Below are 66,952 nucleotides of genomic sequence, written 5' to 3' on the forward strand. Positions count from 1 at the left end.
CGCCAACTAGATAATGGGGGGTTAGGAGGGAGTGAAAGGGGCTCTCTTCTAAATAGCCCTTGCAGCCTCCCCAGCTCCGCTGTCAACAACAGTAGCCTGCTCAGCTTTCATCTTTCCCTTGTTGATACCGCCGACACCAACGCCCATTCTCCTAGCCACGTAGCGCTGTGCAACAACACCCACGGCCAAAGTAATTGCGTCTTCAACCCATTCGGCCACCCATTCACGTGGATCGACTCCTCCGCTCTCAATTATTTCAGCAATGGCTTCTGGAACGGTTGATTGCATTTCTTGAGAGGCAGAGCTTTGGTCTGCGGAAGAGGGGTCAGGGGCAGGAGCATCAAGCCAGTCGATCCATTTCTGTGGAATAGACTGGGATATTGTATGGAAAGCAATGCCATGGATGGGATCATGCAGGTACACGGCGAAGGACACTTCTTCCTCAGTTTCTTGTTCAGCCTCCACGACGCCGCTGGTTGGCTTGTCAGTTTCTCCGCTGGGTCCAGCGCCGGCCTGGAAAAGGTCTTCTGATACGGGCTGGCTGATAGCTTGGATTGCCAGGAAGATATCACTATTCCTGACGGGATTGGTGTCGGATAGAATTTCGGAAGCTTGACGGGTAGCTTCTTCTATACCGCCGCGAGCTGCGAAAAAGTCATTTGCGTAAGACTCAGCACTCGCTCGCGCAAGCTTGCTGGCTACCATGGTACCCTTGATGGCAGAGATCGAGCGACCACCTCCTGGAGAGGCATAACGCCACCATGGCCCATCATTCCAACCTGCTGAGCTATATTGACTGGTACCCGCGCCCTCTCCACGCTTTGGTGCAGCTTCCTGGCCACGTTGGATGACGAGTAAGTCACCTCCCTCGACCTGGGCCATGACTCGGGAAAACACATTGTATATGAGAGGATCTAGGGCAGGATATCCTTGGAGATCATGCGTGATATGGATTTGGAGACGTTCATGAGTTGATATTGGAGGAGCCAGAGTGTGGAGAAGGGATGTAACCGTTGGAAGTGCGAGTGTGCGTAGCTCTCCCCCTATATTATATCTGATTAGTAGGTAAATCATCCAGGCCATTCTTGGGATACAAATATAGTAGCTCACCGAGTCCCCTAAGAGCACCGACATTACCACGGACCTGGTCTGCCCATTTCTGGGCGTCTTCGTTTTTCCGGATCTCCTGCACTGCTGCCTCAGCTTGCTTGACGGCCGCGGTAGCCGTAGCAAAGAGACCACCCCACCATCCACCTCCGCCGCCGCCGCCGCTACTGCTACTGGTCTGCGGCTGTGGTGGGCTCGGCGGTGTATTCTGTGTCTCTGATAAGGGCGTGATGCTCCGATGGTATGCTCTTGTGCTATCTCCTGACTTCCTGGTCTGTAACTTCTCCTCGCTGGACCGGTCGGTAGTGGGTGTAGCGGTAGCCGCCGCCGGCTTCGGTGACTTGGTCGAGGGCGATGAGATCTGGGGCGTTGCAGGGCGACTTGCGGGCCTCTGGGAGACTAGATTCTGGAATTCATCAAGCACGTCGTCCTCGACGGCTCCTTGCTTGCCTGGCTGTGGTGGTTTGGCGTTGACGGCATCGACGCTCAGGTCGTCGAACTGAGCCAGCAGCTCGTCGGTGGTTGGTGTGTGCTTGCCGTCTTTCGTCATCTTTGTTCCTTGTTCCGTCACAGACGGTGCCTGTAGCTTCACTGCATACGTTGTCGTAGCTTAGATAGTTGCTGTCTCGCAGTATGTCGGGCCGTCGTGCGGTTGGTTCCAACCAAGCTGTCTTGAGCTTGGGAGGACCCTCGCCTCTTGGCACCTAGGACGTCACCACGACAGGCCGTTTACACAGTACAGATGCACACCGGACATTTAACACAACTACTGCATGCCGGTATCTATCATACTAGCATTTTATGTAGTGGGTAGGTGATATGATTGACGGGTTCAAAAGAAAGGGAAAGGAAAGAAGGGGGGAAAAAAAAAAAAATTAAAAAAAAAAAGCGACACCGCAGGGATTCGAACCCTGGCTCCCGAAGGAATTGCATGGCTATGTATGCAGAGAAACTGTATAACGGTAGCAGTGCAACGTATTAACCACTCTACCACAGTGCCTCGGTGTGATGCTGGTGGTCCCGCTCAGCTTTCCATAACCAGCAGCATCGCATCGCCGCGCCAGCGCCACGCCGCTGTTGCATCATATATTGCAAACATACAGGAGCGATTCTACGTATATAAAAAGGGCAAAGTCGCACTTTCTGCTCGCCTCTCTTGACTAATTCTCCTAGCTATAGCTTACGTCGTCACCCACTCACTGCCTGCTCTGGACATTACCGCTGTCTTCTTTCAAGATGGTGTCGAAATGGACATCTGAAGAGGTGATGGCCTACTTCGTCCTCGGGCCCATATTTGTCACAGCGTGTTTGATTATCTGCCGGCTATCAATTTGGCTGCTTGAGCCGATCCTCGAAATAGTGCTTGAGTATATGGGTGCACAGCGGGCTGTGGATATTATCAGGGAGGCCAACATGAAAAGGGTTCACCACAGAGCCCCCCAACCCCAGGTGCAGAACAAGGCGAAGGAGGACTGTAGTCCCAGTCTGGTCGATGTAGCCCATGACATACATGTCTTCAGGCAGAGAGACATCCTTCTGAGAAAAATGATCCTGGATACTGTCGTGATGGGGAAAGCCAAAGAGATTGAAACAATTGATGTGATCGGCCCTGAGGACTGGAAATTAAAGCTAGCCGATTCAAAACAGAGGCTCGGGAATTGGGAGCAGTACTATTCATGCTTAATTAGGCGCCAGGCGCCCACGTCGAGGGTGAGACGGTTGGTCGAATCTTGGTTTTTTCTAGATGGATATGGACAGGGAAAACATCAATGTAAAGCCGCACAAAGATGCTGCGCAAGGGGATGCGGATGCTGCCAGAAGCCACGGGGTATGATTCCTCCGGGAGAGCTGTACTATTCTCATTGCACAGCATTCTGTCTTTGCTGTACTAGAGCTCGGGGATTTACAAAGCTCTCCATAGACTATACTTTTCGGGTCAAAACAAACAGATCACTAAAGTGACCACGCAGCAGCCAGACTAGAAATTTTCATAGATGTGGAAGGATAAAATGCGAATGACACCAGAGACAGTAATTGGACCGGTCACTCTAGCAGTCTCAGGTATGGGAGAAGCTATTCGTATATTAAAGATCAGATCATTTATTCATACACATCAGCAGCTAATGGTATGAATGAAGCTATGCGACATTGACTTTCCATCCATCCATAATGATAGGAGAGTATCAGAAATGACTGGGGTATAGTAGAATATTTACTTTTGCCTTTTCTTTCATCTCCATCTTTTCGCAGAGTTATCTTTATTACAATCGTTTGTTCTGTGTCATTATCTATATCCCAAGATACCGATGATGTTTCAGACGGGGTTATTAGCCGTCTTCAAGATGTTGGGTATAGATGGTGGTCTAAGAACCTCAGTTTTGGGTATTACTATAATCTCCTGTAAGGAACACAAGGATTACTACCGTTCGGGCTGCTGATGGTATCTCCACAAGTAAAATTTCTCCAAAAGGGGACGGTAATTTAACTTATATAAAAGAATTAAGGTTGTATCCCCAAATACACAGTATAACTATGGAGAGCTGCACTTGAAAAAGGGACAGAATACTAGGTGGATGAGTTTCTGCCTCGAAGCTGAAGTTTTGAGCTGTTTCGTGACCATCGCGGCAGGCGGCAAACGCGTCTAATGACAAACCATAAGCGCCTAGCTAGTCTTGCCCGGCGCTAAATAGATTCAATTTACCGCTTTCCAAGGACTACTCCAAGTCACAGATAATCAGCTGTGCAACGCTTGTATAAATTTTGGCATGCTCACAAGCTGAGAACATCATGAGCCGTGAAGAGAGCCCGAAGCGGCGAAAGATAGACTCCGATAGGTTCGCACCCTCGTCACCAAAGAGCTACACCGGCCCTGGCCCTAGACATATTTTCGAGCGGCGCGATAGACCCCCAGTGAACGACGACGATGACGGCCAGGAAAGGCCCAGCAGGGGACGAAATGGCTCATCAACTCCCCACCAGCACGCATTTGATGGCCCCGAAGCATTCGTGAACGATGATGATGCTATGGCCCTGGACCGAGACTGGTACATGGGTGATGAATCCGGACACACCTTTGGAGATGAGACGCATAACCCTTTTGGCGCCCCAGAAAGTGCTTGGGCGGATCAGATTCGCGAGGCCGCATTGTCAGAGAAGAAGAATAGTCGCCGCTTCAATGCCCGTGCTGTACAAAAACAAAAGGACGTGGATGCGTGGGAGACAAATCGCATGCTAACCTCGGGCGTTGCCCAGAGGAGGGACTATGACGCTGATTTTGAAGACGACGACGACTCAACGAGAGTACACTTGCTTGTCCATGATCTCCGTCCTCCCTTTTTAGATGGCCGTACAGTCTTCACGAAGCAGCTTGAACCTGTTCCCGCCGTACGAGACCCGCAGAGTGACATGGCTGTTTTTAGCCGTAAAGGAAGTAAAGTTGTACAGGAAAGGAGGCAGCGCAAGGAACGCCAGAAGCAAGCTCAAGACGCAACAAATGCTGCCGGGACGACTTTGGGAAATATCATGGGAGTTAAAGAGGATGAGGGTGATAGCGCAGCCGCAATTCCAGGGGAAGAAGATCAAAAGGCGGGCAACAACAGCAAATTTGCGTCTCATTTGAAAAAGTCGGAGGGATCCAGTGCCTTTAGCAGGAGCAAGACCTTACGGGAACAGAGGGAATATCTCCCTGCATTTGCCGTTAGAGAGGAACTCCTACGAGTGATAAGGGATAACCAAGTCGTTATTGTTGTTGGCCAGACCGGCTCTGGAAAGACTACGCAGTTGACTCAATTTCTTTATGAGGATGGTTACGGGGAGCTTGGCTTGATAGGCTGTACGCAGCCACGCCGTGTTGCTGCAATGAGTGTCGCCAAACGAGTCAGCGAAGAGATGGAAGTCAAACTAGGAGGGCTTGTGGGCTATGCTATACGTTTTGAAGACTGTACGAGCAGCGAAACGGTGATCAAATGTAAGTTGGCCCTTCCAGTGGTATAACGGAGCAAGTGGCTAACATTTCTTCTAGATATGACGGATGGAGTTCTCTTACGAGAGTCCTTGGTCCAACCCGATCTTGACAAATATTCTTGTATTATTATGGACGAGGCTCATGAAAGAGCTTTAAATACAGATGTTTTGATGGGCTTGATCAAGAAAGTTCTTGCAAGAAGAAGGGACCTTAAGCTTATCGTGACATCTGCTACCATGAACTCTGACCGATTTTCGAAATTCTATGGAGGAGCTCCAGAGTTTATAATTCCTGGACGTACTTTTCCTGTTGATATACAATACTCTCGTTCTCCGTGCGAAGACTACGTTGATAGCGCTGTCAAGCAAGTGTTGGCCATCCACGTTTCCCAGGGACCGGGTGATATCCTAGTTTTCATGACGGGGCAGGAAGATATCGAGGCTACTTGCGAATTGATACACGAGAGGTTAGCTCTTCTAAATGATCCGCCGAAGATCAGTGTTCTGCCCATATACAGCCAGATGCCAGCAGATTTACAAGCCAAAATTTTCGACAAGGCTCCTCCAGGAGTCAGGAAAGTCATCGTTGCTACCAATATTGCCGAGACCAGTTTGACGGTCGATGGCATTATGTATGTGGTAGATGCCGGGTTTTCGAAGTTAAAAGTGTACAATCCACGAATGGGCATGGACACACTCCAAATCACCCCGATTTCGCAGGCCAATGCTTCCCAGCGAGCTGGCCGAGCTGGCCGAACGGGGCCTGGGAAAGCATATCATTTGTATACTGAGCTTGCATTCAAGAATGAGTTTTATATACAAACAATCCCGGAAATTCAACGGACAAACCTTGCCAACACGGTACTCCTGCTCAAATCACTAGGAATCAAGGACCTGCTGGATTTCGATTTTATGGACCCTCCCCCTCAAGATACAATCACAACCTCGCTATTTGACCTTTGGGCTCTCGGGGCAATCGATAATTTGGGAGATTTAACTGCCATCGGCCGCCGAATGAGCGCATTCCCAATGGACCCGTCACTTGCGAAACTCCTAATTACTTCATCAGAGCTGTATGATTGCAGCGAAGAAATGCTCACGATCGTATCCATGCTCTCCGTACCCAGTGTGTTTTACCGTCCAAAGGAACGACAAGAAGAGTCCGATGCAGCTAGAGAAAAATTCTTCGTGCCAGAGTCAGACCATCTTACTCTTCTTCACGTCTACACACAATGGAAAGCAAACGGCTATTCAGATGGGTGGTGTGTGCGCCACTTCCTCCATCCCAAGGCTCTTCGACGAGCCAAGGAGATCCGTGAACAGCTACATGATATAATGAAAATGCAGAAAATGCAATTGACAAGCTGTGGTACGGATTGGGATATCATTCGAAAATGCATTTGTTCCGGCTACTACCATCAAGCTGGCCGGGTCAAGGGTATTGGGGAGTATATTAATTTGCGGACGAGTGTAACTGTGCAGCTACATCCCACCAGCTCCTTATACGGTCTTGGTTTCCTACCTGACTATGTGGTGTATCATGAATTGATATTAACCAGCAAAGAATACATGTCTACTGTTACTGCAGTTGATCCCCATGTGAGAATATACCTCCTCGTCCAGCATTTAGAGGCATAGCTAACATATTTTCTTTTACCAGTGGCTTGCCGATCTCGGTGGTGTTTTCTATTCAATTAAAGAAAAAGGCTACTCTGCCCGCGAACGCCGCGTTACAGAGCGTGAGTTCAATAGGAAAATGGAAATAGAAACACAAATGGCTGCAGATCGTCAGAGAGCTGCGGAACTTGCTGCCCGTGAAGCCGAGAAAGAGTCAGCTAAAAAGAGACAGGAAATACAAACTGCAGTGAGAAGACCGACTGCTACGCCAGGGATAAGGAAGGCTACTGGTGGCTTAGTCACAAGTGGTAGTGTGGTCAAGAGGCCGCCATCCAAAAGAGTGGGAAGGGGATTTTGAGTGGAAGTCAGTGTCTCTAGGTTTGAACAATAGGATAGAGGGATAGAGCGGCTGTCGAGAGCTTCATTTCACAGCATAGGTGTTAGATAAAATCATTTCGGCAGTTCGTACTGAGAACAATGCTCGTTTCACAGCGAATATCAGGTTGGTCTACTTCTTTTGGGTAGTATACACGAGCTATGAAAGCACTGACGTCAAGCTCTCCTTCGAATTTCTCGATTACCAGGAAACCTAACTTGAATATAATGAAGCCCCTATTGGGTTAATGCTTATTCGATTGCTCAATTGATGAAATTGATGCAGAAAAAGTGCAGTACAATGCTCCCAAATATGTAATCCGCGAATGCTCTGTATTAAACTTGTTAGCACATGCGATTTTTCTATTAACTGACATCCTGCCAATTGAAGTAAACACTGACCTTTCACTAGAACCCTCTCCCCGGTCTTTAATTGGCGTGTCTGCCCCGCTAGAAGTGCCAGAACTCCCGACAGTCTTAGTCTTCCCTACATCACTGGTTTGCATTCTTAAACTCGCAGTGAGGACGAACTGGCCAACAGCAGCAGAGAAGCCGCTTAGGAATGCATTAAAAGGCTGAATTGAGTAGAAACAGAATGGTTAGCCATAGTACCGTCTCATGGACTGTCTATAACAGATACCACAAGGATTTCCAGGTGTAGACTTACATAGTTGCCCGCTAAAACACAGTATACAAATTGAATTCCTCCAACCACGACTAAAAAGGCCATGAAGATATCTAAAAGTAGTGTCCGCTGGGGGGTGTTTGTGATGTAGTTATCCCATATATTCAGTATTATATCTTTCGCGGGAGCATTTGCAGACGTCGATAGCAGTGGCTTGGGCGCAGATGACGAAGCTGTCGCTTGCTTCACTTTGCTGGCCTGGGGAGTCGTTGCATCGGACTGTACTTCTCGACGTTTTGGCGCCATTGGGACAGGATTAAATGGAAGGAGGCTCGCGAAACCAAATAGCAAGTTATTTTTGGTATAGAAATCCCTCAAATATTTGCTAATTAAGCGTAAAAGCTGTGCGTTCTCTTGTCAAATTCATCTTCCTCGCTGCGATAGTCGATTTGGTGCATGATGCCATCTCGAAAGGAACAGGTCGCCAAACTATCACGTGATGATAGCCGTGTATTGTTGACTAAGCAGGAGCAACAGCCAACGTCGCGCGAAGGTAGAAGATATCCGTTCTATACACAACAGGTTGGCAACCACACATCGCTCGTGGGTATAAGAAGATACTGTTGAGGCACCGCTGAGACCAGTCAAACCAAAGCTTTCACAGTGTATTGCCGGGCAATAATGGTATGTTACTTAGCTGTTGCAGTTATGTCAATGCTTGCCATCTCTAATATCAGGCTTTCTAGAACGCAAATACAAGTTACTCGGCCGCTGCCCTCTCCCTTCTAACCTCCTGCGGCGGCATCATCGGGTATGCACGTACAGGATCGGTTCCATCCATTGTTGCGGGACTCACAATCGGTGCACTTTACGCCGTAAGCTATTTCCGCCTACAAGCTCATCAGCCTTATGGAGAGGAGATTGGCCTCCTCGCATCAGCTGTTCTAGGCGGTAGCTCCATTCCAAGAGTTATTAAAACCGGTGGAAAACCACTTCCTGTGGGACTGAGCATATTGGCAACTTATGGCTTAGTCGCATTCGGCTTGGCTTACCGAGATAAGAAGACGTCTGCTTAAATCGTAGGAAGTAGCAGGACGAGGGGTTGTTTCGAGGTGCTTGTGTTGTAGAAACAAGTATGTAATTCTAGAAAAGAAACGCTCACATCTCAACGTTACAAAGTACAGAGAGCTATCAAGCTAGATGTTCCTGTTCGCAGTTCCTAGACCTCCCTAGACCTCTCGCCCAATAACTCCACCTGCTATGAATGAATAGAAGTGTACAATAAACAGCGGATATCTCACAGTTTGTTAGGGGCAGGTTCGTTCTGTATCGACTACAGGGTACGTGGACGTTCTTCCTTGTCTGCTATTAGGTGTCCAAGTTTTCGTTCCGTAGTTCCACAGTATCGTCAAGTTGCTGGTTCAAAAGGTCACCAATCTCCATGCTATCCTGCATGATGCGTCGGGCTTCCTCATCGTCAACGTCCATGTCTTCCTTGACAAGAATTGTTGTCAGCTCTGGAACAAGCACTGCCTGAACATAGCCGGAAACTCCAACCGCCTGTACCAGCGAGTCTGATAAAGCCAATTCCCGTACTCGCGGAGCAAAGCGGGAAGTAATGACTTCCATCCTAAAATAGGCCTGTAAGCATGCAAAATGCGGGAGACTAAGCATAGGCTTAATTCTTACATATTCTTTGCGCCTCGAGCACCATAGTACCCGGTAGTCATCTTTTCTAGTTCCGAGTTAGTAATACTAAGACGGAAGTTTCCTTGCTTGTTGTGCTCCAGAGCAGATGATTTCAATAACTCTCGATAAACCGAGCAATTGTCGGGTAACAATATTCTTTCCAATTCTGCAAAATGGCCTTCAATGCGTGTCTGGAACGAGTCCCACTCTATAGTTGGATAACGTCTTTCCTTCCACTGCTGTTCCGCAGATTTCCTCCTGTGTAATAAGCAAAACCGGGATTGCTGACCCATTTTTTCCATTGATTTGAAAGATTTGAACAGTTCCATGTCCACCGGTATCTCGCACACAGGACACACTGTAACGGGGGCAGAGCGACGGTCAATCTCCTCCTGGAGCTCTGGGGGTATATGCACAGAAAATGACGAAGATACAGAGCTTAGCGGTGACACAGCTTCAAACCCATCACTAAGGTCCAGAATATCAGGGTCATTTTCACGGCAAGAGCTAGCTGGAATAGAAGCGTGAGCTTGCATGAAGGAGGCAGGATCCTTGAACTGGAGCCCTTTGTCAGCTTGGGACTTATGCGAGCTTTTAGGACTATCGTCACAACCGCTCGAAGGTTCCCTTTCAAACTCACGCGCCGCCCGATGTTTCAAGGGTGTTGGAGCATGAATGTTATGAGACGTCTTTGTTGAGTATTGCTTTTGTTTTCGGCCTTGCTTTGAGAATGCCTTGAATATACCTTCCTCTTCCTTATCTTTCTGGTAAGGATGAGTTGTAGGTCTCCTAATATTGCGTGTAGTCGCTGGCTTCTTAGATGTGTTCGACTGTTTCTTCCTAGGTGTCGTGGTTCTCTTTTGTCTCTTCGGTGAATTTTCATTCTCCGAAGCTTCACTCTGTCCCAGGCGGCTTTTTGGCAAATATTTTGCAGCGTCACTTTGCTGAATATGGTAATCTAAGTCCCTTGGTGAAAAGAGGGTTCTTTTCTGCGGATCACGAATTGTTGATATCTCCTCTACCTCCCCAAAGTCATCTTCGTCCTCATCGCTGGAAGCAAGGGGTTCATCGTCGGTCGCAGGTTCAGCCTTTTGCTTTGCTAATGTAGGGCTCAGCTGTTCTGCCGGATTGTCTGGCGATTGACTCCCTGTTTCCGCAACTCTCCTTTGCGCGCTCCGTGTTGGCCTCCCTCCGACCTGCGTAAGTGGTGGACCTCCAGCATGATTTCTCGTTGTTAATCGGGTTGATGCGTAGCTAGGGTCTGGCCTCGGGGCGGGAGCCATCCCTCATGGGCGCCAGCACGGTGGCGGTTGGGATTGGTAGGGACTATAGCCGTTCCGTGGTTCGCTCAATGCTTGTCGAAGCGGTTGTTTGCTGTCGTTTCGCGCGTTCCGTTTGCTGGTGGAGATTAAGTTAACTTAGACGCGGATAACTAACTATTTAACGAGTTAAGCGCCAAGTCAACCAGTTAACGACAAGAACATTTTAATACTACCGACACGAAGCCATCGAGCACTTATATCTATGCGAAGCGCTGAGAAAAGGCGGTCCAGAATGGCATTGAATAATGACTCCAGGCCATGAGCGTCCATTTAGTTGCTCCTTATCTCATGTAAGAGGCAGTTTATTAACTAAGTCACATAATGCTGAAATAGATACAAAATGTGTTTCATGGATTTAAAAAATAACAAGAAATGTAGAAGTAGCGTTGGACACATCGACCGCATTAGTGTCCTCGAGGTGCTCATAGTGCTCATAAATCAAACCATTTTATTGGAATGTCATCTTTATGTTAGGCTCGTTATAGTCATCGTGCTGGTCGGCCCAAGCATTGTGAGAAGGATTGATATCAGGAAGTCCGTGGTGACTGTTGGGTGAGGAGATCGAGGAGTATGCTGGGGAATCAGATGCTAATTTCTGAGGAGGTGAGGCGACTGGAGAACTGTAGGAGGTATCGAAGGTCATTTCAATCTCTTCCTCTTGAGTAGGCCATGTATGCGTTGACATTCTTGACTGGCTTTTGTTTTCCAACGACGCTGGCGAGGTGTTGGGCTTGGGAGATAAGATGGGGGCGGGATCTGGCTTTATATCTGTATCTTTATTTGTCGTGTCCTCTGCTGACACTGTTGGAGTCGAACCTGTCTGCGCGTTCGTAGTGGTAGGTGAATCATTGTTCAGGTCGAGGTTAATAGGAGGTAGTGTAGACTCTAGCTGTTTGATCTCAATATGCTCACCAGCGAGCTCAGCTCTGATGGCATCAATATCAAAGAGAACGGAGCTATCTGCATCGCCCGGCTTTCCAGACGAGCTCGACTCCTTTGCGCTCTTATTCACATCATAAGTTTCCCACCGCTTCTTTTGAGCAAGTTTCCCGCTCTTAAAGAAACCAAACCGCTTCTTGTCCGGTTTCAACTCGGCTTGTCTGCGAGCTTCGTCTATTTCACGCATTAATTCACGCTGTCGTTCTTCATGCTTGTCAGGGTCGGGGTCTTCGATTTCTGTAAACTCGTCGCTTTCTACATCCCATCCAACCTCTCGTAGAAGTCGAGGCATCGCAGTACGGTAGGCCATATGGCCACTGACAAGATGTGTAACATTAACATTCTCGATCCCTGGAATACCTTCGACAGGGGCGAGTCCAGCTACACGCATAATTCCGCCACTGGTGGCCCGGAAAAGGTAACCGAGAATCCAATCATTTGAAGAATAGCCATTCACAAACCTCCCAGATACGACGCTTCGGGCCCTGGTATACTCGTCCTTTGATACAACGACAGGAGATCCAAATAGGTATACGTTCTGCACCAGCCCAAATGCGCCTTTGTTGGCAAGTTCCTTCAGGCAGGAAAAGATTAAGCGCGAGCCCAGTGAGAACCCAAGGAGGGTGATGGGTCTATTGCCTAAATTTTTGTTTATCAGAGAATCAGCCAGTATTAACCCAGCAGCATTCGCTCGAGCGAGTGACACGTTCCAGGGATTGTCAATGAGATACGACAGCTTTGTCAGAACAATAGGCAATTGCAGTGACGCCATCAGGGCGGTAAGAATCGTGGCACCCAGAACTTGTTGAAGACCTTGTGTAAGAGCCTTAGGAAGATCATTAGCTAACTTATTTCCTTATACACTAATTTTAAGGGGAAAAGAAGAGGAGTTGGACAGCATACCTCAGTAGCAAGAATATTGATGGTTTGTCCTGTACTTTGTAACATCTCAGGCTCCCACAGAACAGAATAAATATCGCCCATAATAGGATCCACAGTACTAAATGGCAATCGAATATCATCGACCTTGCCATTCATCCATCCAGAAACTGTGACAATAAGATTAAGTCGTTTGTTGTTGTGTAGAGGGCGATACTCAAACGTTTTGACAGCGCCTGTCCTTCTGTCAGAGGCCTTGATCCCAATGGTACTCCCTGCAACGGTTGCGCCCGAGGTTATCAGAGCTGTTCCACCAACCCCGCCAAGGAAGGCACCTGTACCACTGACTCCGATAGTGGTGAAGCCGGCAGCAAGACCAGCACCAATAACGGGCGCAAGAAGCCCAGCCGAGAGGCCAATTACCAGACCACCTCCAACCGTTGCTAAGCCCATTATCAGATAACGCTGCTTCAAAGCAGCCTTCCTTCGGGATTCTAAATGTTGTGCTTCATCCCATGTCTCCTTGTTAGCTTCTTGTTGCATTTCTAATGCATCAATAATGCGTTTCTCAAACCGGCAAATTTGAGTCCAGGATATGTGCATGGATTCTCCAACCAATTCGAGCAGCTTTCTCGATCTTGCATCGTACGTTGCATCTGCAATAAGAACGAGAAATAGATCACAAAGAACAGTCCACCGAAGGTCTATATCTAGATCTTTGGACTGTTGAAGTTCGGAGGGTGATTGAATTTCTGGTATTTCGTTACTGTCATTACATTCATAAGGCGGTGGAGGCGTGGGTGATCGTGGTGGTTCATCAGAAAGTTTGGACATTTTGTTGTTAACATCTGCAGCAGACTGGTCGACTGGTCCTTTGGGGCTGGATTCAGACTCCTGGGCAAGGGGATTCTTCACACGAGAATTCCGCATTAACGGAGATACTAGGTCCTCTGGCCGAACCCCATGTTCTGCCAATTGTTCAATCATAACTTGTTCATCGGAGTTAATCTCCATATGCCCGTAGAGTCTGATCATTATTTGTTGACCCCATTTTGTCATTGAATCTACTGCAGTGCTGAGAAATTTGCGCGTCGTCTTTGATGATGACTCGTATGATTCCACTTGCTTAACCATTTGAAAAATGGTTAATCTTGTAGCCCCAACATACGCAATTCTTTGACCTTCGGTAAGAAGGTCTTTTGTTGCTTCTAATTGTGATGTTGGATCGCGTAAATCATCGTCTTCAACGCCAAGAGCATTGCTTTGGGGCTCCTTAAACAAGTAGCTCGTATTTTCGTCCATGCTGGTTGCAGATTGAGCATCCTCGTCAATTTGAATTCGGGTATATCCCTTTCCAGCCCCTCCTAGGCCTTGATAAGCCATAGCGTCATCATCTTTGGCACCGCGGGCCACTATTCTTCCATAATCATCGTAAACGTCAAACTCTCCCAATGCTGGCATGTCTTGCCATGTATCCTCTTCTTTTTCTTCTTCGGAATCATCTTTTGTCGTTATCTTTTGATGTGACCACTCCGATACATCCTTTGAATGCGCCTCATGGGGCGGCTGAGAAGCGCTGTTATTCTCGGTAGCGCTAGGTTTCGTGGAGGTGTCATTCTCTTGTGTGTCTGAGGAACTGACCGGAGTCTTATCATGGCTTATAATGGATCCTGGTTCGTCAACATGTAAACCGGCTGACTTTCTTTTCTGCACCTCGAGAGGTCCAGACACAGATCTGGCCATGGGCTTTGGGATATCTGAACCCGCAGGTGTCTTCGATCTATGTGGGAGACTTGGGGATACACTCTGTGCTGACGCAGATCTTGCTGCCGGGGTTGATCTTCCAGGCCTAGCCGGCAACCCAAAATCATCCAGCTCTTCTTTGGCCGCAGCTGCTTTGGTCGATGAGATTTCCGGCCCTTTCTGATCAGTCCCTTCGCCACATTGGCCTGCCTTCTCATGGCCGGCACTGCCCTCTACCATTTTCTTGTCTCCATTCCCCTCAATATTACCGTCCACAGATTTTACGGAGTTCATTATAGGTCAACGTCGTTCTCACCGCCACGATGAGATGATGCAAGAGTTCCAGCGCAAAGGTTTTCCCAAGTAGCAAGGGACGACATTCCCAGTTAGCCAAGTGGTTAAGTATTCTCGATACCTGTCTAATGGGCCGTTGGTTTGTGGCGTCTTTTGGCTGAGGCAATGTCGGGGGCTGTGTATCGAGAAAATGAGTAAAACGGTAAATTAGGGTGTTAAACGTGCTAGAAATGAAACAAGCAGTGAAAACGGCCTATATATAATGTCTCATTATCGTTTGGTCGTGGTAGATGGAGGAAAAGACAGGAGACCATGTAGGTCATGAGATCATAGGAATCAGCCCCTAGTTATCTAAGATCGATTAGCTTCAGCATCACTCCTTGGTTATGGTAGAGGCGTCGGGCGAAGCCCACGAATATCTCACTCTTACTTTGTGGGCTAATCTCTGCCCATAGCTAGATATAGGCCAAACCAGACGAGGGTGATTCAGGGGCCTTTTGTGAAGCTTTTCCCCCTTGCATCAATTCCGTCTGCCTCGCGTTCTCGTCTTTTCTTCCCTGAACAAAGCTTTAAATTGGAAACAGGAGAGTTTAAGCTTTTCACGTGCTTAAGGATAATTAATAATCCGAGAGTTTATTTGGACCTCACCTCAGGTGCTTACCTAAGTCAAACCAACTTCAATGTTAAATATACGTTCAATACTCTTCCGAATAGTGCTCATAAGGATAGCTGGCCTGTGGCTTCTCAGAATGAGTGACTCCGAGCACATGATGGCAGAGTTTACATAAAGGGTTTGTGGTGGTTCCTTATATTCTCTACTCCTGGCTTTGGAAGTGGACAAAGGCCAAGCATGAAACCGGGTCATAACCGCAGGCAGATCAAGTTGTTGGATCCACCAAGGCGTCTCTCAGAAAAGGAAAAGAATGGTGGTATGGAGGACTAAACCTAGATTTTGTGTGCACAGTGTAACAGAGACACAGAAAAAATTGTCCCGGCTGACAAACAAGGCTACAGACCCAAGAGCCGATATATTTCGGCTGTGCAAAACCTTTCGAGAGATAGAGGAGCCATAGAACTCACTAGTTATTAAGTACTAGTTAATTACTCGTTGTTGATGTGACATAAGTGATAACACTGCCTCGGTAGGTAATTCAATTCAACTGCCAATGACTGATGAAGCCCATATTAACACCATTGGTATTGTTATCCCTTCAGCTCCACCCCTCTAAGACGGGACTTTATATAATTAAGTTCGGCGACATGAAACCCGCATGGGCGGGGCTTTGGCGGCTAGCTCGGCGAATAACTAACCAACTAGCCAAGTATAAAAGGCTCCAAACACCCCATAACTTAACTAACCAACTAAGTAGTCAGTTCTCCGCTTTGAATCAATCTTTCTTTGCCCAACTTCTCACGATATCTGCTTTTCAGATGTACTATCTCAAAACTTTGACATATACAACCGATAGGGCACGTCCTTCGTGGGGGATTCAAGTTTTAGAGTTTGAGGGCGGCAGACTCACAAATAGTTAGTTATAACAAGTCGCCCGCCGTCTGTTGCTGAACGTGTGACATATTGATCAAGGCTTTGGACAGAAGTTATAGTACCATATGAAATCATTTAGCCCATCTATGGATATTTTAATAGCTACCTGAATATAATTCATTTTGCATGAGCAACTGGTGTTGGGTCTGATTGAGATACATGGCTCAATAGTGGCCGAAGATACCTTGTTTCGAGGTCACCTTTCTTCGGCGGCTCGCGAGAAGAGGTAACTGTCAAACTTAAGAGCCTCGTCCACAATGTTCAAAGCCGCTCAGATCATTTGTCAAATATTCAGAACTACACCAGAGTTTAGGATAACATTGAGGTTCTACTCTCAAAGGTGAGGCTGCGCTTAGGAAGGCTGCGCTACATTTGAGTACTGGGTGATCATCTGCCCGCACCATAGACTTTGTTTGAGGGGTATATCTTCTTCCTTTATTTATAAAAGATATCCTTGAGGTTTAACCACATTATGAATCGTTGTTATCCATGCGGCTTTCGATTCAACGATGAATTTTATGGATAATGAGGGTGAGTATGACATTCGCATACACCTGAAACGACTCTGCAGACTTCAGCTAGTGTCAGATAATCAAGGCATCGTGACTAAAGATGAACGATGGCTTAACTTGGGAGGCCCTGATGATATAGAGCTGGTCGGGGTTTGGGTAGGCTTGAATATAGCAAGATTGAATGACCTGTTTGCACTCCTACTAAATTCAAACCCGCGGGGTATTTTGCTCCAACCCTGTAGAGCTAGGGCAATAATTTGGTTCCTCTCACTGGTTAAGATAGGGATGCTAGTTTAACATTATGTTGAATACACTATGACAGTACCCGCTATGACAGTACCCATAATATATTCTCTATTAGCATCTTTGAAGGCGAACCTAGCCAGAGTATAGATATTAATGAAGATCAGAACCCATTGTACTGGCTTCCGCATACGCTTACTGTCAAAAGGAGGTGAAACCAGTGACATCTTTATATCTTGTGCAAGTGATGCCGCGGCATCTAAGATTACCGACTGTATAAAAAGCACTCCGATAGGGTTATCTATCAGATGATGCAGGAGGTAGCGGCAGCGGCGGATCAAATAGTCATCCGAGACGCTGGCCAAACACCGACTCCAACATGAACTCCAAGACCACCGTACTTTAGGATAGCCCATCGTAAAGTTGAGACTAGAATGTCATTCCAAACTTTCAGCAAAACAACATGGCAGCGTCGGCTTTCAAAACAGTCCAATACAGCAGCGAGCAGTTTGTCGAGAGCAGCGGTGCAATACTGTTTGATTTTTCGGCAGATATAGCTAAAGTGTGTCTGATCCACGACGTCAAGGACGACGAATGGCTGCTTGCTAAGGGACGGCGAAACTGCAATGAACGGCGGTGCGATGCTGCTCTCCGGGAAGTCCAAGAAGAGACTGGATACCACTGCCGCCTTTATCCTGTCGCAATGCCAACCCGAGCTCCAGCAGCATGTAGTACCTATAATATCCCCGATGAGGCGCGAGTTTATCACTGTCTAATGGAGCCATTCATGCTTTCCACCCGGGAGCTTGGGGACCATAATGTTAAGCTCATCTGGTGGTATATCGCGGAACTTGAGAAAGGCGTTCAAAAGACGGATGGCGAGACAGGATTTATTGCGCAGTTTTTCAGCTGTGACGAGGCTATACAGCGTTTGACGTTTCAGGATGACCGTGATGTTCTCGCCAAAGCAGTTTCTCTGGTGAATGGCTCCCGCAAGCCCGTTTTGACGACGTCGATTCCCTAAATGCTCCCTGCTGAGTATAAATTGCTGATGGACAACAAGTTTGCTGTTTGGGGAGGATTGGTTTATATCAAATATATACAGAGGAGTAGCCGGATTATATTTCTAGTATGATAGGGTGCTTCTTTGTTTTGCTGTCTGTTCCCGGCGCAAGAGCTGCATTTACTAGCCTTGTTGGGCTGCGTTGTGGGAGCCCCAGGAAGACTTTAAGCAGTGCTACCAACATCCAGAAACTCATTCGCAGGATTGCCGTTATACCACTTCTCTGTAGGACTGCATCTTCCCAGGCACTCTGTACCCCGTCATGGAGAAGGTAGTCTTCTCCGTATCCATCATGAGCATGACCGAATACCACGAGTTGCGGCCTTACTCTTCTTAACTCTTTTAACAGATACCCATCTCCTTTCTTCTTTCCAGCATCACGATGGAGTACGGGTGGCCCATGAACCACGACTATATCTGTATTGTCAGGGATTCTACCAGTCCAAACATCCCGAATTGCCGGGTACTGGAAGGCCCAAATACCGAATTCCGGTGTCTGAGGTGAACCGTAGATGTTCAATCTCCTCCCGTTTGGAAAGTGTAGGGCGACAGATCGGTCCTGAAGATACTCGACATCATACAAGTCCAAGCTGAAGACAGATGATCCAGGCTGGCTGGGAATGCGGGTAGGATGACGCTTAACGAAATCCGAATCGAGCAGGAGGTCGTGGTTTCCTGCTATAACGATTTTATGGGTATGTGGGAGTGTAGACAGCCATCGAAATTGACTGTGAAGCTCCTCAGATGTACCACGTTGAGTCAAGTCGCCAGCGTGGATGAGAAGATCGCCAGGTGAAACCTCTCTGGTCGAGTTGTGGGTATCCGAGATGCAGACAAGCTGGACAGGCTTGGTACCGGCTGGTGAAGCAGCAAGGGGCTGGAAACGGAGGTAAGCGCCATAGAGCGCATTAGCCAAGGTCTTGAGCCCAGAGAACGGAGGACTGCGATGCCCTTGGTTGTAGGGGTATGGTAAGAGATGGCTGTTCATGTTTGTCGGATGGTAACGCAGCTCAGCCGACTCTGGAAAATGGTCATGTGGCACCCCGAGGCCTCCTGAATCTCCCTGCCAGCAGTAACTCGCGCTTAGCTGACAGTCCGACTTGTCAACGGAAAATATCGCTCGATTCCGTCGTTAACTAGTTAGCTGGTGGAGATGGCCACCGGGTGAAGCTCCGGCAGGCGGCGACAGCTGGCCCGTCGTGACAACTAAGTTATCAGATTATCTCCCGAAGCCACACTGCTCTCTGCTGTCCGTCCGTCTACTTACATATCTGCCACCTGCTGACGGCTCCCATGCTTGCTTTTGCGCTCCCCTGCGCTCCCCTGCCGCCTTGCGCATGGTTCCCATGGCCTCGCTGTCCTGCCCGCCTGCTTTGCTCCCTTCGGTTGACACGATACGATCCTGCCGAGGCCTGTGATTGGTCCATGCCTTCCGACCCGGCGCCCACATGGCACGTGACTGTACTGGAGAAAAGCCTTGTAAGAAGCAGAGAAGAAGAAGAGAAAAAGAGGAAGAAGAAGAAGAAGAAGAAGTGGTGGTAAAATAAATAAGGAGAAGATCTCTGAGGTCTTAAAGCGAGACCGAGTAGAAGCAATAATAATAATGCCATAAAGCTACTGACTGGTTGTCGAATATCAAATATCAATCAATATTGATCGAATAGAAAAAAAAGAAAAAGAAAAAGAAAAAGAAAAAAAGCCAAGTCTTGCCGCGACCGAAAATCGGGTAAGCTTTCCAGTTCCTGAGCAGCGAGCGAAAAGACAGATAAATTTTTCTAGTGACCCAGAAGTCGAAGACGAAGAAACTCCTCAGGATCGGCTCTCTCTCTCTCTCTCCTTCTCCTCCCTTTCTCCCGTCATCCCTCTCCTCGCATCCCCTCCGTCACTCTGCTGGCTGGCTCCCGTGAAGTCCAGACAGCCATTCACTCGCATCCGGAGCATCCCTACTTGTCCCGTCGGCCTCAGCTTGCTGAGCTTTCTCCAGCTTTTTCCCCCGGTTCTTTGCCAGGACACATCCTCCCCAGCGCACCCCTCAACCGCAGCGGGCCCCAATTACTCGTATAGAGACAGAGATTACGGCAAAGAGAGCTTCAGGATCCGGTCCTAGCACCTTCACATCATGGCGCAGAATATAAAGGAGCAGCTGGTGGGCAGGTCTAGTGAGACACCACTGAGCGCACATGTCAAAGCCCATTTTATGCAGCACGCGAGGGTGGACAGTGAGTCTGGTGAACTATACATGACAAGAGAAGACTTTATCAATGCCATTGCCCCCAAGAATGAAGACTATGTAAGTCATTCCCTTCTACTCTGGAAGCACGGTGATGGCTGCGTTGGCTGGCTTTAGGCCGTTAACGGCGCTGTCGGCGTTCACATAAGCTTAACTCTTAAGCATAACCCAACAACACCTCCCTTCCTTCTAGTAGAGAAAAGCAGACATGAAGGCTAACGTGATCTTATCTCTGTAGCACAAAATAAAACGGGAGCAATATGGCATTCTCTTTAATGTTGCCGACCGAAGACGCACCGGCAAGATCAATCTCCAGGACTGGTCGATGTTTGAGGACCTTCTGGCCAAACCGGACGCAGAGTACGAGATCACGTTCAGGCTCTTCGACACCGAGGGAACGGGAATAGTCAAGCATGAGACGCTACAGAAGCTATTCAGCTCTGCCAAAGGTGACAACACCATCCCTTTCGACTGGAACTCGGGCTGGGCTGCTCTCTATACCGGCTCGAAAAAGACAAGGCACGACATGACATACCCGCAGTTTGCGCAGATGCTTCGCGGACTGCAAGGAGAGAGGATAAGACAGGCATTCCACCTGTTCGATAAAGACGGAGACGGCTACATCGAACCCGAAGATTTCCAGCGCATCATCCTAGAAACCTCGCAACACAAGCTGTCAGACCATCTGTTGGAGAACCTGCCCACCCTATGCAACATCTCCTCCGGCAGCAAGATATCATACGCAAACGTGCGTGCATTCCAGAACATCATCAGAGAAATGGACATCATAGACTACATCATCCGCAGTGCCGTTCGCAAGAGTGACGATGGAAAGATCACTCGGTCTGACTTCCTGAACGAGGCTGCCCGCATCACCCGCTTCTCGCTCTTTACACCAATGGAAGCCGATATCCTCTTCCACTTCGCCGGTCTCGATGCCCCCTCTGGCAGACTCGAACTCGGCGACTTTGCAAAGGTCATTGATGCTTCGTGGCACAGTGCCAGCGTTTTGGGCAGGGAGGCGTTGGCCGGTGCGTCCAAGGCAACCGAAAAGGTTACCGGAACAACCAGCCAGGTGCTTCACAACATACTAGAATCTGTTCACCATTTCGCACTCGGAAGCATTGCTGGTGCGTTTGGTGCCTTTATGGTCTATCCGATCGATCTCGTCAAAACCAGGATGCAGAACCAGAGAAGTGCACGGGTCGGTGAGAAGATGTATATGAACTCGCTCGACTGTGCTAAGAAGGTCGTCCGAAACGAAGGTGTTCTGGGACTGTATTCCGGTGTCATCCCTCAATTGATTGGAGTTGCGCCTGAAAAGGCTATTAAGCTTACCGTCAACGACCTGGTGCGAGGATTCTTTGCAGACAAGGATAAGGGCGGCAAGATATGGTGGCCTCACGAGGTTATTGCTGGTGGTTCTGCTGGTGCCTGTCAAGTCGTATGTGTCCTCACCTCATGTTAATTCTGCTCTTGTCTTGGATATATCTGCTAACCTTGTCTAGGTCTTCACCAATCCACTAGAAATCGTCAAGATTCGTCTACAGATCCAGGGAGAAATTGCAAAGAATGTCAATGAGACAGCAGCCCCTCGTAGATCCGCAATGTGGATCGTGAAGAATTTGGGTCTCATGGGACTCTACAAGGGAGCTAGCGCCTGTCTCCTTCGTGATGGTGTGTGCTACTACCCCCCCCTTTTCTTGATAATATGTAACTTCTCCCCCTGCTAACATACCGTCCAACAGTCCCATTCTCGGCAATCTACTTCCCAACGTACTCCCATTTGAAAACGGACTTCTTCGGCGAGTCTCCCACCAAGAAGCTGGGTGTTATCCAACTCTTGACTGCTGGAGCCATTGCCGGTATGCCTGCTGCCTACCTCACCACCCCATGTGATGTCATCAAAACCCGTCTCCAAGTCGAAGCTCGAAAGGGAGAGACAAAATACACCTCTCTCCGCCACTGTGCCGCCACAATCATGAAGGAAGAAGGATTCAAAGCCTTTTTCAAAGGTGGACCAGCTCGTATCCTGCGTTCGTCTCCTCAGTTCGGCTTCACCCTTGCTGCGTATGAAGTACTTCAGAAATGGCTGCCAATGCCAGGCTCAGAGCATGAAGTAGTCACTCCAACCGGCTATGTTGAGCCCCAGGCTAGCTTACAGCCAGCCTCCGGTCCGCTACCTTATCTTCGATCGCGCAATGCGCTGAAACTCATTTTGGATCTCGAGCCGAACTTCGGCCGCCTGCAGCCTCCAGCGGGTGTTAGCTTACCGGTATTGAGCAAGTAAAGCTACGCCTTCCCCGCCCACCCATCTAACGAATCATGATATTAATTGTCTAAATCTCAACCTCAACCGTCACCTTTTGATCATCAAGTGGAAAATTTTCAAGTTGTAAAGCACCCGGCAATACCCCTACCATATTCTCATAACCCCTCGATTTACTGGATTTCTCCGTTTGTTCTTCCCACTTTTTCTCCGGTACTTTGGTCAATTTTCTTGTTAAGCATATCTAGACCGTTCTGATCTATTTTTCACCTCGTGCTTTCTTTATTAAGTTTTGATAACTTTTGATTTTCTTTTTCCTTTATTGGGGAGGCTGTGATACTTTTTAAATCCTTGCAACTGGGCCTTCATATTGGCAGAGGAGAAACGGAACCAACCATTTTTTTCCTTTCCAATTTTCTTCTGTTCTGAAATATTCTAGCTTGTTTTACTTGTGACTTTTTTTCTCTGTTTCTGTTCGACAGCATAGAAGATAAAAGGATAGATCCAGAGGAAATTTAGATTTAGACTAACCGGTTGCAAAGAAACTACCCTTCTCAACAAGCTCGGTACTAGTATATCTTCTACCACACCATAAGAGAAATAAAATGCATAAGTGATCTGCCAGCTCAACTAGCAAAATGCGTTGCGTCTACTCAGTATTTCATGAAAAGGGACCAATTTCCGGGCGAAATTCCTTCCAATGCCTTAAGAAATGCCGTGATAGCCCCCGTACCTAAAACGCTGTGCAACGTTGATCGTCTAGAGCTCTTTGTCGAGGGCCTGGATTTCTTGTCCTTCACATTTGATCTCTGCCTTCTCTGCTCCTTCATTTTGTCCCCTCTTCGTAACCTATCCCTGCTTGCTTCGCTGCTTGATGAGTCGGAGGATTGCTCGTCCACAAAAGAAACACGGGGTCTAGAACGATAAGCACGGGCATCATGGGTGGATGGAGCACGGTGAAATAGCGTTTCTGACTGGGGTTGACTCGGGCATAAGGGTGCCTGAGATGTGCGGTAATATGAGCTGGCATGCGGGCGGGGATAAGGCCCAGGTGGGTGGGTGTATGATCTATGAGGAGGGTTTATCGGATATTTTGGGGAATAATTGGGATATGGACATGGGGTAGCGGTTGGAGGGTAGTGAGGACCGCTAGGATGTTGCCCCGTTGGTTGATTTGCATTATATGGTATCTTCCATGTATCCGTATTTGACGATGCATTAGGGGAAGAATCTCCGAAATTATGTACCGGTATCTTGTACGTATCACGGTTGTCAAAAGGCCCAGTCCTGGACCTTTGGGGAAGGAACGTTTGTGGTCTGGAGTTGCACTGCTCATTCGCATTAAGATTAGGACGAGCATACGCTGTGGTATAACTGGCATTTCTCTGTAAGCTGGGACACCTCTGGGTACTGCTATCACTCGCAGAAGAACCAGACTGTTCATGCTGAGAAATATAAGATGAAGATGACGGATCGGCAACATTATTTGGTAAGGCCTCATCATCCTCGGTCTCACTCTCCGAATCTGTTTGAACAGTAGCCCAGTACTTGGAATATCCTTGTTGAAGATCATCAGCATATACTTTGGCTCTTTGAGAAGGTGGCTCCGAGCCTTCTGAAGTCTTCACATCCGCAGACTTAGGAGTAGGAGGATCGCATGGTAGCTCAAAGCAGTTGTCATGATGTAGGCAAGAGCTTAAATTCCATGAGACCTGTTTTCTTCGCACCCATAGCTGTAATAATGGGTCGATTGCCTCGGCAGATACCTGGACCATGTCTTTGGGTGTCTTTTTGATTTGCTGTAAACTGATGTCGACATCTCCAAATGAAACAGCACGAAGCTTTCTGAAAGCATTACGTTGACTTGCAGGTATTGAGGGATCAAAAGCAGGGTTGAGTATACAAGGTATGTTCCATTCTTCTGCCTCTCGGCGAGCCAGATCGTAAAGCCTGTCTAATCTGTTCAAGGACCAGCATCGAATGATAAGCATGTTCTGGATTTCAGCGCGTTCTTGTTCAATTAAAGCTGTAGCAAGGCCCTGTTCCATATACCTAATCGCGAAATCACAATGAGCAAGAGTGCAAAAACAACAAAAAGCAGTAACTACCTCATTACCTCTTTGAAGCTAATAGTTTCCTTAAGTTTATTATTTGCCCTATAGCCATGAGACTAAGATTGAGTGACTCCATGTAGGCGATGAGATATGTGACACGGTGTTTTTTGAAACAACGGAGAAAATGATCTCGTAAAGTTTCATTTTTGGATGCTCCGTTGTCACGAGCCTGAGCATTGCTCAGCATTGACTTGAGTTCGTCAAATACTGCAGCACTCTGATGCGAGATTTCCCCGATGGTGTTTGCAGCTTGTACGGAGTATATGGGGTCAGGTTCCTGGAGGATTCGCCCCGCATGTTTCAAGGAAACAGCCAGAAGCGATATCCCTTTTGCAATGCTGTGAGTTTCGATGCCGCCATTGAAGACCTCGCAGCTCACAGCGCTTAGAAACAGAGAAAGTTTAAAGCCGTCAGCGGCCCTTTCGAGAACTTCAATGCTATCCACTACAAGCTTAAAATTAGCTACCTATCTGGATGCGATAAAATGGCTTGTAACATTACCTCTTCGAGCCATGCGTCCTATCTGTCTCAGTTATAGTGTTTTATATATTGAGTGGAGCGGTAATATCAGACCGAACTGAGGGAGTAGAATTAGGAAGAAGCCGAAGACCACCAATGATACAAATTGGGTATAGATATTGTAGTTTTGTTTAGAGTCATTGGCCCCAAGAGAGAGTTGGGGTCATGTTTCACCAACCAACCTGCGTAGTAGTTAAAGAGAAGACAGGTGATTTTAGAGAAGCTCAGTGGCCTATAAAACCGAGACAAACGGCTGTGCCGCAAATTCTCAGCCTCATTCCAGTTATATCCTTGCAGAAAAGCAACCGGAACAGGTATTATGGTCTGAATAGGCTGGTCCATCACTGGCGGAGCGTTGTGCAGGCAATATACGTGGTATTATTGGGACACACAAAGGCGGAATAAACCCCGGGCGGTCTATACGGATACTCGGGTCATATGTGATAGGCGCAGTGATTGATTGCATAGAACAACACCGCAAGTGATTGTCCCATCCCGCCACGGCCTCCTTCTCCCCTGCTTGCTGCAAATTCTCACCAGGGCATCGTCAGGTGATAGCCAACGAGGGGTGAGTATCTTCTCGCCCTGCCACGGCAGAGCTAGAGCGGCAGCGTGCATGCGTCCGCTGATGCCTCACGAATGCCGTGTTATATGATTGGACATCCATCTGGGTAATTTATCGGGCCGCCTGTCCCGCATAAAAGTGACTGTCGAAGTCATGGGTTGTGCATCGTTCTTGGATGTATCTGGCGGCCAGGGAGGTCGTGGTTCCCCGAGTTCACGTGAGGGCATCGATAGGTTCCATCGCCGGCCATGTTTGAAATCGAGCTTCAGGGGCCGCAGAGAAGGAAGCAGTGGTAGAAAGCGAGCTGGTGGCCTTGAAATATGGGAGAAGGCATTCAGGTGGAAGTATGAAGGCTGAAGAATAAGTATCAAGTTACGTGTTAAGCACTGAAACTTGACGGAGCTTGGCCGTTTATCACGCAAGGAGAGATTGAGACAGCATGGCGGAGGAGACCGCCCTCACGCCGTCAAAAGCAGGCCGGCAAGGCCCTTGATGGGGGATAGATAAGTGTTTTCTTCGCATTACGAAACCCCATGTAACCTTTGCTGCAGAGTAAGCGATGGATTGATGAAAGTATGCAGACTCGCATCGCGAGGCGAAGGAGGAGGAGGGGAGTGAGGCCGGTGTAACACGGCGAAGGCGAGTATTTATTTAGAGGCGGAAGCTGCAACGTCCCCGTTGCTCTATAGATACCCAGTCCAAACAAGAACGATAGCCTGCGCAGCCCTCTCCTTTCTCCTGCCCGCATTAATCCTGCCTAGCCGTTCACGAAGATCTAGGACGGCTGCCGAGCCCATAGACGGCCACAAAATGTCCGGTGAGGCGTCCTCCTACGACGCCCTGATCGTAGGGGCAGGCTTCTCTGGTATCTTTCTACTATATCATCTCAGGAAGATTGGCCTCAAATGCAGAATATACGAGGCTGGCACTGGTCTAGGAGGAACCTGGCATTGGCACACTTACCCAGGTGCGGACTGATCTCCTTGTCTAGCTTAGGAGCTCTTGAGGGAATATCCCTGACCTTGGTTGTGCCTTAGGTCTCCGCGTTGACTCCGAAGTCCCTGTTTACGAGTACTCTGCCCCAGAGCTGTGGTCTGGCTGGACGTGGACAGAGAAGTATCCTGATGGAGAAGAGATCCTTAAATATTTCGATCATGTCGACCAAGTGTGGGACATTAAAAAGGATGTCGAGTTTGGCGCCAAAGTTGTTGGTGCCCAATTTAACATGCAGAACAATAACTGGGACGTGGAAACTGAAGATGGACGCACTACACACTGCAGGTTCCTTCTTCTTGCTACCGGATTTTGCGCCAAACGATATGTCCCAGATTATAAAGGGTTAGACTCCTTCAAAGGCGTAATGTGTCACTCCGCGGACTGGCCTCGAGAGGGCGTAGATGTCAAGGGGAAGAGAACATCAGTAATTGGGACTGGAGCCACGGGTGTCCAGTTAACCCAAGCACTAGCGAAGGAGTCTGGTAGCTTGGTTGTGTTCCAGAGGACTCCTAACCTAGCACTTCCTATGCGCCAGGGCAAGTTGTCCCGTGAAGAACAGGAAGACAAAAAGAAGAATTACGAAAAATTCTTCAAAAACAGAGAGACAACCTTTTCTGGAATGAGATATGATTTTTCTGGTAGAGTCGCTACCACGGAGTCTGACGATGAGCGAGAAGCACACTTCGAGACCCTATGGGAAAACGGTGGGTTTGAGTTCTGGGTAGGCACTTACTCAGATATCCTGTTTGACCCCAAGGCGAATCGTTACGCATACGATTTCTGGGCAAAAAAGACACGAGCGAGGATAAATGATACCAGAAAGAAAGATATAGTTGCGCCATTGGACCCACCACATGCATTTGGGACGAAACGGCCTTCACTCGAAGAAGACTACTATGACATGATCGACAGACCTAACGTTGATGTCGTAGACATTAGAAAAAATCCCATTGCTGAAATTAAACCAGACGGCATTCTTCTCAGTGACGGCACTTTCTACCCCTTGGATGTGATTGCTCTTGCTACAGGTTTCGACGCAGTGACCGGAAGTATGACAAACATGGGACTCCGTGATATTGATGGCAAACCTCTCAAAGAGGCCTGGAAAGATGGAGCAATGAGCTATCTCGGCATGTGTATCAAGGGCTACCCAAACATGTTTTACCTGTATGCCACCCATGGCCCAACCGCGTTTAGTAATGGGCCGTCATCAATTGAGATCCAGGGACGTTGGATTGTGGAAGTGATCAAGAGGATACTTGAGAATGGTTGGAAGAACATACAGCCCACAGGCCAGGCGCAGGAAGAGTGGAAAAACAAGGTCAATGCAGTGTCAAACGCCACTCTTCTTCCACTGACTGATTCGTGGTATATGGGTATGAACATCCCGGGCAAGAAGCGCGAGCAACTCAACTATGCTGGTGGCCTTAAGCAGTATGAATTAGAAGGCCAGAATGCATTGAAGGCATGGGATGGGTTTGCGGTAGCTTGAGCTCCTAGATCAGGTACTTGATTTCCGTGGTTTACTATTCATTCAAGTTTTCATTCCACTGGCCAACTCTGCAGAGGCAGTTTTAACCAGTAACTACTTAGAATAAGACTGATCACTCCAAGTTCATATACTTGATTGAAGGGCAAGTACGTTCAAACTTGTAAAATAACTTGTAAAATTGCCGTTTTGTCCTGTCAGGTCGTGAGGCGCAGAAGTGGCCCTCATCTACGCATTGATGCACGTCAACTGTTTATACCCAACTCCTCAACATTCCCCTGACAATGCCGGGCCGCTCGTGCGCAAGAAAGGAGCCGTGCGCATCGGGTGGCTAAGCGCCCCGGGCCCCACAAGGCGAAACTTTGATCGTTCCCGTCGATCGCGGACGAGCGCAAAGAGCAACGCGTTGGCTGGTTTTGGGTTTGCTACCCGAGAGCTTAAATCACCGACGCTTCGATCAACATAAGATCCAGCAATATTACGGAATTCGTACGGAGGACTCCGTAGTATTGATCAATTAAAAATAAGTTGAAGTTCAAGATAAGGGAAGTTCTCCAGACTGATAACTGCTTTAAATAACTAATTAAGAGTTGGGTGGGGGCCAGTTAACCAGTTAACCAGTTGATTCGTTGCCCAGCTGGTTGTCTGTCAGGAACCAGCTAGTTGACTGGTCATAGTTGCTAACTGCGACTAAACCCTCTGTCATCTAGTTCAGCCGGCCCAAAGAAACGGCTTGGATTATACTTGGTTGGGAGTTCTGATGTCGTATCCTCTCCTTTCACCCGTGGACTCTGTAGACCTTTCGTCCGCTTTTAGCCTTTGCCACTAGAGGAACTTGTGAGCGGCGAAACATGCAAATAACTAGCCAAGAATATGATGCCCACTAATAATCCAACTCCCAATGCAATTTTCACTATAGTTGATACCTGAGTTCTCCTGTTCTGAGCCATTATTTTGAGGCTGGAGCGATGAGGGCTCCGGAGTAGAAATCGTATCATGGGATGGAGGTTTTTCCCTTGGTATATTGAAGTAATTCGAGGCAGGTCACGTCCGTAGGTTGTACAGTCCAAGTAAAAGTTCTAGCAGACCCCTTGTGCGTTTCTATAGTTATTATTAGTTAACCATTTATGATAGCAAGGCACATTTGACCAAACCGGAACCCTCAAAACACCACTCCACTATAATTTGCAACGTTCTCTTTAGGGTACTGCTGCCAGATAGTAATTTCATAGTCCTTTAGCTCTGTTATCCAGGAGACCGCCCGTTGTTCTCCCAGGTATCAGAGAGGCTTATCCGCTGAATCGGACGCTGGTTGACTGACCAAGCGATTCTTACTGTTACCAAACGCCAATGCAACAGCAATCAGTTTGAATACAACGAGATGTATTACCCTCATGTTTAGTTTTGGAAATTTTCCCATGATGTACCAGTTATTAATGTGCCGTAAGTTAGGAGGTAGTAAGAATTGCCACAGATTCCCGGGAAATGAGGATATGGTATTCACTTTAAGAGCCTACCCGGCATCTAGCAAAGAGCAGAGAGATGGAAAAGGATGACTAGTTAACTAGGTAGATAGGTATTGACGCCGCCTCATAAGCGCCTGGATTTCCAGAGGCCATGCTTTCCAACGAATTCTTTTCTCCTGTCAATGAGGAAGTACAGCCCATGCCTCAGTATAGATTAGTTTTGATAGGGGATCTCTAAACACTCAATAGTTATGTATGTAGTAGTGGCCAATAACACAGCCCTTTAAGATCAAGAATAGGGGATTCTCGTCAACAAATTGGCTACCAGAATCCCTTGACACATCGTATTAAATGCCCATGTCATGTAGTTATTTATACGTTTGCCGCGGACGTTGAAAAAAAAAAAAAATAAATAAATAAATGAAAAAATAAAGAATTGACGATGCATTGGTCTGGCTCCCTCCAGGCTATATCTGAGGCCCACTGGCCTCCACTATAACTGCCAACAATGCTCAGAATTCCCACTTCGCTAACTAGTGGTGATGCTCTGCCCTCCATATATCCATTGAAGTAGCGCCCCCCCTTTTTTTAAATCTGATAAATAGTTCTCTTCACCACTCTCCCGAAGCATTCCCAGCTCTCGTTCATTACCCCCAAATATAGGTAGTTTAATACCACGATGCTTCTCTTTCAACAGACAAAGCTTCTCAACAAGAAATTACTGCTGCTCGTTGCGGCGGGGAGCCTGGTATTCTTTACTGCGCTTTTATTTACCCTCCATCGACCCGGCTACTGGAGAAACTCCCGGACTGCTGGCCCTTATACTCAACAAAAGGACGTTGACAATCTGAATGATGTGTTCAATTCTACTCTCGGAGTATGTTGGTGTATAGTCATAGTAGTCCAGGTTTATAATACGCGGCCCTTTTTGCTAACTCGATTCTCAATTTTGCGCATAGTTTGAGCGAATATATGTTGTTAACCTCCCCTCACGGACTGACCGGCGTGATGCCATTGTGCTGCTGGCTGCTGTCAGCGGCATCAAACTCCATTGGGTTGACGGTATTAGGGGGGAGAACGTTGTGGATAAGGCCTTACCACCACCTGCAACACACCAGTACTTCAAGGCTGCAAATATTGGGAGCTGGAGGGGTCATCTCGATGCACTTTCAGAGTATAGCCCAGGTCCCCCCTCCCCAATGCACAACTTTGATATTTGAGATATCTAGGTGCTAATTCAGTGAACCTAGTATTGTGGAAAACAATATAAATACTGCCCTGATATTTGAGGATGATGCAGATTGGGATATACGCATCAAATCACAGCTTAGGGATTTTGCACTTGCCTCCAGGGCTCTGGTCCAGCCCCTTTCAGGGGGAGAGCATCTTGCGTATGCGGACCCAACCTTCCTTGATCCTAGAAATTCTCCAGGAGCGCTGAAAGAAATCCATATAAACAACGATACTATCCCGCCTGTGAATTCTCCCTATGGAGATAATTGGGATATACTGTGGCCAGGCCATTGTGGAGTAAATTTTCCAGACCCTGCTCTTCGGGATGTTGGAAAGGATATACCTAAGGGTCGAGTTATCCAAAGAAATGACCCCACGGTCCCCGAACAGAAGCATCTCGTGCTCTTCCCGGGAAATGAAGAGTTTAAAACAGTATTTCCACCGCATACAAGGGTGTTCCACCACGCAATGACGCCCGTTTGCTCCCTTGTGTACGGCGTGACCCAGAAATCGGCACGGAGACTCCTATATGAATTTGGCGTGAAGAAGTTCAATGCCCCTTACGATCTTATGCTCCGGGATGCATGTGAGGGTATCCAAGGCCGTGTCAGAAATATTTGTGTGACAGTGCAGCCGCAACTGTTTAACCATCACCGTCCAGCAGGGAATGGTAGCCATCTCAGTGACATCGCAGTGCATAAAGGTGAGATGATCGAACAGGCCTCTACTCAAATGATCCGATGGAGCACGAGTTTGAATCTCCCAAAACTTATCTCGGGCGATACAAACTATGATGAGCAGTATCCGGATAGCAACTAGGGTCATTTGTTGGAAAGATGCATCAGTGGGATTTTGGGTAGAGGGCTGGCATATAATGCTATGTGACATAATTTAGCACTCTATTTTGGTTTAAACGGCGTTTTGGATATATAAATGGAGTATACAATAAACTGAATTACAAATTAAAAGATGACCTTTACCTGGATTGAGGATTGATAAACACCAGTGAAACCTGGAATATGACACATGAACGCTATTTCGGTGATATAAATGTGTCGATATGGCTTCGGTATCAAGAGATCACCAAACTTCCAGTTATATTTGGAGGGTGACTCTACAAACTTGGTATCTTTTTCTTGACAAGCATTTGGGCGTATAGACAGTATTGGGCACTGTCTATGGCTGTCTCGCGTTGTGCTGAGCAGAACAGGTTGCCGCCCAGCATTTCCTGATGTTCCCCCTCTGCCAACAATCCACCACCGGCAACAGCAGCAGATGTTGATCAGCAGGATAGTCAGGCCGTGTCATGCGCGGAGCAGACGTGGAACAGTATATTGAGGGCCAAAAAGCGAGGATATTTGGTTGTTGGGAACATCAGCAGTTGAGTGCCGCAGTGACAGCCCAACTTCACTAGTTTATCCATGTCACAGATGCCGCGACTGTGTGTCCTAATATCACTATATCAGGCTGCATACAGAGAAGTGGGAAAGAATAAAGGTGCCAGATGTCATGAATCGGGCAGTCAGTCTCAACCAGCTGCGTATCACCAGCAACAGGCCCTTCGTTGAGGCCGAAAACTCGTACACAGAGCACGACGTGGCAGCCGGTTTTGCTCATCACAGGACCGTCAAGCTGATAACTGTTGGCACAACGGGCCAGAGGAAAGATGTTTGCGGTCGGCAAAGCACCCGACGGACGGGAGAGAACAGTTACGACCTCAGTCTGGTCATCGTCGGCTTCATCGGCAACTCGTCAACTCGTCAACTACACCGTGTTGGACTTCGAATGAGAACCTTCATCTCCCGCATCAAGCAACGGATCAGCCATCACTCAGCGTCCTCGATAGTCGGCTCGCCAGAGAGGGGTAACTGATCCGCAAGGTTCAAGACTAACTAGTTATCTTATCGATGTGGTAACTAGAATTCACTTTTATCACCGTGATATTGGGCCTTTTTACGATGACAGTGGCTGCAGGACGGGCGGGATACCAGTGACCATCCTCGCTTGGAGTATCCGAACAAACACCTTGGAAGCCCTCGCAGAAGGCTTGATCCTCTCTCCCAGCCATCAAGCCGGCCAATCAAAGACACACGCAGGCATTGTTGGGTTGGTGTGCAGCGTGCCCGTCACATCATCCTGCTCCTTAGATGCATATGCAGGCGATGGCACCGGAAACCTGCTGTTGTCATTGGCCATGACCTCACAAGGACACTCCCGGAATCACCCCCCTTCCCTGCTTGTGTGACTGCAAGAGGCATCTGCAGTCGAATGACGAGGGCGAATCAACCGCCAGCTCGCACACCGACTGCATACAGCTGCATATGAGCGAGCCTGGCGGCGGCGCGTCCATAAATAGGACCGGGGGTTCCGCACTCGTCGCCCTCTTGTTTCGAGATTACTCGCCCTTTTATTGTTGCGCCCCTTGCTTTGCGACTGTTTGCGTTTCACTTCTTGCCCCTAACAAAAAAAGCTGGTCTTTTTTTTTTTATTCAGTCCCTTTTTTAGCCTTCGGTTGTTTCAACAAACGCTCACCCGTCGTTTTATCCCCTTTCCCCAACCCCCTAAAATACTAAATATATACACCATACAACCCCCTTTTTGGCTGGGCCAACATACATTTTGCCGTTTACGCAATTCTACCTAGTCTGCTTCTTCGTTATTGTCTGTTGAGTCGACATTTATATCCGACGATATCGCCCATCTCGACTTGAGCGTCAGCCCAGCTATTTCTCGGCCATATTCGAGTCTCTGATCGCCTTCACTTGATTGATCTTCATAACCAAGCAAATAAAATCCACTTTTTTAAAAAACAAAAAAATCAATACCCGCTAAAAGGCACGTTCTGTCCGTCATCATGTTCTCAGCAGCTCGTGCCGCCAAACCAAAGCTTTCTTTGAGCATTTCCGCTGCCACCACCAACACGGCCTCCCTCTCCCTCAAATCCCCAGCCGCCCTCTCCATACCCAGAACGCCACTGTCACCACGGAGTCCAGCTGCATACAACGCCACTCACAGCTCTAGATTCACTCAGCCATGCTACTCGACTTACAGCAACTCATGCAACGCCAAAAGCATCCTCAAGAAGACACAGTCGTCGTCTAGTGGTGTTGCTGACAAGAGAACAAGATTCAACACTGAACCAGAGGTCCGCTACCTTACACCAATAGAGAACCATGATGAATACTATGGTAGCAGCAGTTCCGCCATGTCCAAGGAAGATAGACGAGAGAGACGGTGGGCCCGTGCCACCGCCGGCTATTCTTGAATGACTCTTGCCCCTTTCGCTCAATTCTCTGTCCCTTCCAGCCATATCCCGACCAGTTCCTTGAGCCGTCTATCAGATTTCTTAGTCAAAGGCTCCGCAGCGTCATGACAAGATACAGACCGATCGTTACTTGACAATGCTACTTGATCTCTCTGTCTCCCTCATTCTAATCACTACGGAGGCATGATCGGTTCACTTACGCTTCAACCCTCGCGATATGGGTGCTTCCTGGAATCGCTGGTTTCTTTTTTTGGTCTTCTTATAGCAAGCATGCATGGCATTGGGATGCTTTTGCTGGTTCGAAAGCGTAATAGCACAGGATGGCTACGTTTTTTGATGGGTTAATGTCCTTTATGAGGTTATGATTGTTTCCTGTGTTGCCTATGGTATCAGCGGGTTTGTTCTCGGAATGGAAAATAACGTACTAATTTATGATCAGATAAGTCCTTATTATTCTATCGTTTAGTTACTAAAAATCCAATAAGGCTTAACTACCATATGCGTTCATTTTCAGAAATATTCTCTCTTCACATTTGTTGCCTAAGCAATTAAGTAACGATGCATAAGCAAACACTCCTTTATCGAAGCTGCCTATAGCATCAACTGTTATTATAATGCCTAGAGTCCGTCCTATCAAATACTTCTACGCAGGTAAAAAAAAAAACTCATCATAAAAGGGGGTATAACTTTACAGATAAGCCCGTGCTTGTTATCGATAACCTAATTAAGCCGGTTTACTAACAAGTTACTTCTTGAGGCTAAATTCAACGTCAAAATTTTTGNNNTGCAAGTTCAGACCTTGAAACGAGCAGATGCAACTGGTCATGACAACAACGTCGTTGTTTCTCAATGTCACTTTATCGTCGGCCGGTAATAAAGTCACTGAATTGCCTAGAAAGACAAGCTGCATTTGCTTCTTCACATCGAAGACCGCTATTGACGTTAGCCATTGAAACATCATGGTAGCATGCACCCGATATTCACCGAGCCCCCAATTGAAATTTAAAAATATGGATATTTAAAAGCATCATAGCTAATTCTTATATTTGTTGGTTGCAGTGACGATACCTCTGTTGCCATTGTTGAGAAACATGGCCCCAAAACCGAAGACACCTCGTCCCGCCGAACATCCAGGCCAAACGCAACCCTTCACTTCCTCCAAAATATCACCGCTGATAGCCGGGAATATCGCGGCATTCATCCCGTTGTATCACTAGAATCGCATCAGGCTAACTTAGCAGACCTTGTGGATAAAGCGCTCTCCCATTTACCATCCCCTCCTGGGCCTATTCTGGAGAAAGCTGGGGAGTCCAACCCCTATGTCTCCCGGGCTATCCAACTGCCATCTACGAGTGATGGGACTAGATCTACCAAGCTTAAGCCGGATTTCATATCCGTTACCCGTGGACCTGGGATGCGCTCTAATCTATCCGTAGGTTTAGAGTTAGCGAAAGGACTGTCTGTCGCCTGGCAAGTCCCCATTGTTGGTGTGCATCATATGCAGGCTCACCTGCTCACGCCGAGACTAGCGAATGCTCTTGATATACTGCCTGGGCCCGAGAATGGTGACATACGTACGCTAAAGCCGGAGTTCCCGTTTATATCAGTCCTTGTGTCCGGTGGACATAGCTTCCTCGCGTATTCCAAGTCACTCACGAGCCATGAAACGCTAGCCTCGACAGTTGATGTGGCGATAGGGGATGTGCTGGATAAATTTGCCCGTATGGCATTACCGTCATCCTACATCAACCAAAGCAAGACAACAATGTATGGCAAACAATTGGAAGCGTACGCATTTCCAAACGGTTGTGCCGATTACGTTGACTACAAACCTCCAGCAACGAGGGGACAAGAGGCTAGGCCTATAACAAACGCCCAGTATGGCTGGTCTCTAACCCTGCCATACGCCGGCTTGAAAACAATGGCTTTTACATTCGCTGGGTTATTATCCGCCGCCCAAAGAGAAGTTGAGACCATGGCGAATGGGAAATATGTACAGCGAAGGAAGACCAAAGAAGAAATGAACAACCTCAACCTTGATTTTCTCCCGGAGGAAGGTCGGATTGAGTTTTGCAGGGGTTTTATGCGTGTTTGTTTTGAACACCTTGCTTCTCGCATTGTCCTGGCTTTAGAAAATGTATCATCTGGCGCTACCAATAGTATTGACATGGAAAAGTTGGGACCAGGGCCTCCTGTCAAAACTGTTGTCGTTAGCGGTGGTGTTGCCGCGAACCAATATCTGCGGCATATCCTGCGCTCCTTTTTGGATGTACGAGGGTTCTCTGACGTCAATATCATCGCACCTCCCTTATATCTCTGCACTGATAATGCAGCTATGATTGGTTGGGCTGGCATCGAGATGTTTGAGGCAGGCTGGAGGACATCCGGGAAGTCACAAGCTATTCGAAAATGGAACCTAGACCCTGCAGCTACAGATGGCGGTATACTTGGCCCCGAGGGCTGGGAACAGATTACGGGATAACACTATTCGCAATGGTCTCGCTTTCGCTTTGTTGGACCCATATATTTGGAGAATATCCCTGTAATAACGAAATTTATACTGCAAACAGCATTCTTGCGCAACTCCGAAAAGGTCCCAGGATACTTTCGAATTTTTGGTCAAGAAGTTACTAACCGCGGTGATTGTAGGAGATGGGAAAGACATTCTTGCCATACCAAAGAAGAAAACATATAGAATAGGACCAAAACAGTACACGAAATATGCAAGCAAGCGCCATAGTTTCACATGATTTGGTTTAACCCATTTATTCATCCAAAAGAAACCATCAAATCGATGAGATGACGCCAGTTTTAACGAGATATAAAAGGGTATTGGCCGTCAAAAAGGGAACCATGATACCAAAATTCCAGAATGCAAGAAGCAATCCTCCCCTGACATTAGAACACAAGACACTGAACCATGCAATAAGACATAAAAAAAAAAAAAAAGAAAGAAAGAAAAAAACGAAACGCCATGCAGCAAATCAGATACCCTCCCTAAGAATGGGTACAGTAACAAAATAAATGTGGAGGAGAAGCCATGCTTCGTGAGGGGATGGATTAGTGTAGGAGGTTGTGTATGCTCAGCTTTTCGTCATCGTGGCTATCATGGCTGCCACGACGACTGGCTGGTTCCGAAGCGCCCTGCGCTAGGTCACGCTGTCCCAGTGTTGGGAGAAGGGTCCTTGCGCCCCGCTCAAGGCACTATGTATGTCTTGCATTAGTCTCTTTTCCAACTCGAGACGGTATTTGCGGGAAAAAGGGATGGATCGGGGGCCAGCGGCAGAGTAAAAATCCAAGTAGACAGAGAAGTGAACCTGGCTCAGGGGACGAACGAGCTCGTCTTGACTTACCAATTTTTCCACATCCCTCCAGTCCTCACCCACAGCCTCAGCCAAGGGCTGCCATGTCTTTTCCCGCAATTGCATGTAGTAGCTAGCGACTTTGTCAACTCGTTCATCATTCCAGTCCGAGCCACGACGTTTGGCAATCAGTCGCTCATAGCGCTTGTGACATGCATTTGACGACTTTGTGGGAAAATTATCCCGTTGAATCTGGTTCCAACCATGTGCTTGGGCTCGTGCGGCTAGCAAAATTTCATCATCCTGCGCGGACCAAGGGGTTGATGCACTCGGAAGGTGGCCGGGGGTTCCAGGGCTCGGAGGCGGGTGGATAGGCAGCCTCTCAGGCATTGATAGCCGCTGTGTATACGAGAGGGGAGGGGGCATAGAGTATACAGGGGTCGCTGTTCTCTGCCAAGGATTTGCTGCCTGGGATGCCATGGTAGCGGAGGCACCCGTCGCCATTCGGCTGGTATTCATAGCTGCCGGTCTGACTGGTTCAGGTTCAGGCTCAGGTTCTGGGACTGATGGAGAGGCTGCTATTCCTACTCTGGTTTGAGAGGATAGCGCTCGCCTTCGCTTCGGAGAAGGATATGGACCAGATTTCTTCGATGATCGCGCTGGTGTCTGTTTCGGCATCTCAGTCTTCCGTTTTTCCTCAGATAAAAGGAGCTCCCCGGGGGTTGCAGAGAAAGAGAGAGGGCTGTTCGCACTTTTTTTGTGTGTAGAAATCAAAATCACTCCGTGCGCCGTCAAGGAAGTTATGCAAGGAATATGGGGATGAGAAAAAGGAAAGCCAGGAGGTGATAGCAACGGAAGGCTAGAGGGAGTTCACTGGTGTAAAAGGGCTTCGTACCCCAGTCCTGTTGGCAAATGGGAGTTCACAAGTGAGGATTGATTGTGTGTATTAGAGGGGTAAGGAAAGTAGGAATAGGCATAAGCATGTGGAAACAGTCGTGAATCATAACAAAATATTATATTGAATATGGGTAGAGAACGGCAATCAACTTGGGGAGTCATATTAGAGTGGGTTGTATAGAGTGAAAGGTTTCAGTAGGCGTCACGCTGGCCAGCCTTGCGAGAAATTGACCTACTGTTGCCTGTATTAGCCTAGGGCGTGTGTTGACCAGGAGGCTGCGCCGGCGCAGTGAAAATATAAAAAATATAGATATAGACTTATATGGAGGAAGAGCAAAGGGCAAGGAGTGAAGCTGTCAACCCTCCCAGAAAAAAAGAGCGTGGTAGTCTGCCAAATTGTTCAACTTTTGATATGAGGTCGAATAGGAGAACCGGTTGAAGAAGAGAAGAAAGTTTGGTTCTTATATGGAGGCGGTGGATCGTCACTTGGATTTTGTACTCCAGTGCCACGGTGCGCGCATGAGGCTTGTCCACGGCCAAAAGAGGGTTCTGCTCCTGCGGCCTGAGCCTGGGCCAAACACACCTGGCGCTTCGACGATGGAACGGAGAGGGGGGGCAAACTAAAAAACAAATAAAGCCAATAGTGCGTTTGACAATGCTGAATTGTGCACTAGGCTGGAGTATATATGTGTCATGGGTTTCCGGAATCGCGCAAATCTGCAATGCTCACTGGCCGGGGGGGGGGGGTATCGAGAATTTTGAGCACTGGTCAGACGCATTGTTAGCACATAGGCGGCTCTCTGCGAGGACCCATAGTTATTGTCATACCCGGTAAAAACGACAAAACGAGCGGGTCTGTAACTAATGGGTCGGACCCTGGTCGATTCTGAAGCAGATCTTGAGTTGGGTCGTACCCTAATATGCCAACGGGCTGCAGCTCTTGCCACGGTGCTTCCCCGGCCCAGCTAGGACAACATCATCTCTCAAGCGTCTTGCTGAGAGGAGAAGTGCATAGTAATATGCAGCACGAGGGATGCATTAGTTGCCTGGCCTGACAGGGTGGTGCTAATTTTGGAAGAGGACTGGCGTTTAGGGTTCGCTGTGGTCAGACCGAGTACGAGATATGCTACATCTCGCAGAGACAGCCTGGTGAACAGGTACCTTTCCGGGGTTGCCATTGACCAAGGAGGCATTCCAACAGAGATCAGCATGTTGGCGGTTAACCCGTTCGTCAACGAAGTTAGTCCGTCGAGTGATTGGATGAATAGTTCGTTCGTCGACCGTCTCTCCTAGCCGTGAAAACTAGAAGCAGTTGGCTAGTTAGTGAGCTAGATTCTCCGTGCCCAATAAGTAAGATAGATCCTCTCGGTAGTTACACATCCCCCTGCGGCCCTGGAAGGAGACTGAATCACCGTAACGGAGAGAGATACCTGCGAAACTGGCCGGGACCCTCAGGCCTGGTTGATATTAGAGTTGACGGACGGCCCGCTCCCTGGAATAGCGACCAATTGCACCGGTGGTTAGCCGCCAACCCACTCGGCCCGCATAAGCCAAGGATACACACAGCTCGTACTGACGGTACTTGTAATTGCCACTCTGGGAGTTGACTACCCGCTGTGAAGCCCATGAGATCCTGCCAGGCAGCCGGCTCCTCGTACATCCAACGCTATATTGTTGCGCAGACAGTCCGTGTTTTCTTTTTCATGGGTGTGGCAAGGGGGCCACCGGGGGATGGAGGATACCCCCTTCTCTTCTCTCTTTGCCCCCCTTAACTCATTCGCATACCGCCGTCCTCTTGTTGACGTGTACATGGCGTACTGGAGCCGGCCGCCGAAACGTCCTGGCTATATGACAGGAATCCCAAGATATAGCGCGCCTATATCTCGAGACGGGGACTCGGCACGGAGTAGGACCCAAACCAACATCTACCGCCACTATTAATAGGCGTAAGGCTGTTGCTATTGGCTCTCCATGCCCTGGCACGGCGCGCCGTTATTTTTGTGTCAACCACCTGTCATGCTGGGTCTGTGATGAATTCGAGAAATGCCAGATCCAGAGATTGGGTGGAGCACAGGGTGCCCCGGACCGGCCACAGAGGACGGAGAGAGAGCTCCTGCGTGGCCGCCTGCCCTTGATGAAACAGGCCATACTACTTCATATGTATGCATATATGCCCCTTTTCCGCTTTTAGTGTCGTGGCACCGTATGCTGTACATTGGCTCGTGCAAGGAGGCATTGGATTGGCTTGGTGAGCGACCTCTAGCCGCCGGCCGGGTGCTAAAACGTTGAATATATCATGCATCAGAGAAATGTCCGGGATCGTACAGCCTGTATCATCGTCGTAGGAATTCGGCAAACAGGAGAAAGGGCTGCCATGCACCCTCGAACTGGTCTTTTTAGTCCTGAGAGCCCGATTGATAAAAGGGCCAATGTCGGATTATCTTCTAAACAGACACTTGCGGCAACACCCTAAGAAGACAAGTCGGAGAGGAGTGAGGCTTAAGAATGAGTGCAGACAGGCGTGCCAGTGTCTTAGCAGGCGATGAGTGAAGATATCAGCCAAAGAACAGGTGTATTGGGGCCGGACCTCAATGTTCTTCCTGTATCACGACTTTACCTGCAGGAAAGACCGTTTTATCGTACATGAGAAGCTGAAACTACATATCCTAAGAATAGCACGACATGAAACAGATTACTATTCTCAGCTCTGGCTTGAAGAAATGATCTACGTAATTCATGCAGAAATATACGCAAAACTGTCAATTGTAAGAGATAAAAAAAATGATGCCATTCGTTCTATCTCTAACGAGGAAGAGCGGACTAAAGATGCTACTCATTCAGTCCGGTCACGGTATTGCAGCCTATCTATCTTCCGAGAGATGCCTCCCTTCCACAGAAGATTCTGGTTGCTACTTTGTGCACGTTATCTAGTTCTGCCAGATCCTTCAGGCGGTATTAACCGCCCTGGACATTGGATTGCTGGAGCCCAGATATTTGCTTTCGCAGCTCAAGGAAGAAATCCTTGCCGTTGGCCATAGAATTTGCTAGGTCCCCTGTCAGTTTCGGATGTTCCTATAAACATGCGGACGCCGGAATAATGGAAGGTCTGGGAGGCATACGCTTTGAACCCCAAGGTCCACTGGGTCGAACTGGATTGCCATCTTTGCCTGTTGGCCTATATATCACTGGTTGGGGTTCTTCAAACCAAGTATCCACCACCAAGGATTAGCTATACGGAGAAAAGCTTCGGTATATGGACTGTGGAGAGCGTGGCTTCGACATACCGCCCTGTCCTCCCTTCTTGTAATCTGCGATAAGAAGCACCTGTACTTAGCACAAGCCGGGCTCGGTTTCGAGATCAAATCCCACATATAGTATTTCCATACCTTTTCTCAGCGCATCCTTCAGTTCAACCGAGTTAAAACTTCGAACAGGAATGTGCGGTTCGCGCGAGGGGCCACTTGGAGGACCCGTCCACGCGGCGGTCGCCGTCATGTTGTTCATTTGGTTCCGATGGCCGTGGCTGCCGCTCTGACGATCTCGATATCCTCCACTATGGTGCCGCTGGCCCTGGGGACGGCCATGGTCATACCCACGGCCACCTCGCCATCTACAAGCTCACGTCAGGACAACCATAAGAAAAAAAACTCCCTTCCCCAGAAAAAGGGAAAAAAGAAAAATCCCCACGTACGTACCTGTCATCGCCCGCACCGCTCATGCTGCTACCAACCACGCAGAAAATACTCTTGCACTTCGCCCTTCGAAGGGGAAATCAAAAGTCGAGAGACAAGGCTAAACCAGCTCCCCCCTTTTTGCGCTTCGCAGCGAGAAAGGAAAACGAAGAGGTTGAAGCTGTTTTTATGTTTCCGCATCGGGAAAAAGTCGCGCTTGTTTCCGGCGGCCAAAAAGCTTGGCATGTGCTTTACCTAAACAAGCTAGCGCGCGCCTACTCCAACCCAAAAAAGGAAAAAGAGCGAAAAAGCCGCGACGACCTCTTGGTGACGGCGTTTGAGGATAGCCGACGTTTTGACAACCTTGAGGACAACGCTGCTCTGCTAGGAGGGAATTTTCCCCCTTTTCTTTTTGTTTTGCATGGAGTTGGTTACTTTGACTGCATTGATGGACCATGATACTGCTCGCTAGGCCGCAGTGAAGCAACGCAGACGAAGAAAACACCTGTTGGAAGCACGGAGACACGAAGCGAGACCCTTGGAGAAGTGAACCAGCTCGCCTCTACCTTTCGATCTAGTAAAGTTATTACAGCAGACAAGGGGGGGAAGGCAGCGAAGCGATGGCATCATCTACCGCCAATATGCAGCGGAAGACGTCTGCAGCCCGGGCACCCAAGCCACGACCCAAAACAGCGCAGAAGGGGGCTCGAAACACGACAGTACAAGCTCCTGGAGAACCACCACGAAAGAAGCTAAAATATGTTCCTGGGGGTCCTGGAGGAGGTGGACGGTATATCGAGGTGGATGATATAGATCCGCCACCGCGAGCATCCTCGCAGATGCGAAATAAAACTAGCACTCCTAGGACTCGACCTGCTCGCGACTCCCACGCCTCTTCACGCCTTCACCCCGCAACTCCCTCTTCCTCGCGTTCAAGTCGACCGAGAACCCAAGCCCGGAGATATAGCTCTGCTGCAGCTGCAGTATTGGCGGTAACCCAGAGTGAAGGATACATGCCTCGTGAGGAACGTGGTTGGGAGGAGTTTCACCCTGATCTCGATATTGACGCCCAGATTGCCGTGTTTAGCTCAAAAGAAGTAGACGGACTGGTGAACGACGAGAATTCGTCCTCAAACGGAGCAAACGGGAATGGTTTTGGAACTAATGGGGATGGTAGCAGTACGCCGAATGGATGTCGAGGACCAAGTCTGTCCCCGTCGAAACGTCGTCTTGATAACCCGAAAAGGGCAGATGACACACCGGAGCAATCTAAAGGAGTATTGCTGCCAACGTCGAATCCGCGAGAAAAGCTTACGCTACCAAAGCCATCCTGGGTCGTCAAAGATCCGTTTCTACCGTTTGAGCAAAAGGGAGTTGGACAGCAGAATTACGTGGACCGTACCATGGCGAGCGTAGGCTACCAGGAAAGTGACATTTTCGTTCGGCACGAGAGAAGGATGATCCGGCTATCTGAAGGTGTAACGGATGGTGATCTTGATCTAGAACCGCCTCCGCCCACTGAGGGAGACGCCGGCCCACCTCTTCCAAACGCGGACGTGGGTAGGGTGGAGTACGACATGGACGAGCAGGATGCCAGATGGCTGGAAGAATATAACACGCAGCGAAAACTTGAAGAATTCGAACCGATCAAACCTGCGATATTTGAAATTACCATGACTAAAATAGAAAAGGAATGGCATGCTCTAGAACGACGGATACCTAAACCTAAACCCAAACCACCCCAAACTCAACGGCCGCGTTCCAGTTCTGCAGTTGCAGTGAACGGTGAGAATCCTGGCTCAGGAGAGGAACAAGATAGCAAATGCGCTGTATGTGATGATGGGGACTGTGAGAACGCTAACGCCATCGTCTTTTGTGATGGCTGTGACCTGGCTGTCCACCAGGAGTGTTATGGAGTGCCTTATATTCCCGAGGGCCAGTGGCTTTGCCGCAAATGTCAGCTCATTGGTCGAGGGTCTCCATCTTGTATCTTCTGTCCTAACACTGAAGGTGCGTTTAAACAGACAAATACTGCTAAATGGTCACATCTTCTCTGTGCGGTTTGGATTCCAGAAGTCTCGATAGGGAACCCGTCTTTAATGGAGCCAGTGATTGAAATCGAGAAGGTGCCGAGAAGCCGTTGGAAACTTACTTGTTACATCTGCCGCCAGAAAATGGGAGCTTGCATACAGTGCAGCAACAAGAACTGCTTTGTAGCTTTCCACCCGACTTGTGGAAGGCGAGCCCATCTCTATCTCAGGATGAAACTGACACCAGGTGCCCCAGCAATAAAGGACTCTAACGAACTCAAAGCCTATTGTGATAAGCATGTTCCACCAGACTGGCAGGCAGATCATAATACCTCTTCCGCCACCGCCCAAGCTCTGGAGTATTACCGCACTGCCATGCAAGGGAAAAAATGGGGAGATAGCCAAGCCGCAGCCCTTGCCATGGGGCCGGAAACCCAAGAAGGCACGGACCCCAACGACTGCGATGCCAGACCTATAACGCCTCGATTAACGTTAACTGTTGGCGGTAACAATAAGCGAAAGCGTGCCAATCCAAATCCAAGAACGATCTGGAAATTACCCTCTGGAGCGCCGGTTATCCCACGAGTTGTGCTCGACAATGTTGTCGCTTCTTTGGCCCGTTTCACAGTTCGTCAAAGAAAGCAGTATGCCGAGGACGCGTGCAAGTATTGGACTCTTAAACGAGAAGCTAGGCGAGGTGCTGCATTGTTGAAGCGACTGCAACTTCAACTGGAAACATTCTCATCTATGGAAATGACCAGAAGGAATTTCTCTGGAATGGGACGTGCGGGATCTGTACGCCTTGAGCGCCGGATAGACTTTGCGGAAAGACTATATCACGACGTTGATAAGGTTCGGATGTTATGTGGCGAGGTAAAGAAGCGTGAAAAGGAAAAACTCAAGGATGCAGAAACCCTTCAAAGTATTATTGACATAGTTTACTTCCCTATACCTCCAATGCTGTGGCCGGTATTTGAGAAAGCCCATGCGTAAGTTCCCAGAGTTCCGGGAGTCGCTGCCCTTAGTATTTCGTCTACTAATATTGTCTTTTTTTGAACATTCACAGATTGGATGGAAAGGGCGTATTCTTTGTTGGCTTCCAGACAATTCGGTCAAAGCTAGAAGAGCGGTACTATACTTCTGTCTCTGAATTTTCTCGTGACTTAGCACAGGTTTTCACTTCGGGCATTGGAGTTGCCTCTGTTGGAGATACAGCAGAGTTACAGATGCAGATCAGCGGTCGTGCTCCTGAGCTCAGCCACGAACAACGAGAGAAACGGAAACTTGCTAAGCGAATAATCAAATCTGTTCAACCTCTGCTAGAGGATGCTTTGAAGAAAGAAAGTGAGCTTAATGGCAAGCCTTATGAGAATGAGCTCAAGGGCCTTGACCTTATTCTTGAAAATAGCGTTGGCTCTCGTAGAGGATCTATCAACACCTCCTCCGGAGAAGCAGTCAACGCTGCCTTACTTACTGACATGGCAACGCAGCCGTTACCAAACGGAACTGAGATTGAAATGCAAGAGAGTGGCCTTAACCTGACTCCTGAATCTAAAAGCGAGATTACCGAAAAGGTGTCTGAGCGGGCCAACAACGAGAAGCCCGCTCCAGAGACGAATGGCAACCTTGCAGGTGATGAAGACCAAGACGCAGAAATGATGGATGCTCCAGAACTCCAGGAGAACAGCACTGAGGTGGTGACATCACATTCCAAAAAGCGAGAGTCAGAAAGTGGCCCTAACGAAGGTGAACCGCCCCAATTGCCTGTGGAGAAGGCGGGAGAGCAATCCACACCCGTCCTTCAACCCCAGATTCCACGAGATGAAGCCACGCCTCCTACACCACCTGCCAGCTTCTCAGAAGGCCAGCAGCTTCTACCCCTAGCCCAAGGTGGCATCCAGTGGTACATGCAACCTTTTGACCCCATTGGTACCACCATCCATGAAGAACGCTGGACCGGTAGAGAGCTGGTTCGGGGCATGAGTGAGGAACTTAGTGATATTGGAGACGAGGAACTTCGTGACTTGGCTGGAGACGATGATGGCGTCGAGGATGCGCCAGCTGAGCCTACTGGACAAGATATTGCATCTGCTACGGCCCCGGAAGAGGAACCCTCCAGGTCCAAGTCGCAGAAGACGCGAAAGCGATGGCGAGGATTTAGATAATAGCCCTTTGCTACTTGTTGTATTTTCTTTGTACCTCTCCGGAGATGGTCACCTTATGTCTTCCGCCTTCTTCTATGCCTTTACATTCCCCTCACTAGAAAGATAATACGTAGTTAGTAATGAAACGAAACCAGGATATCAGGATATCAACGCTGCCACGCCGTATCATCCTCTCCCCATATTCGGCTTACTTTATATTGACCACGAAAAAAAGAGTTGCGGGAGCCAAGGACACCATGCGCTAGTCCAGATCGAGCGATAGCTAAAAGGATCGTCTTCCTGCCCAGGTGAAGCTTTCATCAGCTTTTTGCTCTTCTCCAGACATCAAAAGGCCAACCTCCTCGATCTTTAGCCTCTCGTCTCGCGCCTCTCCCTCTCTTTCACGTTGCCTGGTGCCGCAGCCTGTACTATTCCTTCTGCTTTCTCGTGTGTTGGTGCTTGCAGCAGGCGGCCCGGACGAAAGACTCAGTGGCAACTCCCCAGAGCCGCTTTTTTTTTGCTAACTGGATTATCGACCAACCATGGCCGACATGGAGTATGAAAATGAGAACGATCGGTTCGAAGGTAATGCTGGCCAGCACTCTCTACTTCTGCTCAAACTGAGGCATTAACCTGTCGTTTGATTGTGAAAAAAAAAAGATCCGCAATACCGCCGACGTAGCGCGTCACCCCAGGATGCTAATCGCGCTACCCGGAACCGCAGCGCTTCTCCCAACGGCCGAACTGACCGGTAAGAAATCCATATCACCGAACTACCCTTTGATGTGCTAGTAGTAAAAGAAGAACGAGAGACAAGAGATGAAAACGAATAGTGTCTAACTTTAAATAGTGCTGAAGGAACGGATACTCGGATGAAGAATGCGGATGATGAAGAGGGAGCTCAAAACACAGGCACCAACCTGTTTGTAACTGGGATCCATCCCCGTCTGAGTGAAGCAGACGTGACTCGTCTCTTTGAGAAATATGGTGAGGTGGAAAACTGCTCTATCATGCTTGATCCTCACACCAAGGAGTCGCGTGGATTCGGGTTTGTGAACATGGCTACTCCTGACCAGGCAGAAGCGGCCAGAGAGGGTCTACAGGGCGAGGTAATCGACGGACGTACCTTGAGCATCGAAAAGGCTCGCCGTAGCCGCCCTAGAACCCCTACGCCCGGAAAGTACTTTGGGCCTCCCAAGCGCGGTATAGTCTCACCCTAAGTTTTCTACAATTGATAAGAGAGATTTGCTAAATAAAAAAAATGAATACCAGAATTCCGTGGGCACAGTCGAGGCGGTCGATATGATCGCTATGACGATCGTCGCGGTGGGTATGGTGGCCATGGTCGCCGTTACGATGATGGCTATCGCAGTTCTCGCTACGATTCCTACAGTGACCGTGGCAGTCGTCGCGATTATCGTGATGACTATGGTCACAGAGGCGTCGACCGCTACGCCACGTCCGGACGTGATGACAGGTACGGTGACCGCGGTGACAGGGGAGGCGACCGTGACCGTGATCGTGGGGATCGCCGAGGAGACCGTCGAGGCGGTGGCTACTATGACCGAGATGATGCTCGCGCGCAGTCTGCTTCTGGGGGTTATGCAGACGCCCCTTCCCATCGTGAGTCTTATGAGCCTTCTGGCAGTCGAGCTTACGATAACCGTTGGGACGATAGAACCGGCCCCCGCTAGGTAGGTATCCAATGCAGGCCCCCAACGACAATGGCATCTGAGTTTTGGTTCACCCCAAGCCCTGCTCGACCTCTTTACTAGGCTTGCTTCCTGGATCTCGGTTCCCACCCCGTTTCTATCTTTGCTTATCTTTTCCTTCTCTGGTTGTCATCCTCTGATTCTACTACTGTATTCCACACATGGTTTCTTGTCGGCATCTTCAGCTGGGATCGGTACTTAATCGGTAACGGCGGCGCTTCTATGTTTGTTACACATCACCTTTCGCTCCCACACTTCTAGCATGGCTTCGACACAATTTCGAATAGCTGGCTCGCGGCTCACGTCTGAGGCCGAATGTCTGTTTGGCATGTCACCCGTCCGCTATAAACCAGCTGTTTCTTTACATGTCGCTAAATATCACGAAGCATGGCGGCGGAACACAGGATATCTAAACGTTGTAATACCTTCGGCTTTTTCTCTTGTGGGCAGCAGAATCTTCCGCACCATCTCTTCCCTGTTGGCCCTCCCCCTTATCGGTAGTCAGCTTGTTTCGCCGTATTGCATCTCTTCACACAAATTGAGGGTAACGACTCTTACACTTTTGGCCCAGGAGTGGTCTCACGCTTCCAAAGAACAAAAAACAAAAAACAAAACAAAACACAAATCACTATCAAAAACAATTCTCAAATTTCTACAACGCTACAAAATCCTTCAGCTGGAAACCCCGGAGCGATTCGCCTTTCTCGCTCTCTGCCGGTCCTCGTAGTCGAAACATAGCTTCTAAGAAAGAGCCGATGTCACTCGTCTCTCTGAAGCCCCTGACACCCCCCGTTATATTGGCTACATGGTGGGAGGGAAAGGATTTCCCATATCCTTGTCCCTCTGCTGTGACACACTACTTCCCAGGCCATGATCTTCACTTTGCCTTTGACGACGCCATCTACATGTACCCATCCTCTAGATATGAACACCCAACTGTAACATATCTCTGGTAAGTGCTCCTTTACCAGATTGCTATCACTGACATCGAGTTTGTTAGCGTTCGTCTGTTGAAGCAGACAATTTCACTTAAAAGCACAGGGGAAGCATAGAATGATCGTCAGTTAACTGGACAGGAGTAATCTTTTTCAATACCTCAGCGTTGCTGATTTATACATATTTGCATTTGAGTCCATGCTCTTATTACAGAAGACTAAACCTTGCTAGGTTTGGCTGGCTATGAGTGATATAGCATATGATGATTTTTAAAGCATTCAGGTGCTGTAGCAATATGCCATACTTCAATTCACTTCATCTGGCGCCTACCACTTTTAATACAGGCGCCCCCATAAAAGCCCAAATGATATATCCTTGGAGGAAGTCCGTAAAACATGGGTATTGATTTAGCACACTGCTGTCTAGCGTGTAAATCTCCTCATTGTGGATCGGGGATCATGGCCATATCAGGTATTCGACTGTTCTCCAGCAGTCTCTCCGATTTCGCTGCTCTTTTGTATAAGATATTCCCCTAGCACCTGCAATGGGTTTGTAGGCCTAAGGTTTTTTTTAGAAAGCGATACATTAGCACGCTAAAGAAACTGATATAAAACAGAAGAATAAAATACTCACTGATCCTTGGCCACCATCTTCATCCCTTCCAGAAGATATGGTACAATCTTTTCGTTCATATATATTCGTGCAGGCGCACCCGTAGCCTGGGGTTGAGGGGTAACATTGACAACCCCGGCAGTACCAGTCGCGCCATTCCCCCGATAAGTACCTCTTGTTTCGTAGCCACCGCTCATGATGATGTCCCGGTTATCGTGGTGTTTATTGGCTGCTGTCTCGTTGTCCACAGACGGAGTGACGCCACGGGAGGCGGTTGAAGCTGTAGCCGGCGGAGGAGGAAAACTGGCACCGAGTTTAGGGGTGGAGTTTGATTCTAGAGGCTGAGAGGCAACGCGCAACGAGTCAGTTTTCTTTTCTTATAGAGAGGGTATGTCTGCTGTGGGATGTATTCTGGTAGGTAGGATGGGTATATATATTCTTAGTTGTAAGGTTATAAGGTCACGGCCCAAACTAGCGGGTATTACTCATGGGGCCTCATCACATACAGTGTTCTCCTGCATGACAGCTGGCCTGTCTTGCGGTGTTTCTCCATTGTTCTGTCTCTCTGCATTCTGGAATCCGGCGCCAGAAGGAAGCGAGTTGCCTGCCGGCAGCTGTGACGGGGCGTCGGCCATGAAGAACTAGCGCTATCTAAGATCCCATAACCCTCCAAGATCTATATACTAGGTCAATTGGTTGCCGTAGTTGGGCAGGTTTCTTCTCTCTTCCCTCAGCCCGCAGCTTTGACAGCTTGAGATATCAAATTGTCTTCTTCCACTTTGCGAGTTTGCGAGTTTGTTGTCGGAGCTTCAGATGCAAACAGAGCAAACACACGCAAGAAGGCTAAAGTGGTTTTGCGGCGTATCATGTGATCTCGTGTTGCCGACGCGTTTCGTAGAACAAGCTGAAAAAACGGCGTTTTGTCGCTTTCACAGCGTCCAGCCTGTGTTTGAGACGTGTGGGATGCGGTGATATTTGGTATATTTGCTGGATATGCACCCGAGTATGCAGGGCTTACTCGAATTCCTTTCGTCTTGAAGACCCTCTCTCTCTTTTTTTCTCTTTGACCATGACAGGACCTCGGCCCTCGCAACCCAAGCGGCGACGTAGCTCATCAAGCCCGGACGACTCTTCATCGAGCAAACGATCAGATGCTGCTATAGAGAGGGATACCCCTGCTATATATGGATCTCCATCGACGGATAAAAGGCCAGGAATATCTACTGAGGAGCTCGGGCACGATGCTCTACCCTTTGACCAGGAAGCTGGCTTGGAGGAGTCTCTCCCTTCCTTGAAAACAGGCAAAGATGCCGTTGAGGAATACGAGCAGTGGAAGGCTTCGCTAGATGATGAACCTCGGCTGGAAGGGACGCAGCAGCGTCTCACCCAAAGAAGATGGGTCAAAGGGGAGAGCTCCATCTACGTTGACGCTTTCAACTACGCCCTCGACAGCGTCCTTCAAGATGAGAGCCATCTTTTTAATGAAGCGGAGCGGGCCGTGTTTGATTACTGGAAAGGGCTCTCTTATGAATCTCAATACCTGTTCGTTTCTTATACCCCCTTGGTTTATTCAAAACTTCATTGTTACACATCGAGAACGTCCTTTTGACAAGTAAACCATAGTTATGTTCGACTCTTTCTACGCAAAACATCTGCTTGGCATCGCATCAATAAGCTGGGCTATTATCAAGACATTACAGATATGTCAAGGGCAGTTGCAGACCTTCGAAAGATGAGAAAGTTGCCTGGATCAACTGACGACCATGTACCAAGATTTGGCGGACTGGACTCCCCTTCTGTAACTACAATTGGTGGTGAATTTCGATTTGCAGACGATATGAACGAAATACAGTCAATCGAAGAAGCTTCCTCACTGCTCCTTCTTGACGAATTGAAATGTTTCGCAAGAGACCTGAAGGTTTCAGGAAAGAATAAGAAAGACCTTATCAATGGTTTATGCGATGCAAGCACGAGTCAAACAGGGCTAAATTGGCTTCCCTCAGCTGATACTAAAGGCACCGAAAACAGTAAAACTGCATCAATAGCATCACATTTCGGCAACCTCGAAACTGGAAACAGAGCTGTGATGTTACGAGAGAAGATCTTTGACTGCACCGGTGACTGCATACGTCTTTCCACCGGCCCATTGAAACTTTTTGAACGCGTTCACCTGCTATTCTATCGTTCGACCCAATGGTCAGAAAAGTCTCTTACCGCCATAATACTTGCAAAGATATCTAGGAGGAATTACCCTGATTATATTGTCAGTCGCTCGAATTCCATATTTCCGTCACGGTCCGAATTGCTTGAATTTGAAGCCGCCATTCGCATTCAGTTTGATCTAGATAAGGAAATGGAATCCAACAGCTCCACAACTGATGAGAAGATACAATCTGTTAAGCAATTTGCAGAAACTGTCTATCCCCGGTGGAAGATACTCTTACAGGAAGAACGATCCAAAGAAGAGCGGCTATACGATTACGGAGAAGGTGCATATCTTCGTCGCTTCTCCCCTGCGTGGGTGTACACCAGGATCATACATAAAAGTTTGTGGTCCCTTGGACGGCTTAAGGACTATAAACAGGAACACAAGACGTTAAGAGAGCTGCTGGATCAGCGCCTCTTCCATGCTGCGAGGCGTGGAACTTGGTACCAGCGCAAGGCACTCCTTGAGGAGCATTACATGTGGGCACTCGATGCTACCGATACCCGGCCTGAGGATGCTCGAAAGAGGGACTGGAGACAACAGGCACTCCGCACTTGCGAAAACGGACTTCAAGACCCAGAATGTCATATAATTTTTCATTATGGTCTACAGAAACGGATAACGAAACTGGAGAAATCCCTGAAAATAGCAAAGAGGGAGCAGCATGATTTTTCTCATGTCATGCTCGCGAAACCCGAAGAACGGACGGTTGAAGGGATTCGGGTTGAAAAAGAGCTTCCGGCAAAGCAACCTAACGGGAAATCTACGGGAAATAGCAACGCAAAGAACAAAGGTCGTCCGACTGTCTGGGTTGATGAACGGGAAGGAGGAGGCGAATGTCGGGTTGAAAGCATGTGCCTGAGCTGGTATAGGGATCACGGATGGAAAGGCTTCCATTGCGAAAGTGGAATCCTTCGAACACTTGTGAGTAGTATCTAAGAAACCCTCTGACCTACCTCATATTAGCAGGTAGCTAACACTAACTAATCAGTTTGGATACCTATTCTATGATGTTATATTTACCTATATTCCTAACGTCTTCCAGACTCCGTTCCAGACCTGCCCCTTGGATTTACATACAGATTCATTTTACTCGTCTCGAATATCTGAAATTAATTCAAGGCTAGCTGAGATATCAAACGGGGAAGCACAAAGGCTCATCAAGGAAGTCTATACACGTGAAGCATCGAAACAAACTTGTGCTATAGGCATTGACTGGTCCTTTGAGCTCAATGATCTCCTTGAGATTGCGCAATGCTTTAGAGGTGAAGCACTGGCAACTATATGCAAGGTGATGGCGCAAGAGTACCAGCAACGTGGCGGAGGAATTCCAGATCTTTTCCTCTGGCGGATGGATACTAAGGAGGTGATGTTTTCGGAGGTCAAGTCAGAGAGTGACCGTTTAAGCGATACGCAACGCCTTTGGATTCATGTTCTTACAGGGGCAGGCGTCAAAGTCGAGCTATGCAACGCAGTGGCACGCGAGGTCAGGCGTATATAAACGATGTTGAATAGATTTTTGGACATACTGCCATATACATATATAATTGATACGTCCAAGGAATTGATGTCACCTTGGTCCTTTACGGTAATGACATAATTGACTTAGTTCATTATTCATAATTGCTAGTAGCACATTCAAGAGATAGCCAGTCAGGAGGAACTCAATTAACTATGGGAATAATATCTAACGCTCAGCTCCTGCTATTGTAGAAAGAGCTGTTTAGCTCCGTACAAACCCCAAACATTTCTGCTAGGTAGCTTGTTTGGAAGCGCCCTGTCCCTGGTGCAGACCCGCGCTATTTTGATTTTATTTTTAGATCCATATTTGGTCCATTGAAGTCGTGAATGTGGTTGAAATCGCTTATGCGACCATGGTGCTGGCAGTGGCACTCTCGTATCTCCAGGTTGGTGGGAGGACACCAACAGACTTGTAGTAACGAGAGAGACGGTGGATACGGGACTCAATCAGAATCAGGCGGAACTTGCTGTCCTTGTCCTTGCGGTTGCGCTCAAGGTGCTTGCGGACAGCAACGGCCTAGGAAGGGAGATATTAGTTTCTAAATAGTCAGGAGTACCGTGTCAAAAAACGGGATAGGCTTACCTTTCTGATCAACATGTAAAGGTCCTCTGGGATTTCAGGGGCGAGGCCTATAACAAGTTTACAAAAATCACTCTGTCAGCCGATCATGACCAAGCAGAGGCAGTATAGAAAGAACATGGCCCCAGAGGAGCGCTGAAAACGTTCAATCATTATATTATATGAGGTGATTGAGCTTAGAGAATGTTCAACGATCTCTCACGTTGAAGCGCTCCTCTAAACAATCATATCACCTCCCACATGAAGGGTGTCTATGCAAATTCGTACCGTTGGACTTGAGGATGCGGAGGATCTTGTTTCCTATATACGCGAAAACATATTAGTTTAAATGTTGCTGGCGCAAAGATACAGATTTCAGACGGATTCCAGGTCTCAGCTCCAACCATGCACATACCAGTAACAACCTTGACTTGGGCAATTCCATGGCTATCACGGAGGACAACACCGATCTGAGATGGAGTGGCACCCTTCTTGGCCATCTTGCAGATGTGGTCGACAACCTGATCCGGAGTGGTCTTCAGCCAGGCGGGAGCGGTGCGAGAGTAAGGGATGGCAGAGGCAGAAATGCCCTTGCCCTTGCTGTGAAGACGACCCATATTGACGGTGTTGGAGGTGCTGGCGAAGAGCAAAGGTTGGCGGATGAGATGTGTCGATGTCGAGAAGTTCGTTCACGTCGCAAAATTGAAGATTTAATTTTTTGTCGGTAAAATCAAAAATCGCGGGCGGATGTGTGATCACGTGAACGGGTGTCGCTTAGATTGTGTATTTAAGTGGTAAAAATACCAAAATTACGAGTATATATATATTACAATGATGATCCACGTGATCAATATCATCTCACTTAAAGGTTTATATTATAAGGTCTACATGAAAGATGTTGAACAACTCATAGGAGGAGAGAGCCAGGAGGCAGCTCGAGTATGATGTGTATCAAAGGAACAGGTCAACTATTTCGCTGTACGACAGCATACCAGCAAAGGCCCAATATGCCACCGATGGCAATAGCAATGGCGGGGGGCACTCTAAACCAAGCATTCTCAGCATAGGTTATAGCCGCCACGACAACCCAAAAGGGCTCCATTCCCAGGCTTTGACCCTGTGATGCATTGGCGCTCAGATAGCCAATCTCCCAGAGGCGATACACTGCGGTGAACACCAGGCCTACTGCAGCTGAGTTCATTCCTCTGAGACAGCTTGTTGTTAGTGGATATTTCCGCAGGACACTCCAGCAACTTTGGAACCCCACGGCCAGAGCCATGCCAGGGATGTAGATTGCAACGAACGCCATTGCAGAGCCCAGGATAGTTGGAGAATGCATTGAGGCTACTGCAAGCCCGCCTAGATATACGGCAAAATTGAAATTTGGCCCAGGGAAGGCCTGGATAAGGGCTAGGCCGATGAGGAAGTCTCGTGGAGAGACCCAGCCCGGCCCGACAACATACTCACGAAGTAAAGGGATGACGACTGGGCCGCCGCCAAATATCACCGTTCCGGCAAGATACAAGTTGGAGAAGAGGTCAAGGTCAAGCATGGGCTTCTCCATGCCCTCGCGCACCACCAGTATGGCAACAAAACTTGCTATATAGTAACTTTTCCTTTAGTTCATGATATTCAGGGATGCAGGGGGCAATATTGAGAGCACGAACCAAAGAAGAGGACGATGATCAGAATACCCCATTTCATATGCAGAGAGTGAGAGTGTGTGTCCATCGGTTGATTTGAATCCGAGCCCACGAGGGTGCTAGGGCTATCAGGTATTATAGTTGAGCTATCTGAACGTCGAAGCTGGGGAAGATCGGCTTGGGGCTCTTGCGCTCTCCCGGCTAGAACGCGGCGCCGCTGAAGTGCTAAAGACTGATGAGGATGGTTTAATTGGACCCCCACATGATCAATGCCCGCCTCAGCGTCACCCGAGGAACTCGAGCGTCTTTGACGAAGTTTATCTCTCAACTTTGTGATGTATGGTTGAGCGATCAGATCCCATACTGCGGTCGTGCAACCACCAATCAATATAAGGATCGGAAAATACCATATGGCTTGGTAGCACAGGCCAGCCGATCCGCCAAATATAACCAGTATTCTGGTTACTTTGTCTTGAATAGACTTCTCCGCTAACTGAAGAGTGGTTAGCCTTTCGATCCTCTTTTTTTCTCTGCCCTTTCCTCAATTTTGATGCCATATTTACCTGTACTGCTGCGAGAGCGATGATACCAACGGTCGAAGCATTCAATCCAGAAAGGAAAGCATATACTATGGTCGGAAGGTTCTGGTCAAGCTTTGCAACTCCAAGAGCGAGACCGAACATTCCAATAGCACCCGGAAGGCTATGATATACTCAAAACATATCAATATTATCATTCTGCATATACAAAAAAAAGAGGTGCAAGGGAGACACTAACGTCCATAGGAAGAAAGCGACCACTGCAGGGAGAAAGCCTGCATGTATCATTGTTATGCAGAAGAGCATCTTTGTACTCCCAGGCCCAGGAAGGGCCTGACTTATCGCAAAGAGCTCCTGGTACTATACAACACCCCATCGAGGTTAGCTTCAGGTAGTCTACAGGCGAAAGTTGAAGTGAGATGTGACATGTCCACACCGTTTGTTCATCAACCCATGGTACTCTCCTCCCAGCGTCCGACACGAATCGCCGGTGAAGAGTTCTAAAATGCACTGGTGGACCACCGAAGGACGTGAAGCCAAGGTCAAAGGTTCGCTGAAAAACGTCGGCCATGCGACTCTGAAGCTTCCCCTTGTTCGGTTCATAAGCAGCCTGGCTGGACTCGGCGGGCGCCAGGCCACGCCTAAACATATCGATAAACCTGCTTACCGCCATGACAGCGGACTTTGTGTGTCAATTTTTCACAGGCAGTGGATAGCCAGATCACAGCTGCAGCTCAGGGTCTTCACGGGGAGAGGGGGAAAAAGAGACCCCCTTTTTCCTGGGGAAGCCCTCAGCGTTTTAAGTAGTCCTGCTGGCCGCATGTGTCGACGATATCGACCGAGTAAACGGCAAGCTAGTTCTCGAGCCCTGTAACGACCAGGCTGGATCGCATCATCGTCATCTGGGGTATCACAGATCACCAGACTCGAACAGCGAATTACCCTCCTGGCCGCAATATTAAGGATGCCTCCAACACAGGGTCAAGCAAGCTTCTGCTGCAGCCACGGTCGATCTGTCACGTGATGGTTCCTTTTATTTTGCCGGCTTTTTTTTTCTTCTTCTTTATTTTCTTTTCGTCCACAACGAAGTTTTTTTTCGTCTGTTCAACTTCAGGCGTTGGGCCTTTTTCTTTCTCAGCGAGCGTCAAGCGATGTGAGACTCACTGTCTTTTGGCCTTTTGCAAGCTGTGGGGAGAGAGACAGACAGGTGAGATATGATGAGCATAGGTAGGAGGCACGCGGTGATCGGTGCTGCGGCCTAGGTAGCTGCCATGTAAGGTATGTACCGTCCTCCTCCAATTGTGCTGAAATCTTCCGCACCGCACAAATATTTGTCACCTCGCTTTCATGATGATATCTCACTTTACTTTTTTTCTGGTACCTCTTATGTCAGAAGCTGTGCCTCTTCTGGTCCAGCTTCAATGATCTTAATGGACTTCTGATTCCTCACAACCGATCTCGATGTCTGCATTGCTCCTTATCTGTCGGTACGCATTGACTAACGAAGCTTTTTATGCTTAGGTTTAATTCCGCTGTTGTCAAATGCAAGCGTGATAAGATATATACTTACGGACTATTGACACTACGGGGAACCCTTTCGTCGGTTCGTCCGGCGAAATATCTGATCATGATGGACGTACGGGTATAACATATGGTTGGTGATATGACGTGCGGAGGCCTGATATCTCTTTGGAAGGTGTTTAACATTCCTTGCTAAGCCAGATGCATAGCAGTAATGCACAATTGCCCACATATCAGATGTCTGTGGACTAATTAATTAATTTATATCCTTTTTATTTCCATATTTATTTTTTTATATTTATTTTTTTCTTACCCCGTCTTTCGCCTGCAGCAGCACTTTTTCGAAAAAGGCAGGTTCTAATATGGCTATATGCTATATATTGTTGATATATAGACGGAAAGCTATATCTGATAGGATTGGAAATGAGCTTTCGGTTGTTCCGAGTATCAGGAACCCGCCTGCGGTGTCTTAACTTTCCCTTTGACCTTAAAATTACCTCCGTTCGTCCATGGCCCAGCCCGTTGCCAACGTTCCAACTGCTACATGAGCCTGGGATAACATGCATGACGTCGATTCTGACGATCAAACGATAGACAGTCAAAGTCGCAGGACGGGAACCGAGTCTTAGTCTCTTCCTGGTGCTAGGCAGAGACAAGCGTACCATACTTGAGCAAAGGGTCTAAGCTGAAGGTACTTCGGTCAATATCTCCTGCAAAACGAAAAAAATTTTTAGGTCTCCTTTTATTACTGGAAATTGAATTGGAGATGCCCGGCTGGAGGGATCAAAATCGCTTGCCGCGATGGAGTTCTCAAGAAGTGGAATTCTTAAGACACTTAATACCTATTCTACCCCATATAGAAGAAATTTGCCTTCATTTATGCCTTCTAGAACCCATATTGCTCAGACAAAGAGAAAAAAAAATCTCGACATGTCCACGATCAGCCAGGTCGATAGCTCCATAGCCTACCTGTCTCACCTCGGAAATTTGTCTATCGTGAGAGTCATTCGATCCAACTTTGCGCCTTTCAGCCTCGGAGGTTCGCGGGCGGCTCAGGCCTCCAGTTCAACCGCCGAACCCTGCAGCGTTGGTTCATAGCGAGAGTGAGATAAGCCTGTGCGAGTGTCTGGATCTCTGGACACATTTCAAATGTATATTTCTTTTTCAAGGTCCTTCACCCTTACCAAAGAAGATTAGTAAATTATTCTTGCGTATCCTCCTGCCCCAGCTCCATATGCAGTTCGGCAGGGGAAGGAAGAAAGAGACATCTTCGTATCTCCGTCGTACAAGCCCTCCAACACCCCCATCACAACGAACTCTTTGACCACTGAGTCGGGAGATATCGGCCTGGCGCGGGCTAGCAAAGAACGGGTGAACCCCCTTCTCGGATCCCATAGCTGGCTGGATGACCTGGAGGGCTCGCTCGCTTCTCAAGATCCCCCAAGACAACCCTGTCCTGCCAACTGCGAACTCAGGTACTTACGTACCTGGGGATGGATGATGGACCAGGGGAGAAACATCGATTGCGTTATTTAAACGAGCTTTCGTGGCTACTCCCCCCCCCGGGGTTATCATATGTTTGCAGGTCGATAGTACTCCGTATGTAGCCAAGGGATAGGTATGGATTATGGGTATGTAAGCAGCCTGTCAGGTTCCTGGCTGGGCGAGCTGGATGGATGGATGGATGAAGAGAGAGAGAGAGTGAGTGAGTGATTGACAAGCAGCGAAACGGGGATGTGCAGCGAATCATGATGGATATCCATCAGTTCACCGCTGGAAGGCTGCATATGGCTGGACCGTCACCAACATGCACAGTACATACAAACAACTTGTACTTGTTGTTTCTCCAGGGATCGGGTGGACGAGGCCAGTCAGCGTCGATGAGACCTTGCTCCAGCGCTGTGCAGCTTGGCAGGCAACGCCGTGCATGAAGAGCGAGGTGGATGAAATGCGAAGTTATCGTGGAGCAGCCAATTCGCAAGAGCAAGACAGGCGGAGGCGAAAGTCCATCGGCATCAGCCGTGGTGGCCCTGGCACAGCTGTTGGATCGCAATCTCGTTGTCGATAGATACTCCCCGTATGGAGTACTTGCTCTCCCAGCCTTCCGCCCAAAAAAAGGAGCAGTCACAACAACCGCAACGGGATAATGGACGTTGAAGAATAAGAGTAAAAGCAGGTTGTCTTTTCTTCTGCTTTTTGTGTAAGTTTCTCTGTCGTTCGGGCATATGGGACCAATGGCTCTGCTCGTCAACAGAATTGGTGAAGTCGCGTGTTTCATTGGCCACGATGATCCCGGCGGCCGATGCAAGTCATGGCTGGCTGCGCACGAGACGAGACGAGACGAGGTGCACACGACGATGACGGTGACGGACATGGGCGTCTGGGTTGTCTGATTCGTGTGCGGTCTAAGCAAGCATCCATCCTCCTCGCATCCAGCAGCACTCCGCCGCATGAATCATAGCAAGGCGCGAAGTATGCACAGGGGGCGGAAGACGGGAGGCAAGAGAAAGAGGAGCAGCAGCAGCAAGTCTCTTGGACGCCTGTGGGCTTGCGGGACGCCCAGGAAAGGGGGGATGAAGACGTTCTAGAAAGTTGGACATGCATACTCCGTAGTAAGTAGGAATGAGTGAAGGAGATGCCTGGCCTAAGATAGAGTAAGAAGACGGACGGGGACAGCAGGGCAATCTATCTGTGGCACTCCATCCGATCCGTTACATCGTTGCAGGAAACGAGATAAGTATATCTTGACTGCCAGCGCCGTCGACCCCCAAGCGAGAGGCCGTAGGTAGGGGGTTGACCACGGACGGGCGTCTTCCTTCCAGCATCCAACAAGCAGATGATGGCAGACTCCATCACCCGTTGATGAGCAAGGCCTTGATCTTGCGCTGCACGCATCAACGGCCGGCCTCTGCTCTGGAGGGACAAAGCATACGGTTACTCCGGACATCCCTGCCAGACGGGGAGGAGAGCGTCCAGCGAATCTCGCCTTATGTGAGACGCGAGAGAGTTGTCCTCGTCTCCCTCGACCGCAGACATGGTAAGTTCCGACCAGCTCAGATGCCTGCTCCCTGTCCCTGTCCCTGTCCATGTCCCTGTCGCATCTTAAGTAAACTCTTAGGGGGGTGGGCTCCCTCTGGCGTCGAACATCCATGCATATAGTTAGATGGCAGTGACTATAATATCAACTGGACTCCGTATACTTATGTAGTGAGAAAAGTACAACACGCGGCCTACATACGCATAAGATATGCATACAGACGCAGCCGTGCACTTCCCTATGCAGCAGGAGATCCGCCGGAAGGGAGCAGAGTCGACGAGAGATGATAATGATGATGATGATGCCCCGTATACGCATGGTGATATCAAGACGCAAGATGCCCCGTACGTACACATGTTTGCCGTAACGAGAGGTTAACCATAAGATGCCTCTACCAACCAACACCACAGCAGCTGTCGAAAAGCAGAGTATAGTTAACTCTTACGTTGGGAAAAGCATCTTCCCGAATCGATAGTCTCGAGTCTAGCAAGGGCTTCTTTTCTTCTTTTCTTCTTTTCCCAGCAACGTGGAAAGTTGGTAGTGTTGGCCGGCCTCTCTGTAGCTACAGCTAGCTGACTCGAGCTCGCTGGCCTCCATTGACTATTAGCCCCGGCCTGCTGTCTGCTCTGTCCTTTGCAGGCTGAATGTTACACATTCTTTGACGCCCTTTTTTGGGCTTCTTCTTCCTCTCTCCTGCATTTTCCCTCTTCTGCAGCGTGGCGATATTACCCATAATTATTGAGCTTGTTTTCCTTCCATTTCTCCCCCGTTCTTTTGGCTGACGGAAATATGGCGGGCCTGTGGAAAGACAGGAAGAAAGCCCCCCTCCCCCCAGCCATCCCACCGCTTGAGTGTGGATGGGTATACTATATCTAGAGTATATACCTGGAGCAACGCCGAGTCAGCCAGGGCAGTGTTCTTGCTGGGTAGTCAATCGAAAGAGAGAGAGAGAGAGAGAGATAGAGAGAGAAAGGGTTTCACCCGTTGTTGGATGGTTAGCTAGCTAGCCGACGGATAACATACATATGCCCATGGGTAGGACAGTCGCAAACGGCTCCGTCCTGGGCCCAACCATGGAACCCGGCTTTCGTCACTAACTGGAGGCAAACGGGCAAGAAGAGGATAACATGGAACGAGACGCATGGCAGGGAGATAGTCCGAGCCTGGTTCCATGGTTCGTGTCGAGGCAAAGACGTTTTGGAGCAAGCGATGGTCACAGCAAGCCCGCCACTAGTGAATCCTCTGCATCGATCTACACCCGAGCCACGGCCGATGTGGGCTGCAGTTAAGTAAGTATATACTTACTTAGTTAGCTGTCGATGGCCTGCTCTGTGCTTTTCGGCTGGTGGCGTGCTACTCTTAACTATGTACAGCCATGCAGGCAGCAGAGCAATTGTGTATATGTATATCCATTCTCAGCAGCGAGCCGGACTCCGTACGCCGCCGGGAAGAAGAGCCGGCGACGGGCTGGTTCGACTCAAAACGGCGACGCACACCAGCAGGCGAGAGAAGAGAGACGCTAGCAGCCTTCTAGAAGCCTCGGGACGAGGGCGTTGGAGTCAAGCAAAACAGCCGTCCTGGAGGCAGATATCAAAAAAGAGCGCCCATCCCTGGAACACGGCTAGATATAAAATTGGCATGGGTGAGGAGGGTCTCGTCTCCGGCTAGGTAACCCTATGCACGCAGCGCCGCCGGCGAAACGGAGGCCCTCCTCGCTTGAGTCGTGCAGTCTAATAGCTCGCGAGTTAGTCTTCTTTGCTTAGATATTAGCAAGAGATTAGTCGACCGGATGGTTGGTTGCTCTGGTTAGCCTGATCAATAAGGGGGGCGCTGCCAGCCATAGTAGGTAATATATGTATAACGGGGCTATAATGAACCCGGCCACCAAAAGTCTTGTCTTCTCCAGGTTATCCAGGGGCATGTTATTATTATTACTGTCGAGAGAGAAGCTGATGTCAAAGAGGTCCCGTAGAGAGGAGAGAGAGAGACCCTCCCCCGGGAGAAGCAAGGCAAGCATAAGCAGAGGTCCAGTCTCTGCCCAGCCAGACCTGCATCAGCCCATGCCCGGCAGCGTCGCTAGTGCGAGGAACAAGGGCGTATCAAACGATCTTAGCCTCTGCGGCCGCTGCAGCTGCTGGCTGCTGGCTGCTGGCTGCTGGCTGCTGTCTTCGCCTGCGAAGTAAGGACTAGACAGTATACTAGACATGGATGGCTGGCTCGCCGGAGCTGCGCCCCAGCCTGGAGACATTCAGACTGCTTGACCCCCCGTATCGTATCTCGCTCGACCAGCTGTCTACCTGCGACTAGTTACCGTTGGGAGTCTGTCGTCACGCGGCTTTCTGGCTGGTTTCAGAGCCGCATCGCCATCGCCATCGAGCCCCCTTTTTTTATTTTTTTTTATATATCGAATCGAAAAAAAAATCCTGACATCAAACCCCTGGAACGTCACCAGCAGAACCACCTGCGTAACAGAGTAACCAGCCAACGTAAGTACGTAACTAGTCCTTAGTGCGCTGCTGAGGACATCTCGAGAAGTGCCGATGGGACCTGGGCCTCCAGCGCTGCGCCTGATACGACGGACGAATGCCTGTGCCGGCTTGGTCACTCCACCGCCGGCGACGCTCGCGCTGCCATGGACAGACGAAAGTTGACCGGCGGCTCCATCCACGACCGTAAGGCAGCCATCCAGCCAGCGCCCAGGGAGACTTCTCCAAGCAGCGAGTGGCAGTGTGGCGTGGGCGGCCAGTCTTCCGGCCCGCCAGCAGCGTCATCTCGCTCGTCCTCGCGGCCCTGCGAGCCATGGTTCGGCCGCGCTCATCTCCGTGGCCGCCAGTCAATCAGAATCAGAATCAACAAGACGGAGGAGGAGAAGCCTTCAACCGGCGTCATCAGTCACATCACGAAGTTGTTAGTTAACTAAGTAAGTATATACACTCCTGCTGGTTGGCCGTGGCAGCAGCTCGAGGGCGCAGGGTCGCCGCCGCCCATCCACTCAACCAAGCCTGTTCCTGGCTCCATCTATCATGATCCGCATGGCCTCCTGCATCCTGGGCCGCAGCGGTGGAGGGGGCACTTGCCGGCCGTGATAGGTTGGACAGCTGGAGCCGTGAACCCTCGTCCCCCTTCGATGGCCCGGCCTGCCACAGCACAAGCACGCACAGCAAAAGGGCAGTTAGAGGCCAAAAGAAAAAAAAAAAGGAAGAAGAAGAAGAGACCTGCGAGCGTTCGTCTGCGTTCTCTGGCTGCTGGGCTCTTTGCTAGGCGGGACTTCTTCAGCCTTTCTATTCGCCTTTTGCCATCTGCCCACCTGGATCCTCGTCACCCCTATATGGCTTCATGGCTTTGGCTGCTGCAACTGAGGCCTCTTGCTGCTCCCTATCTGGTGGTTCTCTCCATCCAGTCTACCAGGCCTGTCAATGCAAGGAGCCCGTACTTAAGTATATACTTATATACTCAAGTGCTTCCTGACTCCGTATCAAGGGTCACCCCCTGCCATCATTTCCATCCCCCCCCCTGAGGAGACGACAGCAAAGGAGGATGGATCAAGACAAGCCCATCTCGAGGGGCCAACGCTCCGCACCCACATCGACCGGAGATGGCTGCAAAATTATAAGGGCCCATGGGTTTTACTACTAAGTATAATCCTTACCCGCAAAAAACAAGTGGATGATGGATCGGGGGCTCGTTTCTTTTGCTTGCGTCTTCTTTGCTTCTTTTCTTCTTCCTCTCTCCCATCCCCCTTGCTTTTTCCTGGGACGATCGTTCAATTGCATTACTACTTTACACTCGCTCACTACTATGTGCAATACAATACTGCTAACATACATCCATACTGGCCTCTTATTACTTACTGACTGGCCTCTGCCTAAGCTGTCCCACTCTGAGCTAACTCACCGGCCAGCGCGTGCTATTTGATGCTGGCAAAAGTACCGAACCCGCCATTCCCAAGCAATCACTCACCAGCGGCGGCCCTATCCTATTCTTAGCTTGCTATATCACACTATATCTGCGTCTGAATCTTGGGTCCCAACGGATGAATGGTTAGAGAATTTTATTTTTGCCTTTGCCTAGCACGGAGGGTCTCCTTCTTACTTCTTCTTCGTCTTCTTCTTCTTTTTTTTTTTTCCCTTCATATCCATATTGCCCTGGCCTCGACTCCTCTGCCTCTTCTTCTTCCCCAGGTTTTGCTTTTCATACTTACATCCCTTCGCTTGCTCGCTTGCCTGGTTTTTTCCTTCTTCCTCTTCTTTTTTTTTATACAAAACAACCTCCCTGCCCGGCCGGATCTTTCTTTTCCTCTTTCTTTTTTCTTCTTCCCTTCGCTTTTGCTTCCTCTTGATACTACTAACTAAACAAAACCAATCCCCCCCCCCCCCATCGATCCCCTCCATCCCCCTTCCTTGCCACGCACGCTACGTCTAGTTCGTGGGCTTATTATTATAACCGTTCAGACCTGCAGTCACGGAAAATTAAACACCCCCTAGCTGCTGTCCCTCGTTTCGTCTTGGGCGTGCTTTTTGGCCTATTTTATTTTATTTGAAGCTTAGCTCTATACCAAACAAACCGCCGGCCTCTTGACTGCCCCCTTTCCTCCTCCTCCTCCTCCTCCTCCCTCCCCTCGAGAGTATTAAATATTATTATACGCTCCCACGCTGGATTCGACGTCCTGGTCTCGAGCCGCAGCTTTCATGGGCAAAACTACCGTCTGCCTCTCCCATCGATGAATCCGAAGGGCTGTATTCTCTTGTGGTGCTTTGAGTAGGAAAGAGGAGGATACGCTGGATACGCAGGATTCGCATCTGCCTATCTCTCTCTACCTTTCTTTCTTTCTTTTTTTTTATTTTGACTACGAAGAGTCTGTTATTCGTCTGCTCTGACGCCGCCGCCGCCGCTGCCACGCCGATATCAAGATGCCAGACCTACTCCCAAAGCACCCCCATCAAGGGCTATGTCCGTCGCCATTCCTTCAGGAGAACTTGTTCCCTCCGCGGGGAGGCTGTAAGTCCATGCATCAATTGATATCTCTTCCTTCTTTTCCTCTTTTTTCCCTTCTTGTTCATATATCTAACTGCTATTCTCTTATCAGTCGTGGAAGGCCGGTTCTGCACTAGCCAGTATACTAGAATCTCCTGCTGTCTACCATGTCCAGTAGGTGCATGGAAATACTCCCCAGGTATGGACGGATTAATGCCCTCTTGCTCTTGTCTTATTATTTGCACCCTTATCCTCGCCCACTAGAGATGAATTGAACCATCGCTTACAAGATATCCAACCTGCTAGGCTTCGCACATAGGACGCAAGTAGCCAACTGGCTCGCCGTTGCGGCCTTTCTTGCCAATGCATTGCTGCTGGTGTCCTACGCCGTATTACCGGTAAAAGTGACCCATCGTCACTATCTGAATGTCTGCCTAATATTAGGGATAATGTCCTTACAAGTATGTCTTCCTATAACAAACTGCCTTTATTATTATTATTATTATTATGCAATAAATATCTAACAATGCTATAGCTGGGCTTCATTATACCCCTGGCATCAAAACCGCAGCAATGCTACAATGAAATTACCCCAAACGACATGTTCTCAGAAATGTCCTGTGCCTGGTCTGGTGCCGTTGTCCTATTCGGTGCTTGGACAAGTGTAACATGGAGTATGTCCTTGCCTCTATATCTGCCATATTTATCCCTCATCTTGCTAACTGCCCGGTTTCAAAGGTTTCTTTCGAACATTATCACTTCACCTGCAGATATGCTGGAACCTGGTGCTCGGACAACGGTTCTTCCTGGGCTCTCTGGCCATCGGCTGGGCCATACCACCCATGGGCATCACCATCGGCCTGGTTCTGACAGGCGTCTCCTACAGGTTTGGAACCATCTGCCATATTAACCATGACCACAGCATTGCAGACTTCTGGGGACCCATCCTGTCCATCTCCGGTGCATCGATGCTTGTCCACCTCATCACCTTGCTCTACTGCATGCAGGTTTATATTCGATCAGTGTTTGAAGAAAAACCGCCCACAGACACGAGCTCTGCATTCCCGTCATACACCGGCAGCGTAACGACTCTCACCTACCGCGCAACCTTCAAGCGTGTCAAACATGTCATCAAAATGCAATGGAGAGGCATTGCCGTCGTCCTGGTCGTCATGACATACGCCATCTTCTTCACCCTCGTCTTCATCAGTCTCGATCGATCCGTCGAGAAGACCCCGGAAAATATCAATCGGGCTCACCCCTGGCTTATCTGCATTGTCCTGACGAACGGCAACGTCAAGAAGTGCCTCCCCGAGAGCCAGATGAGCCTGGGCGGTCCCTCCGAAGGCCTGGTACTGACCGTTTTGCTCCTGCTGCCCTGCTGCGGCTTCTGGTCGGTGCTGCTCCTGGGTCGTGTCTCCATGATCCCCGGCTGGGTGCAATTCTTCAGGAGCAAATTTCAGCCCAAACAGGAGTTTCCGCCCCGAGGGATCACGCCAAACAAGGACTATGCGATGCTGAGCTCCTCGTCTCGGTACAACAACACCAAGTCGCCCGATCCTTTGCTTTCCATGTCCCGCCAGTC

At 48.8% G+C, this 66,952-nt stretch overlaps 24 protein-coding genes across 24 annotated transcripts in view; 14 read left to right on the forward strand and 10 right to left on the reverse strand.

The window, feature by feature from the left end:
• Positions 1–48: 48 nt before the first annotated feature.
• On the reverse strand, positions 49–1,657 carry TRV_06220 (uncharacterized protein; the record flags this gene model as incomplete). The annotated part of the gene is made up of 2 exons (XM_003019682.1): positions 49–1,043; positions 1,111–1,657. 2 exons carry the CDS (start codon positions 1,655–1,657, stop codon positions 49–51), a joined length of 1,542 nt encoding a protein of 513 aa, XP_003019728.1.
• Positions 1,658–2,343: 686 nt separating this feature from the next.
• Positions 2,344–2,941, forward strand: TRV_06221 (uncharacterized protein; the record flags this gene model as incomplete). Its single annotated transcript, XM_003019683.1, has 2 exons — positions 2,344–2,817; positions 2,852–2,941. The coding sequence occupies 2 exons, from the start codon at positions 2,344–2,346 to the stop codon at positions 2,939–2,941; spliced, it is 564 nt and encodes a 187-aa protein (XP_003019729.1).
• Positions 2,942–3,894: 953 nt separating this feature from the next.
• TRV_06222 (uncharacterized protein) lies at positions 3,895–7,045 on the forward strand (the record flags this gene model as incomplete). The annotated part of the gene is made up of 3 exons (XM_003019684.1): positions 3,895–5,074; positions 5,129–6,669; positions 6,731–7,045. 3 exons carry the CDS (start codon positions 3,895–3,897, stop codon positions 7,043–7,045), a joined length of 3,036 nt encoding a protein of 1,011 aa, XP_003019730.1.
• A 2,010-nt stretch (positions 7,046–9,055) lies between these two features.
• TRV_06223 (uncharacterized protein) lies at positions 9,056–10,659 on the reverse strand (the record flags this gene model as incomplete). Its single annotated transcript, XM_003025774.1, has 2 exons — positions 9,056–9,317; positions 9,377–10,659. The coding sequence occupies 2 exons, from the start codon at positions 10,657–10,659 to the stop codon at positions 9,056–9,058; spliced, it is 1,545 nt and encodes a 514-aa protein (XP_003025820.1).
• A 487-nt stretch (positions 10,660–11,146) lies between these two features.
• On the reverse strand, positions 11,147–14,553 carry TRV_06224 (uncharacterized protein; the record flags this gene model as incomplete). Its single annotated transcript, XM_003025775.1, has 2 exons — positions 11,147–12,463; positions 12,541–14,553. 2 exons carry the CDS (start codon positions 14,551–14,553, stop codon positions 11,147–11,149), a joined length of 3,330 nt encoding a protein of 1,109 aa, XP_003025821.1.
• Positions 14,554–17,317: 2,764 nt separating this feature from the next.
• On the forward strand, positions 17,318–17,878 carry TRV_06225 (uncharacterized protein; the record flags this gene model as incomplete). The annotated part of the gene is made up of 1 exon (XM_003025776.1): positions 17,318–17,878. One exon carries the CDS (start codon positions 17,318–17,320, stop codon positions 17,876–17,878), a length of 561 nt encoding a protein of 186 aa, XP_003025822.1.
• Positions 17,879–17,972: 94 nt separating this feature from the next.
• Positions 17,973–18,905, reverse strand: TRV_06226 (uncharacterized protein; the record flags this gene model as incomplete). Its single annotated transcript, XM_003025777.1, has 1 exon — positions 17,973–18,905. One exon carries the CDS (start codon positions 18,903–18,905, stop codon positions 17,973–17,975), a length of 933 nt encoding a protein of 310 aa, XP_003025823.1.
• Positions 18,906–19,365: 460 nt separating this feature from the next.
• On the forward strand, positions 19,366–22,437 carry TRV_06227 (uncharacterized protein; the record flags this gene model as incomplete). Its single annotated transcript, XM_003025778.1, has 7 exons — positions 19,366–19,455; positions 19,582–19,643; positions 19,697–19,913; positions 20,025–20,207; positions 20,386–21,591; positions 21,656–21,824; positions 21,896–22,437. The coding sequence occupies 7 exons, from the start codon at positions 19,366–19,368 to the stop codon at positions 22,435–22,437; spliced, it is 2,469 nt and encodes an 822-aa protein (XP_003025824.1).
• Positions 22,438–22,701: 264 nt separating this feature from the next.
• TRV_06228 (uncharacterized protein) lies at positions 22,702–25,044 on the reverse strand (the record flags this gene model as incomplete). Its single annotated transcript, XM_003025779.1, has 5 exons — positions 22,702–22,841; positions 22,948–23,046; positions 23,150–24,468; positions 24,533–24,974; positions 25,032–25,044. 5 exons carry the CDS (start codon positions 25,042–25,044, stop codon positions 22,702–22,704), a joined length of 2,013 nt encoding a protein of 670 aa, XP_003025825.1.
• A 1,380-nt stretch (positions 25,045–26,424) lies between these two features.
• On the forward strand, positions 26,425–28,102 carry TRV_06229 (steroid monooxygenase, putative; the record flags this gene model as incomplete). Its single annotated transcript, XM_003025780.1, has 2 exons — positions 26,425–26,581; positions 26,652–28,102. 2 exons carry the CDS (start codon positions 26,425–26,427, stop codon positions 28,100–28,102), a joined length of 1,608 nt encoding a protein of 535 aa, XP_003025826.1.
• Positions 28,103–30,244: 2,142 nt separating this feature from the next.
• Positions 30,245–31,617, forward strand: TRV_06230 (LPS glycosyltransferase, putative; the record flags this gene model as incomplete). Its single annotated transcript, XM_003025781.1, has 3 exons — positions 30,245–30,442; positions 30,525–30,739; positions 30,807–31,617. 3 exons carry the CDS (start codon positions 30,245–30,247, stop codon positions 31,615–31,617), a joined length of 1,224 nt encoding a protein of 407 aa, XP_003025827.1.
• Positions 31,618–33,652: 2,035 nt separating this feature from the next.
• On the forward strand, positions 33,653–34,063 carry TRV_06231 (uncharacterized protein; the record flags this gene model as incomplete). Its single annotated transcript, XM_003025782.1, has 1 exon — positions 33,653–34,063. The coding sequence occupies one exon, from the start codon at positions 33,653–33,655 to the stop codon at positions 34,061–34,063; it is 411 nt and encodes a 136-aa protein (XP_003025828.1).
• An 812-nt stretch (positions 34,064–34,875) lies between these two features.
• Positions 34,876–36,545, forward strand: TRV_06232 (uncharacterized protein; the record flags this gene model as incomplete). The annotated part of the gene is made up of 2 exons (XM_003025783.1): positions 34,876–35,004; positions 35,097–36,545. The coding sequence occupies 2 exons, from the start codon at positions 34,876–34,878 to the stop codon at positions 36,543–36,545; spliced, it is 1,578 nt and encodes a 525-aa protein (XP_003025829.1).
• A 667-nt stretch (positions 36,546–37,212) lies between these two features.
• On the reverse strand, positions 37,213–38,043 carry TRV_06233 (uncharacterized protein; the record flags this gene model as incomplete). The annotated part of the gene is made up of 1 exon (XM_003025784.1): positions 37,213–38,043. The coding sequence occupies one exon, from the start codon at positions 38,041–38,043 to the stop codon at positions 37,213–37,215; it is 831 nt and encodes a 276-aa protein (XP_003025830.1).
• A 3,732-nt stretch (positions 38,044–41,775) lies between these two features.
• TRV_06234 (uncharacterized protein) lies at positions 41,776–42,392 on the forward strand (the record flags this gene model as incomplete). Its single annotated transcript, XM_003025785.1, has 2 exons — positions 41,776–41,949; positions 42,042–42,392. The coding sequence occupies 2 exons, from the start codon at positions 41,776–41,778 to the stop codon at positions 42,390–42,392; spliced, it is 525 nt and encodes a 174-aa protein (XP_003025831.1).
• A 161-nt stretch (positions 42,393–42,553) lies between these two features.
• Positions 42,554–46,128, forward strand: TRV_06235 (uncharacterized protein; the record flags this gene model as incomplete). The annotated part of the gene is made up of 2 exons (XM_003025786.1): positions 42,554–44,952; positions 45,030–46,128. The coding sequence occupies 2 exons, from the start codon at positions 42,554–42,556 to the stop codon at positions 46,126–46,128; spliced, it is 3,498 nt and encodes a 1,165-aa protein (XP_003025832.1).
• Positions 46,129–46,979: 851 nt separating this feature from the next.
• On the forward strand, positions 46,980–47,327 carry TRV_06236 (transformer-SR ribonucleoprotein, putative; the record flags this gene model as incomplete). Its single annotated transcript, XM_003025787.1, has 1 exon — positions 46,980–47,327. The coding sequence occupies one exon, from the start codon at positions 46,980–46,982 to the stop codon at positions 47,325–47,327; it is 348 nt and encodes a 115-aa protein (XP_003025833.1).
• Positions 47,328–49,384: 2,057 nt separating this feature from the next.
• On the reverse strand, positions 49,385–50,002 carry TRV_06237 (uncharacterized protein; the record flags this gene model as incomplete). The annotated part of the gene is made up of 2 exons (XM_003025788.1): positions 49,385–49,708; positions 49,874–50,002. 2 exons carry the CDS (start codon positions 50,000–50,002, stop codon positions 49,385–49,387), a joined length of 453 nt encoding a protein of 150 aa, XP_003025834.1.
• A 434-nt stretch (positions 50,003–50,436) lies between these two features.
• Positions 50,437–53,074, forward strand: TRV_06238 (uncharacterized protein; the record flags this gene model as incomplete). The annotated part of the gene is made up of 3 exons (XM_003025789.1): positions 50,437–50,909; positions 50,991–52,497; positions 52,565–53,074. 3 exons carry the CDS (start codon positions 50,437–50,439, stop codon positions 53,072–53,074), a joined length of 2,490 nt encoding a protein of 829 aa, XP_003025835.1.
• A 363-nt stretch (positions 53,075–53,437) lies between these two features.
• TRV_06239 (uncharacterized protein) lies at positions 53,438–54,270 on the reverse strand (the record flags this gene model as incomplete). The annotated part of the gene is made up of 4 exons (XM_003025790.1): positions 53,438–53,611; positions 53,678–53,724; positions 53,915–53,974; positions 54,069–54,270. The coding sequence occupies 4 exons, from the start codon at positions 54,268–54,270 to the stop codon at positions 53,438–53,440; spliced, it is 483 nt and encodes a 160-aa protein (XP_003025836.1).
• A 347-nt stretch (positions 54,271–54,617) lies between these two features.
• TRV_06240 (uncharacterized protein) lies at positions 54,618–55,979 on the reverse strand (the record flags this gene model as incomplete). The annotated part of the gene is made up of 3 exons (XM_003025791.1): positions 54,618–55,252; positions 55,321–55,789; positions 55,860–55,979. 3 exons carry the CDS (start codon positions 55,977–55,979, stop codon positions 54,618–54,620), a joined length of 1,224 nt encoding a protein of 407 aa, XP_003025837.1.
• A 2,178-nt stretch (positions 55,980–58,157) lies between these two features.
• On the forward strand, positions 58,158–59,424 carry TRV_06241 (uncharacterized protein; the record flags this gene model as incomplete). Its single annotated transcript, XM_003025792.1, has 4 exons — positions 58,158–58,395; positions 58,585–58,831; positions 58,964–59,061; positions 59,099–59,424. The coding sequence occupies 4 exons, from the start codon at positions 58,158–58,160 to the stop codon at positions 59,422–59,424; spliced, it is 909 nt and encodes a 302-aa protein (XP_003025838.1).
• Positions 59,425–64,481: 5,057 nt separating this feature from the next.
• Positions 64,482–64,784, reverse strand: TRV_06242 (uncharacterized protein; the record flags this gene model as incomplete). Its single annotated transcript, XM_003025793.1, has 1 exon — positions 64,482–64,784. The coding sequence occupies one exon, from the start codon at positions 64,782–64,784 to the stop codon at positions 64,482–64,484; it is 303 nt and encodes a 100-aa protein (XP_003025839.1).
• Positions 64,785–66,036: 1,252 nt separating this feature from the next.
• The window catches only part of TRV_06243 (uncharacterized protein), a gene marked incomplete at both ends in the record, with an annotated part of 1,160 nt that continues 244 nt past the window's right edge, over positions 66,037–66,952 (forward strand). The window contains 2 exons of the mRNA XM_003025794.1: positions 66,037–66,105; positions 66,138–66,952. The exon at positions 66,138–66,952 is cut by the window's right edge and continues 244 nt beyond it. Of these exons, the coding sequence (XP_003025840.1) occupies positions 66,037–66,105; positions 66,138–66,952 (884 nt within the window). The remainder of the gene's footprint in view (positions 66,106–66,137) is intronic.

Source organism: Trichophyton verrucosum, assembly GCF_000151505.1.
Source record: "Trichophyton verrucosum HKI 0517 chromosome Unknown contig00683_1.f1.exp, whole genome shotgun sequence".
Taxonomy (NCBI): Eukaryota; Fungi; Ascomycota; class Eurotiomycetes; order Onygenales; family Arthrodermataceae; genus Trichophyton; species Trichophyton verrucosum.